We start from the raw sequence: 72,089 nt of genomic DNA on the forward strand, positions 1-72,089 counted from the left end.
AAGAAAACTTTCTTGAATTGGTTATGAATTGGGTTTGTATTGGCTTGGTTATAAATGACTAAGGCCACCCCTATTTATAATTGTGTAGGATGATTCTAGATATGGTCCTAAATAAAAAATATCTAGAAAATGCAATCATCTTCTACAAATAACCAAGTCTTTGGAGTACGTACACATTTCTTGCAACAAATATCTAAACAAGAATCTTGAACTTCTAGACATATTCTTAAGATAATTATTCAAGTACTATATTAAGTTAGGTCATTCTAAAAGTTTTACTAAAAACCTAGGATTTTTGTAGTTCCAAAGAATTAACTTTATTATTTCCCACTCCTCCTTAAAGTGATTCTATGGAAACTACCCCATGCTTGTCGTAGAAGAACTCAATCGAAGCTTTGGAACGTGCCTTGATGAAGATCTCAGCAATGTTTTTCCAACTCTTCTTCCTTCTTCAAACGATGAAGGCTTTCTACCATTAATTGGGCTTACAAAGAAACATGAATACGTATTGACAAAATTTTCATCCCTATAGCGAGATGGCTTGACGACATTTCTTTGCGGCCTTTGCCAACTAAATGAATCATCTCCTTGTTGAGTTTCATGTTGTTGAATTCGGGGCTCCTCCATTCTCTTAATTCCTCGATTGCTGTATTATTTGGAGAGACACATGTAATAGGCAACTGTGAAACTCTAGAGTTCAAGATTTTAGAACATGCTCCTTCCGACAAGGCTCCTTAATACAAGGAGACCTCATCAATTATGACATATCGAGAAAGAACGAAGCGATGAGTTTTCGGGTCCATGCACTTCCAACCCTTTTTCTGTTACACCTCGGAAAATTTTCCGTTGGTACGCAAATGGATGAACTAGTGATGAATGTGAGTGCACGATGTCTATGAGCAAGAAACGACGTTTGATGACCTTAGGCGATATTTTGAAAGTATCAGATGTGAGACGAGGAAGTTGGCTAAGTTAAGATGAGATACAAGGTGAGCAATGCATGTGCATGGACGGGGGTGATTAAAATGAGAAGTCTAAGAAATATGGGAAGTTGCAGAATTGCATCTGCCCAGTGGTCGTAAATCGCAAAATACAGACCGTAAATTGCAATATTGTCCGTAAACTGCCATGCAAGGTTTTAACTTTCTGCCCAGTCAAGAATTGGTAAAACACGACCAGGTGGACGGACCGTAAAGTGATTTACGGCCCGTAAACCATGGTCGTAAACCACCATGAAAGCAGCCCAGCTTCTGGTTCTAGAAATGGTTAAATACGCCCATGGAGGACGAGCCGTATAGTGGAATACGGACCGTAAACCACGATGGACGACCACTGTTCATCTCAGCACAGATTTCACAAGTCATTAAATAAAGGGACCAACACTTGTTTTATTTCATTACAACATTACAACACTTCTCTCTAAAACTTCTCTCTACATTTATTATATGAGTTTTCAAGGATTATAAGCCATCAATAACATTAAGACAAGTGAATCAAGGATAAGGGAATCATCAAGGATCATCCAAGTCAAGAAATCCAAATGGAGAAAAACTAGGGTTTTGCTCAAAGAGGAGTATTATCAACCAAAGCTTGTTCCTACAACTTCTAAGGTAAGATTCATGATTTTTACATGATGTTTAAGGTATTGGAGAATTAAAATACATGGATTGTAGGAAATGTGGTCAACTAGGTCATGAATGATGAATAGTGACATTTTGAGGAATAGTTTGAATTGAATTATGAATGTTGTTGTGTTACGATATGAATGTATTATAAATGGTACTAAGATCATGAACTCGACACTTTAGACGAATGGACGAAGTTGGAGGTCATGACCATAAATACGGGAGAATTAGAAGCAAATTGAGAAATCTAGATAATGTGGATGATGTGAATGACTAATGGCCATTGTTAAGATATTAATGAAGGTATAGACGCTAGCATTGGAAGGAAACGTGCAAGTGTAGAATAGTCCGACGAAAAGGTATGTAAGGCTAACCGTTCTTTCATAAGGCATGATTCTTGGCCAAACTTCTAATTCCTCTATATGAGTATGTTGTATTCAAGTGATTGACACTCCGAGCTCATAAGCTCACGATCCTTAACATGTACTACGATTGTACTACGCCCCTCATATGACGAGTAAGCCTAAGATATGGATGTAGCAATAATGACGAAGATAATGATGACGATAATAATAATAATGATGCCAAAGGTGCCTACGGGATATTATACTTATATGTGCCTATGAAGGGCTATAATGATACCCCGAGCTTATAACGCCGGGTAGGATATATGTATATGATTATGTATAAAGTATGTATACGATTACGTAACACGCGCACACCTCTACAGATGGTACGGATAACCCTGAAGCCTTGGTAGGGCCAGGTAGAAATAACATTGAGCCTTGGTTGGCTAAGTACGTATGAAACACCGAACCTTATGGTCGGGCACTCTATGTATGTATATAAGTGTATGGCTATGTATATAATATGAATATGAATGTGAAAAGACTATGTATACGAATACGAATAAGGACATGTATGCGAATATGAGCCCAAGTTGGGTACGAGCACTATTATGAAATACGCATGAGAAATGAAAAGTTCCTATGAAAGGCAGGTAAGTGCCATAATGATGATATTATTGTCTTCCCTCCTGTGCCACTTCATATATTGTCTATGATGCTTCTATATTGATGTTAATCACGCTTTACATACTCAATACATTCTTCGTACTAACGTCCTTTTGTTTGTGGACGCTGCGTCATGCCCGCAGGTGCACAGGGAGACAGACTTGATCCATAGCTGCCTATTTGGAGATTACATAGAGAGCTCCATTTCCTTCGGAGCCATATCTTTTGGGTACTCATTCTTTTGTGTATATAATTATGGGCATAGCGGGGTCTTGTCCCGCTAATGTGATATGTTATACTCTTAGAGGCTCGTAGATATATGTGTGTGTGTGGGTAGATGTGTTTGGCCTTGTTGGCCTATGTTTTGTATATCATTTTGTCGGCCACGTGGGCCCATGTACATTGATGTGGCATAAATGCCTACGATGATATAAATTTGTTGTTGTCCAGATGGGACTAGTTGACGAATGAATGGAAATGCATGTATAATTATGTGGCTCACCTAGATGTAAGTATAAGAGTAAGCTAAGAGGGTGCTCGGGTGGGTTAACACCGGGTGCTCGTCGCGGCCCCGAGTCGGGTCGTGACAAAAGTGGTATCAGAGCAGTTCAGTCCTAGGATGTGTCTACGAGCCGTGTCTAGTAGAGTCTTGGTTATGGGTGTGTTGCGCCCCACACTTATAAACAAGAAGCTGCGGACATTTTAGGAATATATGACCTTCTTTCTTCATATGAATCGTGCGATAGAGCTATGATGTAAGAAATTCTTGTTCCTAAATCGTGTGTTGTGTATTTCAGAGATGCCTAAAAAGAAAAAGTCTACAGCAGCCCAAAAGGGCAAGACGGTGGCAGAAAAGTGGGCTGAAAGAGCACCGCCACCGGTAGTAGAGGAAGATGAGTCCCAGAGTGCGGCTCAATCTCAGTCCTCCCAGACAGTGCCTATTACCGAGGAGCACGTGGGAGCCTCAGCCCCAGCTCCAGCTCCTCCACCAAATGCTTCGGGCCAAGATGTAAAAGAGGCCATTACTTTATTGACTCAATTGGTTGCGGCCCAGGCTCAGAGGCACAGTTCAGGGTATGGTGATAGGGCTGTTAGTGCAAGAGCCCGTGATTTCATTACTTTGAACCCTCCGGAATTCTTTGGGTCAAAACTGGAGGAGGATCCCCAGGACTTTATTGATGGTATGCTAAGGACGCTCCGGTTGATACATGCTTCAGCCACCGAGTCGGTAGAGCTGGCGTCATATAGATTGAGAGACGTCTCGATCCAGTGGTATACAGTGTGGATGGCTTCACGGGGGGCCAATGCACCTCCCCCGGTATGTCAATAGTTTGTTGATGCTTTTCTCCGTCATTATATGCCCCAGAAGTTCGGCGAGCTAGAGCCGATAAATTCTTAAATTTGAGGCAAGGCAGTATGAGTGCCCTAGAGTATAGCCTCCGTTTTAACTCCTTGGCTAGGTATGCTTCGGCCATGGTAGCAGATATGGGCGACCGGGTACACCGATTTGTAAAGGGCCTAGGGCCCCATCTGATGGACAAATGCTTGACTGCGTCCCTTCAGGACGGTATGGATATTGCACGCATTCAGGCACATGCTCAGAACTTAGAGGAAAGCCTACAGCAGCGGAGAAGTGAACGTGAACAGGATAGGGGACATAGCAAGAGGGCCAGATCTTCGGGCCCAATAAGTGAGTCCAGAGGCGGACACAGGCAACAGTTCCCTAGACATTCGGGCTATTCTATGACCAGTGCTCCTCCACGGTTTCCAGACCAGGGCCTTGATAGATCTGTTCGTTTAGGACCGAGTCAGAGTTATCCGGGGTCCCAGTTTAGAGGTGATTCAGGCCAGTCAAGGCCACCTATACCACGATGTTCCCAGTGTGGGAAGTCGCATTGGGGTCAATGCCGATTGGGTTCAGATGTTTGCTATTCATGTGGTCGACCGGGCCATATTATGCGTGATTGCCCCTCAGTGTATGGTAGAGGTAGGACCCAGCCATCAGGGTCGGTAGCCGGATCTTCGGCATCTGTACGCCCTACGGGGCTAGGTTCACATGCGCCAGTCGGCCATGGTTGAGGTAGAGGCATAGCTCCCAGTACTAGCGGTCCTCAGCACCGTATTTATGCTTTGGCTGGACGCCAAGATCTTGAGTCTTCTCCTGATGTGGTCACAGGTATATTATCGGTATTCTCTCATGATGTATATGCTTTGATTGATCCGGGCTCCACATTATCATATGTTACTCCATATATTGCGGGTCGATTTATAATTGAGCCGGAGTCTATCAAACCTTTTGAGGTGTCTACACCCGTGGGTGACTCGGTAATAGCTAGCCGAGTATATAGGAATTGTGTGATTGTGATTTGTGATCGTCGTACCATGATTGATTTGCATGAGCTAGAAATGGTAGATTTTGACGTTATTATGGGCATGGATTGGTTAGCTTCTTGTTATGCCAATGTTGATTGCCGAATGAAGATGGTTCGTTTCCAATTTCTGGGAGAACCAGTCTTAGAATGGAAAGGGAATGCAACATCACCAAACGGTAGGTTTATTTCCTATCTAAAGGCAAAGAAGATGATCACGAAAGGGTGTATTTATCACCTAGTGCGAGTTTAAGATGTAGAAGCTGAGTCGCCGACTCTTCAGTCAGTTCCGGTAGTGAACGAATTTCCGGATGTGTTCCCGGAAGAGCTTCCAGGCCTTTCTCCCGAGCGAGAGATTGATTTTGCGATTGATATGTTGCCAGACACTAAACCCATATCTATTCCCCCATATAGAATGGCACCCGCGGAATTGAAAGAGTTGAAGTAGCAATTGAGGGACTTGCTTGATAAAGGCTTCATTAGGCCTAGTTCATCCCCGTGGGGAGCACCCATATTGTTCATCCGGAAGAAGGATGGCTCCTTGAGAATGTGCATTGATTATCGGCAATTGAATAAAGTGATGATTAAGAACAAGTATCCCCTCCCGAGGATTGATGATTTATTTGATCAATTGCAAGGTGTCAAATGGTTTTCAAAGATTGATTTGAGGTCCGGGTATCACCAAGTAAGAGTTAGGGAGAAAGATATCCCTAAGACAGCTTTCAGAACAAGATATGTCCATTTCGAGTTCCGAGTAATGTCGTTTGGGTTAACTAATGCCCCGGCAGTGTTTATGGACCTAATGAACAATGTATTCAGACCTTTTCTGGATCTATTTGTAATTGTATTCATCGACGACATCTTAGTGTATTCTAGATCCGAGGACGAGCATGCGGATCATTTGCGAATTGTCCTTGGAGTTCTTCGAGCTCGAGAGTTGTTTGCAAAATTCTCCAAGTGTGAGTTTTGGTTGAACTCGGTATCATTTCTGGGCCATATTGTTGCAGCTGATGGTATTCGAGTGGATAGCCAAAAGATCGAGGCCGTGAAGACTTGGCCAAGGCCCACGACTCCTACGGAGGTTCGTAGCTTTTTGGGCTTAGCAGGCTATTACAGAAGATTTGTTGAGGGTTTTTCTTCTATTTCTGCGCCACTCACCAAGTTGACTCAGAAGTCAGGTAAGTTTCAATGGACAGATGCTTGCGAGCGTAGTTTCCAAGAGTTGAAAGACCGATTGACTTCAGCCCCAGTCTTAACACTTCCAGAGGGATTGGAAGGATATGTTATTTATTGTGATGCTTCAGGCGTCGGGCTAGGTTGTGTATTGATGCAAAATGGTAAGGTGATTGCGTATGCTTCTAGACAATTACGGAAACATGAACAGAACTATCCAACCCACGATTTAGAATTAGCCGCAGTGGTCCATGCATTAAAGATATGGCGACATTATTTATATGGTGTCCATGTGGATGTTTATACAGATCATAAGAGCCTTCAGTATATCTTCAAGCAGAAAGAGTTGAATTTGCGACAACGACGATGGTTGGAGTTGCTAAAGGATTACGATGTTGATATCTTGTATCACCCCGGAAAGGCTAACGTTGTGGCTGATGCTCTTAGCCGCAGATCCATGGGAAGTCTAAGTGATGTACGACCAGAAAAGAAAGAGATGGCCCGTGAGCTTCAACAGTTAGCGAGCCTAGGAGTCCGAGTAGTGGACTCAGGTAGCAGCGGAGCTACTATTCAGAATTCAGCCGTTTCATCGCTAGTAGCGGAAGTAAAAGAGCGACAATATGAGGATCCCATGCTAATGCAGTACAGAGATACACTCCCTCAGAAGGAGGAGTCATCATTTGATATTTCGGAAGACGGAGTTCTCCGATGTCGAGGCAGGTTATGTGTTCCCGATGTGGTAGGTCTACGTCACCAAATATTGAGGGAAGCTCATTGTTCCCGTTACTCCGTTCACCCCGGAGCGACGAAAATGTATCATGATCTTAAGTCTATATATTGGTGGAATGGGATGAAGAAAGACGTAGCGGAATTTGTAGCTCAATGTCATAATTGCCAACAAGTGAAGATCGAGCACCAAAAGCCGGGTGGCTTATTTCAAGCTATAGAAATCCCAACTTGGAAGTGGGAAGTGATTAATATGGATTTCATTACAAGGTTACCCCGTTCTCGACGTAAGTATGATTCTATATGGGTGATCGTGGATAGAGTCACAAAGTCAGCGCATTTCTTACCGGTCAGAACGACCTATATGGCAGAAGATTATGCGATGCATTATCTTAAAGAGATAGTGAAACTCCATGGCGTTCCAGTATCTATTATCTCCGATAGACGGACCCAGTTTACAGCCATGTTTTGGAGTTCGTTCCAAGAGGGTCTAGGGACCCAAGTGCGCCTTAGCACGGCGTTTCACCCACAGACCGATGGGCAGGCCGAACATACCATTCAGACTCTTGAAGATATGTTACGAGCATGTATGATAGATTTTGGAGGAAATTGGGATGATCATTTGCCACTCATTGAATTTGCTTACAATAATAGTTACCATTCCAGCATTCAAATGGCACCAGATGAAGCTCTATATGGGCAAAAGTGTAGATCCCCAATTGGGTGGTTTGAAACCGGAGAAACTAAGTTGATAGGGCCAGAATTGGTCCAGCAAGCAATAGAGAAAGTTAAGCTCATACAAGATCGGTTGCTAGCGGCTCAAAGTCGTCAGAAGTCCTATGCGGATAATCGTCGAAGAGACTTAGAGTTCGAAGTGAAAGATTGGGTATTCTTGAAAGTGTCGCCGATGAAGGGCGTGATGAGATTTGGCAAAAAGGGGAAGATCAGTCCCCGATATATTGGGCCATACGAAATTGTACGCAAGATAGGCAAAGTGGCCTATGAGTTAAATCTACCTCCAGACTTGGAGTCAGTTCATCCAGTATTTCATGTTTCGATGCTTCGGAAATGTGTTGGAGATCCTACTAGGATCGTCCCAGTGAATGATGTGCAAGTAACAGAGAAATTGACTTATGAAGAGATACCCATTGCCATACTAGATAGGCAAGTACGGAGACTTAGAAACAAGGAAGTGGCCTCAATTAAGGTCTTATGGAGGAACAACAATCGAGAGGAAATGACGTGGGAAGCAGAAGAGAGTATGCAATCAAAATACCCACATCTATTTCAGCCCTTGGAAGAAGTACAAAATGAGACGTCGAGATCATAAGGTATGCACGTTTTCCTTTTATGCTTTTGGGTCGTGTGTGGCAAATTTTTTATGTTATTATGTAGTGGCCCTGTGTGGCATCGATATTATGGGCTGTTGTGGCAGGATGGCAGTGCTATAATGTAGGGGAAACTCTGGCGAATTTTTTCTAGAATCCCCGAACACTTTAACATTCGAGGACGAATGTTCTTAAGGGGGGGAGAATGTTACACCTTGGAAAATTTTCCGTTGGTACGCAAGTGGATGAACTAGTGATGAATGTGAGTGCACGATGTCTATGAGCAAGAAACGACGTTTGATGACCTTAGGCAGGATTTTGAAAGTATCCGATGTGAGACGAGGAAGTTGGCTAAGTTAAGATGAGATACAAGGTGAGCAATGCATGTGCATGGACAGGGGTGATTAAAATAAGAAGTCTAAGAAATATGGGAAGTTGCAGAATTGCAACTGCTCAGTGGTCGTAAATCGCAAAATACGGACCGTAAATTGCAATACGGTTCGTAAACTGGCAGTCGTAAACTGCCATGCAAGGTTTCAACTTTCTGCCCAGTCAAGAAATGGTAAAACACGACCAGGTGGACGGACCGTAAAGTGATTTACGGCCCGTAAACCATGGTCGTAAACCACCATGAAGGCAGCCCAGCTTCTGGTTCTTGAAATGGTCAAATACGCCTATGGAGGACGAGCCGTATAGTGGAATATGGGCCGTAAACCACGATGGACGACCACTGTTCATCTCAGCACAGATTTCACAAGTCATTAAATAAAGGGACCAACACTTGTTTTATTTCATTACAACATTACACCACTTCTCTCTACATTTATTATATGAGTTTTCAAGGATTATAAGTCATCAATAACATTAAGACAAGTGAATCAAGGATAAGGGAATCATCAAGGATCATCCAAGTCAAGAAATCCAAATGGAGAAAAACTAGGGTTTTGCTCAAAGAGGAGTATTATCAACCAAAGCTTGTTCCTACAACTTCTAAGGTAAGATTCATGATTTTTACATGATGTTTAAGGTATTGGAGAATTAAAATACATGGATTGTAGGAAATGTGGTCAACTAGGTCATGAATGGTGAATAGTGACATTTTGGGGAATAGTTTGAATTGAATTATGAATGTTGTTGTGTTACGATATGAATGTATTATAAATGGTACTAAGATCATGAACTCGACACTTTAGACGAATGGACGAAGTTGGAGGTCATGACCATAAATACGGGAGAATTAGAAGCAAATTGAGAAATCTAGATAATGTGGATGATGTGAATGACTAATGGCCATTATTATGATATTAATGAAGGTATAGACGCTAGCATTGGAAGGAAACGTGCAAGTGTAGAATAGTCCGACGAAGAGGTATGTAAGGCTAACCCTTCTTTCATAAGGCATGATTCTTGGCCAAACTTCTAATTCCTCTATATGAGTATGTTGTATTCAAGTGATTGACACTCCGAGCTCATAAGCTCACGATCCTTAACATGTACTACGATTGTACTACGCCCCTCATATGACGAGTAAGCCTAAGATATGGATGTAGCAATAATGACGAAGATAGTGATGACGATAATAATAATAATGATGCCAAAGGTGCCTACGTGATATTATACTTATATGTGCCTATGAAGGGCTATAATGATACCCCGAGCTTATAACGCCGGGTAGGATATATGTATATGATTATGTATAAAGTATGTATACGATTACGTAACGCGCGCACACCTCTGCAGATGGTACGGATAACCCTGAAGCCTTAGTAGGGCCAGGTAGAAATAACATTGAGCCTTGGTTGGCTAAGTACGTATGAAACACTGAGCCTTATGGTCGGGCACGCTATGTATGTATATAAGTGTATGGCTATGTATATAATATGAATATGAATGTGAAAAGACTATGTATACGAATACGAATAAGGACATGTATGCGAATATGAGCCCAAGTAGGGTACGAGCACTATTATGAAATACGCATGAGAAATGGAAAGTTCCTATGAAAGGCAGGTAAGTGCCATGATGATGATATTATTGTCTTCCCTCCTGTGCCACTTCATATATTGTCTATGATGCTTCTATATTGATGTTAATCACGCTTTACATACTCAGTACATTCTTCGTACTGACGTCCTTTTGTTTGTGGACGCGGCGTCATGCCCGCAGGTGCACAGGGAGACAGACTTGATCCATAGCTGCCTATTTGGAGATTACATAAAAAACTCCATTTCCTTTGGAGCCATATCTTTTGGGTACTCATTCTTTTGTGTATATAATTATGGGCATAGCGGGGTCCTGTCCCGCTAATGTGATATGTTATACTCTTAGAGGCTCGTAGATATATATATATATATATATATATATATATATATATATATATATATATATATATATATATATATGTGTGTGTGTGTGTGTGTGTGGGTAGATGTGTTTGGCCTTGTTGGCCTATGCTTTGTATATCATTTTGTCGGCCACGTGGGCCCATGTACATTGATGTGGCATAAATGCCTACGATGATATAAATGGGTTGTTGTCCAGATGGGACTAGTTGACGAATGAATGGAAATGCGTGTATAATTATGTGGCTCACCTAGATGTAAGTATAAGAGTAAGCTAAGAGGGTGCTCGGGTGGGTTAACACCGGGTGCTCGTCGCGGCCCCGAGTCGGGTCGTGACATTTTCCTTTCATCATATCCAACAAAGATGCATTTTCTTGCCTTGGCACCCAACTTGCTTCCTTGAGAATTCGGGATATGAACGTAACACATAGAGCCAAAAAGCCTTATACGCTTAACACCTGGGTTTTCTCCAAACATCAATACATAGGGTGACTTCATGTTGTTTGGAGAAAGCGGCATCCTGTTAATCACATATGCTGCATATTTCATACCTTTAGCCCATAGGTCTCTAGGTAAATTTTTGGCATGAAGACAACTCTTACATGTATGTTAAATGTCGAATCTTCCTTTTATACACTCCATTTTGTTATGGCATATCAACACAGGTGAGTTCTCTTTTACTGCCATGTTGACGACAACAAGAGAGAAATTCTTCAGAAGTGAACTCACATCCATTATCTGTCTGCAACTGGCTTATCGTCGAGTCAAGCTTGCCATCTACTGTTTCTTTGAATTACATAAACTCTTTGAAGACTTTTGACTTGTGCTTCACAAAATAAACCCATGTGAAATAGTAAACTCATCCATGAAAATTAGCATATAAGAGTAGCAGGAGAACGAATGAGCTCTTATTGGCCCCATCAAATCATTGTGAACTAGTTCTAGTGGAGCATTGCACCTTGACAAGGATCTGTCAAATGGAAATCTATGTGACGTTCCGTATTGACATCCTTCACAAACCTCTCCTCCACAAAAAATGTTTAAATCAATCAACTCTTTTACATGGTAATTTGTCCAATTCTTGCATGTCATAGATGTGTATTATTAATGCTACTCATCTTCTTAACATATGAATTAGAGCTAATAAACATATAAATCATTATCTTTCTTATCGGCATGAATGATATCTGCCTTGAGTTCCTCATATTTCGAAGGAACTTCACGTCTGCGGGTGGAATAATAGATAACATCAAGAATTTATTTCATTGGCAATTGAAATAAGGTTTTCTTCATAGCTGGAACATGAAAGACACTGTTGAGAGTGATATGATCTTATTGCTTCGCATTAATGACAATAGTGTCTTCCTTCTCCACACCATGGATTTATTATCTGCTGTTACAATGACATCATGGCCATTGTATTTGTGAAAGGCAAAAAATTTGGATTGATCTTAGTGAGATGATGCAAACACTTTAATCAACGATCCAGTCTCTTTGTAAATTGATGGAAGCCATAGCATCAACTCTTCATGTCTCGATGATGAAGAACTTTCTTCAGTATTTTTCTTCTTCTTCAGTAGCTTTCTCTGTTTGAGCCATATTGCTTTTTTTTTTTGTTGGGAAATATGTATTTATATGTCCTATTTTGCCACACCGGTAGTATTTGAGAGGCTTCTTACCATGATTATTAGCAGACTCTTTCTTCTCTCCCGACGATCTTAAATCACCTTGGAATTGAGACTATGGCCTATCTCTTGTTGTTTTTCCTTTAAAGTTCCTCTTGTTGGCTACAAGACCATTTACTTCCCCTTCTTTAATAGATACACTAGCCATCTATTTGCCTAGTAGCTCATGTGATGACCACAAATTCTCAAACTCCTCCAAGGATGGTTGTTGAGTCCATCTTTGAATTGATGTAACAAAAGGAATATACTCTTTCTTTAAACCACGAATGATGATTCTTCTCATTCGTGCTTCTGAGATAGCCTCGTCCAGATTTAATAAAGAGATCTCGGGACATAGGTTCTTAATCTTCAAAAAATAATCATCAATAGAAAGATTATCTTGGGTGGTGTTAGCCAATTCGTTCTCCAAAATATGTATTTGAGCTTCATCCTTCTTGTGGAACAACTGAGCGAGGGTCCTCCATATTTCATGAGCTGATTTGCATTTAAATATGATCAAAAAATTGTGGGAAATGGATTTCATTAGGATGAATTCCGCCTTGGCATTGATTTGCTTCAACTTCTTGTATGCACTGCTATTTTTCGATTCGTCGGCAAGGAAAATTGCGTTACTCCCATTTACAACATCCCACAAATCCTCACATACAAGGTATGACTCCATACATGTCTTCCATACCTTATGATTGGACTAGTTCACCAACTCCATCCAGTCCTATATTGGGCTAACTTCGTAGAATACTGCTGGATGAATCGTGACACGTGTCAATAAATAGGACTTGGATCCGAATCAGCACTCGACACCTCTGGTAAAGGTCTAATGATACTGAAGGAGTTAAAGGGTCCAATTGCACGCTGTAATGAGATGGCACCAGTTGATAGGCAACGGTCAACCGTTACAAGTAGACCTTCCGCCTTCTAAGAGGCATTAATAAGCTTTATTGAACTCTTTATTGTAAGTCATTATTGTGCCATTAATACACATTATGAGCAGGGGCATAATTCGTGGAATATGTACCCCTAGTTCCAAGTATAAATAGGTCTTATCATTTTATTATAAAGTACACGAAATCCAAGAGATATAAACAGAATAAGTTCCACACTTTTATTGTTCTTTAATTTCTTTATTATTCTTTGATCTAACAAGATTTGAACCGGTAGCGTGACTAGAGCAATAAGTTCGGAGCTACACCATGGAGCTGTATCAAGGCTCAGGCTATTCCAATTATTGACTTTACTTATATTTCTTTTACATCGATTTAGTTGTCAATTATATTGTCTTTACTGGTCACTTTGGTGCACGTGTCCTTGACCATGTACACAAATTCAACTGAACCGTTTTTCGGATAAACAGGTTGGCGCCCACCGTGACGCCAGGGCAGTTGTAGTAATCACAGTGACCACTGTTTGTCTTACTAATTGTTCGTAAACTCTATTTTTTGCCTTAGCATCAATTACTGGTATGTCAGGAGTTAACGACAACAAGAACGTTGGGAACAATTCGGGTAATAATCAACTCGGTCCGGACGGCCTGGAACTCTGAGATCCTGCCGCAGGTCTGTTGCCCTAGAACGGAGACGGGGTAACAACAGGAGATAGGCAGGAACATACAACCATCGAGGAGGAGACCCTCACCGACGAAACTCCTGCGGAAGCGATGCAGATCTTAAGGGAGCAAAGCGCGCAGTGAGGGTGGAAATGGAGCAAATGAGGCAGGTCATCACTTCAATTATGTCCAATCCTCAGGCCAGAGTTGTTGCTCCCAGTACGCCTGCGACCCCAACCAATGGGAATGCTGCCACTGCAGCGGACAAACGGTGGGAAGGAATGAAGAGGATTAGCGAGTGAGTTTGCCCCGAAAAATCCTTTGCAAGCACATTCGACAGTTCATGAGAGAAATCACTGACAAAAAGGATCATACCGCCAAGGAAACCGAGAAAAATGCCACGGAGTTTCAAAGGCGCTTGAGTCAAATCCTTGGGGATCCCCTGGTCGTGGTGGGTCCGAACGCCAAGAGATAAATCCAGTTGGCATATAAGCTCGAACCGGCAGCAGAGTTGATCCCAGAGAGGTTCAAGATGCCTGACATCCCCAAGTATAAATAGGTCTTATCATTTCATTGTAAAAGACACGAAATTCAAGAGATATACACAGAATATGTTTCACACTTTTATTGTTCTTTAATTTCTTTATTATTCTTTGATCCAACAAGATCTGACCTGGTAGCGTGATCGGAGCAATAAGTCCGGAGCTACACCATAGAGTAAGGCTCAGGCTATTCTAACTATTGACTTTACTTATATTTCATTTACATTGATTTAGTTGTCAATTATATTATCTTTACTGGTCACTTTGGTCCACATGTTCTTGACCGCGTACACAAATTCAGCTGAACCAATTTTTGGGTAAACAAGTCCATTAGCACGACCGCTTAAATCCATTAAAAAATAGTTGAATCTACCACTAACCAAATCTTGAAATAAAATTCAGAAGTCAGTCTAAGACTATTGCTCTGATACCATGTGGAGAAATAGTACAAGAAAAAAATTAAATTGTGGAGATCTTCTGCTGGCCCAAGATCGTTAACAAAGATTGAAAGATTCAACTAAAGAAGATGAAGCTATGAAAAGAGGAGGATTTTGGATAGGAGAACTTTGTTATGGAAGAAGACTTTCTTGAATTAGCTATGAGTTGGGTTTGTATTGGCTGGGTTACAAATGACTAAGGCCAGCACCCTATTTATAATTGTTTAGGGATGATTCTAGACATGGTCCTAAATAAAAAGATCTAGACAGTTCTATTCTTTACTACAAATATCTAAGACTCTATAGTATCTACACATTTCTTACAACAAATATCCTGCAAGGATCTAGAACTTCAAGACATATCTTCAAGGATTTGATACAAAATGTTACACTCCGTATCTTATAACTAAGGTTAGACTCATATCGTTAGAGTTTTAGTGGAAAAACTGAAGGTTTGGACATTTTCCGAAAATGGTTGACAAGCCTATTTCGGGAAAGCATAACCCCTTGATTAGTTGGGAATTTGGGAAAGTACCTTTAATGAAAATTGTAGCACGTAGAAATACCTTTCCAACCATACAAGGAACAGGCCTATCAGAGATCAGAGCAGGGAGATATGATCATCTCAAGATGGCTAATAGTAAGGCGCTTAAGATTCGATAGAATCGGCTTAATTTTCGATATGCTTGCTTTCCAGCCCAATTTCGTGAAAATCCGTTGAGAATTTGAGAAAACTTAGAACATGAAAGTTGTATCCCTTTGAAATATATTTCCAACAGTATATTGTGGAGCACAAACGAAGCTTTGTGCTAGGAGTTATGCTCATTTTATAGAATGCTGTCAGAAATGGCGGGGCGCTGCGCCAAGCCAAAATCACATAAAAGTGTAATTTTCATTAGGTGCTATAATATAGGCCTAGCACCAGGCCAAATTATGCCTGAAACACTTTTTTTTTTCGAATTTTATATGTACCCAACTCCGAAAAACTTTTCCCACTTCATTTTAAACCGTCTTTTTGGAGAGAAAACACCCTAGGGCTTCCACAAAGCATCCAAGGTGAGTTCCTACTCAAACCCCATTGAACATTAACGCTAGAATCCTTATCTATTTCATAGATTATTGATTGAATCTTCGTCGTGGACAAAAGAACCCTAGAATCCGAATTCAAGAGGATTAAACTTCAAAAAGGTAATATTTCTACTCTCTAATCACTTATAGTTGTGAATTGATGAGTTCTTGGGAGAATCGTAAATGGGTTTGATAGAGAGTATCATATGAACTATGCTAGGGTTTTGAATTATTAACTTAGGATTGTTGTAGTCATATGGGTGATGAAGAATGATATTACTTTCATCAAATTGAGATTGTAGAATCACCTAGAAGTAATAGAATGGGAATTGGGTGAAGAAAACACCATTAATGAAGGTTGTGGAGCTTTATGCCCACTAAGTGTTTGATAAAATGCTTAGGTGACCAAAACATGGATATTATTGCTAATATGGGATCCCTTTGACTTGTGTTGCTATAGATTAAAGTTAAAAGGATTGACAAACGTTGTATTACACTCAAAGGCCGGAATCAAGGTATGTGAGGCTAACTCTCTACGTTAGGGAATGTTAATGATTCTCTCTACGCCACGTTCGTTTACGACGTTACCAATTGCCTCAGAAATATAGTTAAGATTAGTTCCTTGAATAGTTGCAGAACTTGTATTCTCTAGTTTCATAATTCATTCGTGACTTTCATTCCGAATGTTGTGAGCTCAGTACTTAATCAATATAGACTTGTGTTTGATACCCATGAGTCTCAGTCTAGAATACTCAGCATGTTTATAAATAGTTAAAGCTTCAGTTCTCATAATCAGTTCATGAATACATGTATGAGTGAATCATTGCCCAGTATGTCAGTTTTGTATCAACATGATTCTCAGTTCTTTTATGTAAATTGCTTAATGATGAACACCTGCGTTATTGGGCCTAAGGCTGCAGTTATGTATACGTATACTTGGGCTTGAGGCCGCAGCTTGTGCACATATATATTGGGCCTAAGGCTGCAGATTATTTACTTAGATAAATAGGTGGTTCCTAATTCAGAACAGGGAGTATTCATATCTTTACTTCCTTATTTCAGTTATTAGTTCAGTTTCAGTTTCAGTATTTACAGCTCTTTCTTTCAATTGCTTTACATACCAGTGCAATTCACAGATGTGCTGACGTCCCTTTTGCCCGGGGCCTGCATCTCGCGATACGGGTAAGAATTTACAGGTTGACGATTCTTCTTGCTAGGACCTTCTCGTATCAGCTGCTTGGTGAGCCCAGTTCCTTCGGGGCGTTATCATACTTTCAGTCTTTATAGTAGTTTTGTTAGTGAGGTATGCCGGGCGCCTTCTCCCGGTAAACAGTTAGTAGTTCAGTACTCTTTAGAGGCTTCGTAGACTATAGTCCAGTCAGCCAGATGTTTAGCAGCTTTTGTGTTAGCCTTGTCGGCTACTTATTCAGACTTTCAGACTTATTCAATATTTCCGCATTTATGATATTTCAGTCAGACTTTTAGTAGATCAGCATGTGTCAGTGTTATTTCCGCATTTAGTATGCTTGATATCACATGATTCAGCGAGCTAGTTGATTCGCTCGGTCACATGAAGACAGGCACCGAGTATTGTGTTACGCCCAGACCATGGTTCGGGGCGTGACAACTTTCTTGAATTAGCTATGAGTTGGGTTTGTATTGGCTGGGTTACAAATGACTAAGGCCAACACCCTATTTATAATTGTCTAGGGATGATTCTAGACATGACAATAAAAAGATCTAGACAGTTCTATCCTCTACTACAAATATCTAAGACTCTAAAGTATCTACACATTTCTTACAACAAATATCCTGCAAGGATCTAGAACTTCAAGACATATCTTCAAATAAAAGTATCCAAATACTACAATAGGTCATTCTTGAAGCTTTCCTAGAAATTTAGGATTTTTTATTGTTCCAAAAAATCAACTTTACTATTTCACAAACTCTGAACCACTAATAAAAAATTAATCACTCAATAAAAAGTGTATCCAAAATATTCTCAATTTCAAAAGGAAAAAGGGCACGACAAAAGAGTGTAAAAGTTATCAGAGACATATAAGTTACGGTTTCTAACCTTAAATTTATGACTTTTGTTTCTAGAAAAAAAAACATCTGAAAGAAAAATTAGGGTTATGGTTCTGAGTCCGTTTTGATTAGCTGAATTTAAGTGTCCTTAACCATAAGTGTTGAAAAGCATTTTTTGAAGTGCATGAACGGGATTTATGTATAAAGCAGTTACATGTTTTGATAAAAGTACTGAAACTGAAAGTAATCAATTGATGTGTTTGGTAAAAAAGTGCTTATCAGTATTTCTTTTTTGTTAATATGAATGAAATACCCTTAAATCTGTTAACATTATAAATGAGTTGATTATTGAAAGATACAGAGGCGGATCTAGGATTTAAATTTTAGGGGTTCAACATCTTAAATTTTTAGCACTAAACCATTATATTTCTAAAGTTTTGGGTTCATAGCTACTATTTATTGTAATTTTAGTATTTTTTTACACATAAATTTATACCCCGCATAAAAAGTTTGAGGTTCAATTGAACCCCAAGTTATAGTACTCCATCCGCCTCTGGAAAGATATATAATTTTTAATTTATTGACATACAGATTGACCTGAAAATATGATATTTGTAGCTTTTCTTTTCTTTGTTTTTCTTCAGGGGTTTGAAAAAATCCATGGAGATTAATACATCAAAAAGTTGAAATATTACAACTTTACAAGTAAAAGAAAATGAAAGGAAATAAAATAACTAAAATAAACAATAAAATAACAAAAAAGTAGTTAAGTCACCTTGATGGCTTGATGTTCGGCAAAAAATGCATATATCTAACCATTGTTTGCCTCAAATTTTAGTACATTTAATTATCTTTTGAGTATTAATTATAATGATTTGTTTGAATATTGTATTTGTAATGTGTTTGAATAAAATGCGCTGAAGATAAAGAAAACCGGAACAAAAAAATAATTGGAGAAAGAAACGCGAAAGTGGGAAAAGCTAGGAAGGGTTTACTTTAATTTGAAGGTCAATGATGACATACAATAAAGTAAAAGAAGCAAATTGAAAATAAGAAAACAAGAGGCGAAGGGAATTGGAAAAATCACTGCAGTAACGTTGAAGTGAGAATTGAAAGCAAGTGGAGTGATATATTCTCTACGTGGATAAATCTGTGGGCATGAGATCAGACTTTCACCGCAGGGTGGCGCATGAAAGAAGAGTCTCTGAATATATTTTGGATTGACGCACAGGTGGCGCGAGTCCGGTATTTTTCTTGGTCCGAGTTGGAATTGGATTTTAAAAACCCAAGTCCTTGGTACCCTATAATTATATATTTTACACGTTTTTACATAACTTCAGATTCTTTGGAGAGCGAGAAGCCTCCGTGGGGGCCGTAGTTAAAGGGTTTTACATTCTTTTCTCTGTAGTACTTGTTTTTACGCTTTTATTCCGATGATTTGTTTTTTTTTTTGTCCATGTTTATTTGGAGCTAAACTATTTAGTTCTAGGGTTTTGGCACTATCATGAAAGTTGACGTTTGATTATCATTTATAACTATTGGTTTTCCATCTTTGGGTTATTTATTTATTCTTGGTCTTAATTGTTTGATTATTTGACAAAATAGTTGAATACTATTTGTGGCGTGTGAATTGAACTAAGAATAAGAAATTTGCATGCGTAATAAGAATAAGTAGAGTTTGTTCATGATCCTCTGATCGTTTCGCTATTGAGGATATGAATATATCCTTTAGCATCGCTTAGTTGAATAAGGAGATTTAAATGCATTCTTATTATTTTCTAATGACTATAGGAATATAGACATTGGAGTAGCTTGAATAGACTTGTGAGTAACTCGGAAGAGACTCATAAAGTAAATATTAATCCGTCAACTAGTAACTCAGGGAAATCAAAAGGTGTAGTGATTGGAAGACTCAACTGAATTGATAGTGATCATAGCCCTAGATCTTTCTTTTTACCGATAAAAATCCGCCCTTTCTTGGTTGAAATTCATTTTTATTTTTTAATTTTTAGAAAGTTTAATAAATATAACTTTGGATTTATTTCTTGTTTAGATAATTAACATTAGTTTAATTTAGTTGAAGGTTAATCATAATTCCCTGTGGATACGATATATGGATTTCAATCCTGTATTACTTGTACGAGCGTATACTTGTGTGTGCGTTTGGGAGCAACACACCTTCACAGAGAAAAACCCGTAGCCTGTGTTGTTAGAAAAAGGAGACAATTTGAGTGATTTCTTTAATTTAAAATGATTGCAAATGTAAGAAATGGTAAACTCTTCATCTGTTGAGAAGCAACAAGGAGAAGCATTTCATCCGGGAGAGAAAGTATAGAAAGACCAGAAAAAAGGAACTAGTCTGAGGAGGAGGATACATTTAAGGGTTATAAAAGTATTAGGAACAATAATGTAAATACACGGTCAAACTTAAAAAGCTTTTAATCTAAAAAAGCAATAATTACTTTTGGCTTGTTTTAAACACTTTTCATCTTTGACAAACACTTAAAAAAATAAAAAAAGCTTAAAAGCCAATCCAAACACCCTCTAAATTATTCCTTCAAACATACAAATTTATATCTAAAAACTTATAATATTTGGACATTGTCTAATAGTTATAACTTTGAATTCAACTAGAAGTTTGACCCAAAATTTTGAATGGAATCTGATTTAAGGTTCTTATTTTTTATTTTTTTTGTTCTATATGCTGATGATAGAAAACGTCATCCTTCTTATAGTGAAAAAGTCACGACATATATAAAGCAAAATTCATATTGTTCAATCTAGCAAGTCTTCTCTTGTACTCATGTTAGTTTTCCTTATCATAAGCTAGTTTGCCTTTGAACTATTCAACATGAGACAATATTGTTCTCTATTTAAAATTCAGGATAAGCGCTCTTAATTTTAAGGTTGTTGACTTGACATGGAACACTCTTTTCCAATAATTGCATAATGGTTTGGTTCTTATATTTAAAGCAGTTCTTCTCAGCCTGGTGCAGCAACTAACCATGGAAATAAAAAATAAAATATTTCTCCTTCTCTTGCAACTTGTTCTAATCTCGTGCTTTTCTTTGGGAGCTAACACAAACAGTAGTAGGAACCAGAAATTTCCCTTGTAGACACCCTTGATGCAGAGAAATCAATAACAATTGGCCTAACAATGGTCTCTTCTGGTGGAAAATTTGTGATGGGCTTCTTCACACTAGGTAATGTTGGTGTTTATGTGCATTTTAATATTAAAGTTACAGTATTAATTTCCAATTGTCATGTTAGTGGCTATAATTTGACAAGAAAGTGGTCATTGTTCCTTGGTGTAACTCATGCCATGATTTACCACTAATTACCCACCACCGACCCATATGTTCTATAATATTATTATCCCACGACTTTGCTATTTAATCTATGAAAGAATTCTAGACCTATAAATAGTGGTATTTTGTTTCTTGTGTTGGTGTATGAGAAGTGTGAGAAATATTGTAGTGTGCATGCACAAAGTGAGGTTGGTGCAGTGAAATAAGAGACTTGAGAAACAAAAAAAAAAATCTAAGTCTCCAACTTATTCACTACAAAACAGAAAGTTATTTTATTGAAGGAAGGTGTTCTAATTGGTGGAGCTTTGGACTCTTCAACTAGTCCGAAGTTGTTTGAGTCATTAGGCATTGTCGAACAAGTCAAGAGTTATACTGCTGGATCGGTGAAAACTATAACGCAGTAGGCTTGAATCTCTCCTTAAAGAAGTCCGCACCTCATCCTGAATTATTTTTCATTTATTAATTGTTCACTTTATTTTTCAACTATAAATTATTGTAATTTCACCAACAGGTAATCTTTCCAACTATTACATTGGTATATGGTATAAACAAGTAAACCCACAAACCATAACTTGGGTAGGAAATAGGGAGAATCCCCTTTCTTCTTCCGAGATGGAGTCCGCACAGCTCAAAATTATAAACGGCAACTTGGTGCTTCTTAACGGGAGTGGGCTCCCCATTTGGTCGACAAATATAAATTCAAGGACCATGGAGGGAGTAAATAATACGAAAAATATAAGTTCCCGGGGGTTAATAGGACCATGAAACCTGTGGTGGCAATTCTTCGTGATGATGGGAATTTGATTCTGAACCATGGGTCCGAGTCATTGTGGCAAAGTTTTGATCATCCGAGCCAACATTTATGCCTGGTTCTAAACTTGGATACAATAAAAGAACTAAAACAAAACAAGTTCTCACGTCTTGGAAGAACTCTGAAGATCCTACTCCAGGGCTCTTTTCCCTTGAGATGGAACCTAACGGTGAGTTCTTTATTAAGTGGAACAAGACTGGAAAGTACTGGTCAAGTGGACAGTGGAATGGACAGAGCTGGGGCACGGTACCATTAAAATCAAGTCCCGTGTACAACTTCACATTTGTAAATAATGCGGATGAGATATATTGGACATATTTTATTTCTAATCCTTCATTGTTGTCAAGATTCATAGTGGATGTTACCGGGGAAACTAGGACACTAGCATGGTTGAATAGTACCATGCAGTGGAGTATGTTTTTTGCTCAACCACAACAACCATGTGATGTTTACGGTTATTGTGGTGCATATGGTGCCTGCAATAGTACTTCTTGTGTGGATGTTTGCCTGGCTTTATTCCTAGATCAAACAAGGATTGGGATTTGAACAGCTTCGCTAGTGGTTGTGTGAGGAAAACAACCCTCAAGTGTACTGGTAAGGCTACTAATGCTTCTGCTTTGGAGGAGGACAAGTTCTGGATGCACTCTCACATGAAATTACCGGTCAATAATCACATTCGAACTGTTGGTAGTGCAGCAGAATGTGAATCAACTTGTTTGAACAATTGCTCTTGCACTGCTTATGCTCCACATGGCAACAAATGTCTAACTTGGGATGGAGGCCTCTTTAACTTGCAACAACTCTCCCAAGATGATGCTAATGGAACGACGATTTATGTCAAACTAGCTGCTTTTGAATTTAGAGTTGCAACAGGTATTCACAAACAATTCAACCTTTTGGCTATAAGTAATTACTTCGTTGGTTTCATTTTATATAATGGTGCATGTTTGACTCAGTGTGGAGCTTAAGAAAGAAAAAGAGACTTCCGTCACATGCCAAAAGTACTCTTTTGTAATTTATGGTTTTAAACCAGCTATACTATTTTTATGATTGTACGTAAAAGCATCTCATTGGTAATTTAATCCAAAATATAAAAAGATATTATTCTTCTCTGAAGCATACTAAAATGAAAAGAGAGTAGTATAAAATCAAAGAGGAAAAGTTATATAGTGGTACTATAACTATATTATATATTTATTTACAGCGCATGTCTTTTTTCCTGCAGAAGTTGCATACCAAACGCCAAAATCAACAAGGCTAAAGTTGTTCTTGTTATTGTTACTACAATTGCTTCTACTCTTTTCCTATGTAGCGTTATCTACCTTTTATATAGAACAAGAAGACCAGCAAGAACAAAAGGTACTTAAATGAAAATACTCTGTTCTCAATGAATTATTAATTACTTAATGTAGAGCTTTACAGTTATTTATTCATACTCTTTTTTCTTATTGTCAAGGAAATCCATGGCTAAGCTGGTTGAACACTGTAGAAGGAGAAAACGACATAATAAACAATGAGGATGCGAATGGCATCGATGTTCCATTCTTTAGTTTTGACAGCATTTTAGAAGCAACAGATAACTTCTCAGAAGAAAATAAGCTAGGACGCGGTGGTTTTGGTCCTGTTTATATGGTTATTGCAAATCATCACTTGTTTGTTTGTTAAATCCTATGTATTTCTTCTTAAGATAATAATTACGTACTGGAATTAATTTCAGGGGAAGTTCGAGGGAGGACGAGAAAGTGCCATTAAGAGGTTATCAGCCCAGTGGGGTCAAGGCATAAATGAATTCAAGAATGAAGTAGTACTGATTGCACGACTTCAGCACCGAAATCTCGTTAGACTTATGGGCTACAGCGTCCAAGCAAACGAAAAGATTTTACTCTACGAGTATATGCCAAACAAAAGCTTAGACACCTTTATTTTTGGTTAGTGTTTGCATATGATTTCAAGTTGATTTCTCGGATGGTCGCTTAACTAATAGTTATTATTTCAAAAAGTCACTTTCTCTGTTGAAGGAAATTGGAATCAAGAAGAAAGATACTTATCGAGATAATAACAATTAATTGAGTGACCATTTGAGAAATCAACCCTATGATTTCCTTAATTCTTAATGTAAAGTGCTATTTTTTGTTATTGATTATTAGTTATTACCATTTGTTTTCTGTATGATAACTATACAAGACGAAAGATATCATGTGTTATTAGATTGGAAAAGGCGATCTGATATCATGTTGGGGATTGCTCGAGCGCTTCTTTATTTGCACCGTGATTCAAGGTTGAGGATCATTCACAGAGATTTAAAGACAAGTAACATATTACTAGATAAAGAGATGAACCCCAAGATTTCAGATTTTGGCTTAGCAAGGATCGTCCAGGGGAATAGTACGGAAGCCAATACAAAAAAAGTCGTCGGAACATAGTAAGCTCAACTTGTGGCTGCAAATCATACTAATTTTTGTACTTGAATGCATATAGTCTATCACCTTCTACAATTTTGTGTAATATTATTAATCAATTGGCGCTGTTCAGTGGTTACATGTCTCCAGAATATGCATTAGATGGAGTATTCTCAATCAAGTCCGATGTTTTTAGCTTTGGAGTAGTTATGCTTGAGATAATCTATGGCAAAAGAAATACGGGATTTATCAGCGGGAAGAAGCCTTAAACCTCCTAGGTCATGTGAGTGAAAGTTTCTGAACTCTAGGCCCTCTTTGGGGGTTGATTTCTCCTATCGTCACTCAACTAATAGTTATTATCTCAGAAAGTTACATTTCTTCTTGATTTCAATTTTCTTTAACAAAGAAAGTGATTTTCTGAGATGATAACTATTACTATTGAATGACCATATGAGAAATCAACTCCCCTCATTACTAATCTTCAGTTTGGTAATAACTTACCCTTATTAACTCTAAAATTATATCTCAGGCATGGAGATTATGGAACAAAGGAAATGCAATGTGTTTACTTGATGAATCACTAATTGAATCATGTAATGAAGAAGACGCATTGAAATGCATTCATATTGAGCTCTTGTGCGTACAAGAAGATGCTGGTGTTCGTCCAAACATGCCGAATGTAATTATAATGCTTGGCAGTGAGATCACATCTCTACCGAAACCTAATAAACCTGCTTTTACAGCTAGAACAACTTCGTCCTCTAGTAACTCATACATCAACTCCAACAATGAGTTGGCAATTACACTGGAAGATGGGAGATAGCTTGGCTTTCTAAATTGATTGTGTTTGTCCTATTTTACTGTCTAGAAATTGGAAATACACTCCTACCTCCACGCAAAGAAGCAGATAAAATTTCTTTGTAACTTCTTTAAAATGATCAAACTATTTCTTTTCTGTATTTCGTTCTTCCTTTTTTTTCTTGTTTTTTTTTTCTGAACATTCATTTTGTTTACTTGAGTAATTTTCTGAAAAGATGATTTTAGTTGTTTTTCAATCCAGTTATGTCTCTGTCCATGTGCTTTCGGTTCTACCCCGATGTAAAGAGACATAAGACACTACTTTATTTTTTAATTTCTCCGGGATAAGTGTCTTGAGGAGAAATTTTATTTTGTGAGTCACATAACCAATCTTACTTATGTGAGTCTAATTTATTATTTGATAAGTGGATTAATGGGTTCCACAAGCTTGTTTTTAAGCATAAAATAAAAAAAGACAATATTAAAGTCTACATTTTTCCTTATTAGGATGCTTAGTTAAAAGGAAATTAAAAAGTAAAAAGATCCCCTAATCGGCTTTGATGACATCATAACAAAAACGTTGTTCTTGGAATATTTAGTTGCTGCAAGGTCTTTGCTTTTATTATAATTCTTAATTGAAAGTTTTTACATTTTAGGATCCAATCTAACTTAAAAGCATGAGCAATTTCTACACTTGTAAAAGAATTAACTTCTTTCCTGCAATCAATTAAAATAAGAAGAGAAACTTTGAGCCAGTACTGATTCATGATCATGTAAATATCCTATAAATTTACTCAATTAAGATCATATTTAATTTAAAATTCATGAAAAATAAAATCTAAAGTAATTGATAATCCAGTTTACTTCCGTAAAGACCAAACGACCATATATGTATGTATTTGGGAATTGAGAATTTGAGATTGATCTTTTAGAAAAGTCTAGGATGCCGTTAGAAGATCTTTACTTTTAATTTCCTTTAGCTAAGCACCCTTTTAAAAAAAAAAAGCCAAGCATCCTAATAAGGCAAAATGTAGATTTTAGTATTGTCTTTGTTATTTTATGCTTAGAAACAAATTTGTGGGGCCATGCGTTCACGTGTTAAATAATAAACTAGACTCACATAAGTGATGTTGCTTATGTGACCGACAATATAAAATTTCTCAAATTAGTTAGACCTTAAATATTAATCTAAGCGCGAGAAAATCTATAAATTCTATTGGACACTCATGCCGCCCGCTAATTAAATAAGCAAGAGGTCAATTGTCCCAAGATTCATGAATTAATGTAGAAACCTACTATTACCACCACAAATACAAGACCAACAAATCTAGAAAAATAAGTCAAGCGTTTGAAGTGAAAATGGGATTTCAAAGTAGTAGATAACAAAAATGATTGAAATATAACTATTATTCTTATTAATGCCATAAGCTGCATCTTTCACTTGAAAACAAAATTAAAATGCTACAAATTAAATTCCATTTAAGTACAAGGCATAAAACTTGAACTTTTAACATGAAACGTGAACTTTTATTGATGTTTGACTTGGCAGACTAAGTGCTAATAACTCCAAGCTGAATGGATAAAAACATGACCGAAGGAGTTTTGATTTTTAAATATATTCAAGTACTGAAACTTATCCTTGACATTTGATAGCTTGAAATTCACCATTTAAGAATGTTTACCCCTTAAAAAGGTAACAATTGAATTTGTACGTGGTTTAAAGGATATGTCGCTTGATTCGTTTGTAGAGCAAAAGAATAACAATAACGAAATAAAGATTGTGAATAGGAAGATAAGAAAAAGCTTAAGTGTCGATTGCAACAAATGGCCCGGACTGAGGCCTAAATTCCTCGAACCAAATCTGTGGGAATTTTATCCTTTGATGTTTTCAGAACTTTGACAATTAGGGTTTCAATATGATAATGTAGAAGATAGTAAAATCAGATGCCCCTATTGAGGATTTACCCCCCTATAAATAGTACAAGTATTTGTGTTCAAAAAGCTAACTAAATCAATTGCGATAATGATCCCCGAAATCTCGGGCTTGACAGTTGTACGACGCGCCGTGTGGAGTGAAATCCGCAACGGACCGGATTTCTCGCCAGATTATCAACTGGAAACGTACTCTTCGGGAGTTACTGGGTTCGGGTGTCTGAGTCCGAAACGTCCCTATCCGATTAGACGATAGTCCCTCCATTTTCCGGAGGAAAGTATTAACTCCGGGAAATGGATCCGAATAAAGCCGAGCAGTCTGTACCTAGCCGCCTTTGAAAAGACATTCCATCAGCCTTGCACTCTGTCCGATGCCGATTCTTCACTGTTACCGTAGCCTAATCAATATCGAGAATCCACCCCTTATCAGAACTTTAAACCTTTCAACTTCTCACCTTTTACTATATAAATCCTATGCTACCTATCTTGCCCTGCACTTGGCAATAAACCCTAAATTCTAAACCCTTTTAAAATCCTTATTTGCAACTGTTTGATTCTAAACCTCTTTTTCAACAATGGATTCCATACCGCTGCTAACATCCTCCCTGCCGGCTTCAAAATATGCGAATGACTGCAAAGTTTCTTCCCACTTTGAATCTGTGGAAAAATTCGAGTCCTATATTGGTGCCGCCACTATTCCCGCAGTTCGGAATGATTCTAACTTGGGCGTGGATGTTGACATCCGCCCTGTTGAACGAGGGGTAAGAATCAACCACCATATTACTGGTTATTCGTTTGCATATACTTACCCTTTTGCTATTGGATTTTCTCTTCCTATCCCCCAAGTGACAGAGGACTTTTGCCGCCGATTCCGGGTCTGTATCGGCCAAATTACTCTGCAGATTTGGAGGCTCGTATACTGCCTTGATATTTTGGCCAACATAGCTGGGGTTTCTTTTACCCTTGACCACCTAATCCATATTTACGTTCCCCGATTGATCCGAGGTGGCATAATCCATTTGTATCCTCGTGGGGCTCGAGGCCTTATAGACCCTGAGGATGATTTTGATAGGGGATAGTTGCACCGGTTTGTTATGATTCGCACGGACCAGCTCCATCATTCTCTGTTCGTAGGTTTCCCTAAAGTGTGGAATCCTACCTCGGATCCAATCGAACCCGAACTCGTGATCACTATCTTTAAGTGGGTAGTTGCTCTGTTAGGCGCCTCTCGTGACGTGGGCCGCTCTTGGAGGAACATGGCACCCGAAGGGTAGAGAGGCAAAAACCACGGTGAGTTTCGACATGCTTGTGAAATTTCTAAGGTAAGTTTCATGATCATTCCATGTTGTTTAAGGTATTGAGAGGTTGAAAGACTTAGATTATGAAAGGAAATAGAAAATGGGTTACAAAGATGAAAATAATGAGATTTTGAGTAGTAGCTTGAGATGAGTCATGATCTTTGATATGTTGTGCTTATAAAAATGTTATGAATGATGTTGAGAACCTGGGATGAGCATTATATGTGAGGAAACGTATTAGTGTACTATGACTATGATTATGGATGAATTGAAGTGAAAATTGTGAAATGTGGATAATGTAGATGAATGAAGATTTTTGGTTATAATGTTGCGAATGTTACTATAGATGTTTGGGAGTTGATAGATGATATGGGGAAAGTTGTATAAACAAAGGAAATGCTGCCCAATTTTCTCTAGCTTTAGTGACAATGTTCATGTAACCGAGTAGCTAACGTTAATACGAACTCTCTTGAAGGTAGAAACGTGAGCGTTGAAGGAGAACGATCAAGCGATAGAATAGCTAAACAGAAAGGTATGTAAGGCTAGTCCTCTCTTTCTAAGGCATGAATCTTATGGCATGATTTTCCCTCCTTCTCCATGACTTTCCACATTCCGGAAATTATGAGCCTATGTTTATGAATGGCCCATATGAGATACATAAACGAGATATGTCATGAGTATGATAGTGATAATGACGAGTTAAGTCTAAAGATCCTAAAGTTAATGATTCTAACTATGATCCATCGATGTTGTTCATTGTATACACTCACCTTATATGCTAATTCCTTCAAGGTGAGGCAGAATGCTTATGAAACTCCATAATGGAATTGGGGGTTCATGACCTTATGTCACCCCGATAAAGTATAGTTATTTATGAGTTCTTATGCATGCATTATGATGAGTACATGATGATGATATTACACCGCGCCTATATGGCCGGGCAGACACCGCTAAGGCGGGAAGCGTATACACCATGTCCAGATGGCATGGGCAGACACCACTAGTGGGCGGCATGAGATGATTACCCCGGACGCGGAAGGCCTGGACGCAGGCTAATGATGATCACACCGTACCTAGATGGTCGGGCAGCTTATATAGATATGCATACATGATATGATGATGTTTATGAAGTGAGTTAACATGCTTTATTTCTATTAAAGCTAACAGGCCGTTACAGATTGTTCTCCATTTGATATTCCCCTGTCTCATTGATGTATTGTTATTGTTTATGCCTTACATACTCAGTACAATATTCGTACTGACGTCCTTTCCTTTGGACTGCGTTCATGCCCACAGGTAGACAGGGAGGTGATCCAGATTCATTGGAGCTATCAGCAGACTTTGAGAGCATTCCATTGTTCCGGAGGTGCCATTGCTTATTATTTTGTGTATATATTTTTGGGCAAGACGGGGTCCTGTCCCGTCCACATATCTAGTACTCTAGTAGAGGCTCGTAGATACGTATGTGTGGGTAGTATGGTCTCACGATTTCCCATTTGTATATATGTATGTATTATTTTGATAGCCAAAGGGCTTATGTATATAAAGGTAAGCATGTTTCAAATGAAAATGGTTTCTCCTATGATTATAAGTATGAGATTAATGAATGAAAGCAGGATGAGTAAGATGAACAATAGAATGAGTGGTGCTCGGTGGTTAGCTCCGGGTACCCGTCATGGCCCTAGTCGGGTCGTGACAAAAATGGTATCAGAGCAGTTCAGTCCTAGGGAGTGTCTACGAGCCGTGTCTAGTAGAGTCTTATTTATGGTGTGTTGCGCGCCACACTTATAAACAGGAGGCTACGAGGCGTCTAGGAAAAATGACCATTCTTTTCTTATGAGATCGTGCGATAGAGCCCTGTTATAAGATATACTCCTCCCTAATGGTGTGTTGTGATTTCAGCTATGCCAGTAAAGAGAAAAGCTACAGCTGCCCAGAAGGGCAAGATTACGATAGAAAGACGAGTAGAAAGGGAGCCGCCAACGAATATAGAAGAGGGTGAATCACTTAATAAGGCTCCATTTAATACCTCTCCTACTCCGCCTATTATAGAAGGACAAGAGGGAGCTTCAACTCCAGCTCCTATGCCTCCAGTTCCTTCCCCAGTTACCTCGGGCCATGAAATGATCGAGGCTATTCATTTATTGACATAGTTAGTTGCCGCCCAGGCACAGCGGCAGAGTTCGGGTTCAAGTGACAAGGCAATTAGTAATAGAGCCCGTGATTTCATGAGTTTGAATCCTCCGGAGTTTTTTGGGTCAAAGCCGGATGAAGACCCACAAGGTTTTATTGATGAAATGTTGAGAACATTGAAGATTATTCATGCTTCCGAAACTGAATCTGTGGAGTTAGCATCTTATAGACTCCGAGATGTGGTGGTCTTATGGTGTAATAACTGGATATCCTCAAGGAAAGAGAATGCGCCTCCTCCAATTTAGCAAGAATTTGTAGATGCCTTCATTCGCCACTATTTACCACCCGAGGTCCGTCAAGCTAGAGCGGATAGATTCTTGAATTTGAAGCAAGGAAATATGAGTGCCCGGGAGTATAGCCTTCAGTTTAATTCATTGGCTAGATATGCTTGGGCTATGGTGGCCGACATGGGAGACAGAGTGCACAGATTTATGAGGGGCCTAGGGCCACATTTATTTAAAGATTGCTTAACGGCTTCATTGTAAGATGGGATGGATATTTTTCGCATTCAGGCCCATGCCCAGAACTTAAAAGAGCAACAACATCCACAAAGGGGTGAACGTGATATTGATAGGGGCAGAATAAGATGGCCAGATCTATGGGTGCCGGTAGCGACTATAGAGGGGGATCAAGACAGTCATATCCTAGACACTCAGGTCAGTCGGCAACTAGTGTACCTCCACGATTTGCAGGTAGGAGGTTTGACCGCTCCATTCATACAGGAAAGGGTCAGAGCTCGAGAGCTTCAGGATCCCAGTTTAGGGGTGATTATAGCTAGAGGAGACCACCAGTCCCACGATGTAGCCAGTGTGGTAGATTATATTCTGGACAGTGTCATCGAGGTTCAGATGCTTGCTATGCCTATGGTCAGGTTGGGCACATGATGCGAGATTTCCCGTCGATGAGTGGTAGAGCTAGGGTTCAGCCCACAGAATCAGCGACTGGTTCTTCTTCTGTGCGCCTGACAGGGCAGACTCCCCAGATTCCACCAGGCCGAGGTAGAGTAGAGGGGGAGCGTCTAGTTCAGGTGGTATGCAGCCCCGTATTTATGCTTTAGCCGGACGACAGGATCTTGAGTCCTCCCCGGATGTGGTCACAGGTATATTGTCAGTATTTTCTCATGACGTGTATGCATTGATAGATCCGAGTTCTACCTTATCTTATATTACTCCATATGTTGCTGGTCGTATTGGGGTGAAACCCGCGCTAATTAGACCTTTCGAGGTATCTACTCCGGTTGGTGATCCCGTGATAGCTAGACAAGTATACAAAGATTGTGTATTTGTGATATGTTACCGCCAGACTAAAGTTGATTTAGTTGAGCTGGAAATGTTAGATTTTGATGTGATTATGGGTATGGATTGGTTAGCCTCATGTTATGCTAATGTTGATTTCCGAATGAAAGTGGTTCGATTTCAATTTTCGTGAGAGCCTGTGCTTGAATGGAAAGATAATACAACATCTCCAAGGGGTAGGTTTATTTCCTACCTTAAGGAAAGAAAGATGATAGCTAAAGGTTGCATTTATCACCTAGTCCGAGTTCATGACACCGAAGCGAAGTCGCCAACTTTCCAATCCGTTCCGGTAGTGAATGAGTTTCCGAATGTATTTCCAGATGAACTCCCAGGCCTTCCTCCGGAAAGGGAGATTGATTTTTCTATTGATGTATTACCAGACAACAAACCTATCTCTATTCCTCCTTACCGAATGACTTCTGCAGAATTGAAAGAGCTAAAGGCGCAATTGAAAGATTTGCTTGACAAAGGATTCATTAGACCTAGTTCATCACCTTGGGGAGCACCTGTCCTATTTGTAAGAAAGAAAGATGGTTCCCTACGGATGTGCATTGATTATAGACAGTTGAATAAGGTGACGATAAAGAATAAATATCCTTTCCTGAGGATCGATGACTTGTTTGATCAATTACAAGGTGCCAAGTGGTTTTCCAAAATAGACCTAAGGTCAGGTTATCGTCAAGTAAGAGTTAAAGAAGAAGATATTCCCAAAACAACTTTCAGAATGAGATATGGCCATTATGAATTCCGTGTGATGTCATTTGGGTTAACTAATGCCCCAGCAGTGTTTATGAATTTGATAAATAATATATTTAGGCCTCTTTTGGACCTGTTCGTGATAGTGTTTATCGATGATATTCTGGTATATTCTCGGACAGAATCAGAACATGCAGACCATTTACGTATTGTTCTTGGAATCCTTTGAACTCGAGAATTGTATGCAAAATTTTCAAAGTGCGAGTTTTGGATAAATTCCGTAACATTTTGGGCCATGTTATTTCAGATGATAACATTCGAGTGGATACTCAGAAAATTGAGGCTGTGAAGACTTGGCCAAGGCCTACATCGCCCACCGAAGTTCGTAGTTTTCTGGGGTTGGCAGGTTGTTATAGAAGATTCGTGGAAGGGTTTTCATCTATTTCAGCCCCATTGACGAAGCTGATCCAGAAGTCAACTAAATTTCAGTGGAATGATGGTTGCGAACGCAGTTTTCAGGAATTGAAAGATAGGCTAACTTCATCCCCAGTCTTGACACTTCCAGAATGACCGGATGGTTATGTTGTATATTGTGATGCTTCTGGCGTTGGGTTAGGATGTGTATTAATGCAACACGGTAAAGTCATTGCTTATGCTTCAAGGCAGATGCAGAAACATGAAACGAACTACCCAACTCATGATCTCGAATTGGCTGCGGTTATTCATGCACTAAAGATGTGGAGACATTACTTGTATGGTGTTCATGTTGATATCTATACAAATCACAAGAGTCTTCAATATATTTTCAAGCAGAAGGAGTTAAATCTGCGGCAGAGGCAATGGTTAGAATTATTGAAGGATTATGATGTAAGTATTTTATACCACCCCAGAAAGGCAAATGTAGTAGCTGATGTGCTTAGTCGCAGATCAATGGGAAACCTATGTGAAGTTCCTCCGGAGAAGAAAGAATTAATTCATGAGCTCCACCAACTAGCTAATCTTGGAGTTCGTTTAATTGATCCAGGCAGTGCAGGAATTGGTATTAATAATCCAACAGTTTTGTCCTTGAACATGGAAGTGAAAGACCGTCAATATGAAGATCCTCAATTGAGCCACTATAGAGACACATTTCATGAAAAAGAGAAGTTTCCATTTGAAACTCCTATAGATGGAGTTCTTAGATACCGAGGCAGGCTATGTGTTCCGAATGTTGCAGAATTACGCCGTCGAATTCTAGAAGAAGCTCATTATTCTCGGTATTCTATTCACCGGGTGCAACAAAGATGTATCATGACCTCAAGTTTATGTATTGGTGGGATGGAATGAAGAAAGACATAGCACAATTTGTAGCTCAATGTCCAAACTGTCAGCAAGTGAAAATCGAGCATCAAAAGTCAGGAGGACTATTGCAAGCAATGGAAATCCCTACTTGGAAATGGGAAGTGATCAAAATGGATTTTATTGTGGGGCTACCTCGTTCCCAAAGCAAATGTGATTCCATATGGGTGATCGTGGACAGACTCACGAAAGCAGCTCATTTTCTTCCAATCCGAACTACATACTCAGTAGAAGATTATGCAAGGTTGTACTTTAAGGATATTGTGAGACTTCATGGTGTTCCAATATCTATTATCACCGACAGAGGGGCACAATTTACAACCAAGTTCTGGAAATGCTTCCAAAAAGGTTTGGGTACTCAAGTAAAGCTTAGTACGACATTTCACCCGCAAACAGATGGGCAAGCCGAACGTACCATCCAGACCCTGGAGGATATGCTAAGAGCATGTGTTCTGGATTTCGGTGGTAGTTGGGATGACCACTTACCCCTTATTGAGTTTGCATACAACAACAGCTACCATTCCAGCATTCAAATGGCTCCGTATGAAGCTTTATATGGAAGGAAGTGTAGATCCCCAATTGGGTGGTTTGAAGTAGGAGAAGTACATGTAATAGGTCTTGAGTTAATTCAACACGCAGTGGAAAAGGTTAAGGTGATCCGAGACCGACTATTGACAGCCCAAAGTCGCCAGAAATCTTATGCGGACAACTGGCGGCGAGACTTAGAATTTCAGGTCGATGATTGGGTATTCTTAAAGGTGTCGCTAATGAAGGGAGTGATGAGATTTGGTAAGAAGGGAAAGTTGAGTCCTCGATATATAGGACCTTATAAGATTATCCGCAAGGTGGGTCAAGTATCCTATGAATTTGACTTACCCTCGGAACTTGAATCAGTCCATTCGGTTTTCCACGTCTCAATGCTCCGTAAGTGTGCTGGAGATCCTACGAGGATTTTTTCCAGTAGAGGATGTTTAAGTGACAGAGAGGTTGGCTTATGAAGAAGTACCCATTGCTATACTAGATAGGCAAGTGCGGAGACTCAGAAGTAAAGAAGTAGCCTCAGTTAAGGATTTATGGAGAAATAATAAACGAGAAGAAATGACTTGGGAGGCGGAAGAGAATATGAAGTCCAAGTACCCGCACTTATTTCAACCCCCGGAAGAGATCCGCGATGAAGCATCAAGATTATGAGGTATGTGTATTTCCTTTTTATGCATATGGGTCATGTGTGACCAAACTATATTGCTATTATATTGTGGCCCTATGAGGCATTGTTATTATGGGCTGTTGTGATAGGATGGTAGTTCCATATTACAGGGGAAACTCTGGCGAAATTTTCGTAGAATTCCCGAGTGCTTAACATTTGGGGACGAATGTTTCAAAAGGGGGGAAGAATGTTACACCTAGATTTTTTTTTCCGTTTATGAACAGTGAATAGACTAACCAAGGGCACGAAGTATACGATGTTTCAATAAGTAATAAATAGCATTTGAGGAACCTATTTGAGATTTCAAAGGCATTCGAGGCAAGAGAAAAAAAGTTCGCCAAGAAAGGCAAGGTATACGTTATGTATCAGAAGAGATTTAAGAGTAACAAGTTAATGATGACTTAATAATGTCTTGAGGAAGAGTTATGACGTCCCTTAGATTGGTAGTGAAGTGTTAAACAAGTGTCAAGAAGGTTCCATAAGGATTGGAGATTGAATGAATGATGAAAATCATTTCAGGGAAATGGGGTTATACAACCGACTTATACGGTCCGTATAACATTATACGGTCCGTATAACATTATACAGTTCGTATAAGGGTCCGTATAACACCCAACAGAAGTGGTATTTTGCCTGATGGTGGACCACGACCACTTATACGGACCGTACAATCTTATACGGACCGTATAAATGTCCGTGGAAGTCCCGACGGGCTGAGTTAAGTTCAATTATATTTATGTATTTCCACTTCTTTAATTTCATTTCCACACTTCTTGATATCTTTCTCAAGGCTTCTAGAGGGTTCCACACACTTCATATACAAGAATACAAAGGAAAGCAAAGATCAATATCAAGAATTCAAGTGAATCAAGTGCAAGAAGCTCACTAAGGTTCATCCAAGTCAAGAGTTCTCTTGGGAGTGAAGCTAGGGTTTGGGCTCAAGTGAAGTATTTCCCCTCAAGGCTCATTACCACACTATCTAAGGTAAGTTTCATGATCATTCCATGTTGTCTAAGGTATTGAGAGGTTGAAAGACTTAGATTATGAAAGGAAATAGAAAATGGGTTACAAAGATGAAAATAATGAGATTTTGAGTAGTAGCTTGAGATGAGTCATGATCTTTGATATGTTGTGCTTATAAAAATGTTATGAATGATGTTGAGAACCTGGGATGAGCATTATATGTGAGGAAACGTATTAGTGTACTATGACTATGATTATGGATGAATTGAAGTGAAAATTGTGAAATGTCGATAATGTAGATGAATGAAGATTTTTGGTTATAATGTTGCGAATGTTACTATAGATGTTTGGGAGTTGATAGATGATATGGGGAAAGTTGTATAAACAAAGGAAATGCTGCCCAATTTTCTCTAGCTTTAGTGACAATGTTCATGTAACCGAGTAGCTAACGTTAATACGAACTCTCTTGAAGGTAGAAACGTGAGCGTTGAAGGAGAACGATCAAGCGATAGAATAGCTAAACAGAAAGGTATGTAAGGCTAGTCCTCTCTTTCTAAGGCATGAATCTTATGGCATGATTTTCCCTCCTTCTCCATGACTTTCCACATTCCGGAAATTATGAGCCTATGTTTATGAATGGCCCATATGAGATACATAAACGAGATATGTCATGAGTATGATAGTGATGATGACGAGTTAAGTCTAAAGATCCTAAAGTTAATGATTCTAACTATGATCCATCGATGTTGTTCATTGTATACACTCACCTTATATGCTAATTCCTTCAAGGTGAGGCAGAATGCTTATGAAACTCCATAATGGAATTGGGGGTTCATGACCTTATGTCACCCCGATAAAGTATAGTTATTTATGAGTTCTTATGCATGCATTATGATGAGTACATGATGATGATATTACACCGCGCCTATATGGCCGGGCAGACACCGCTAAGGCGGGAAGCGTATACACCATGTCCAGATGGCATGGGCAGACACCACTAGTGGGCGGCATGAGATGATTACCCCGGACGCGGAAGGCCTGGACGCAGGCTAATGATGATCACACCGTACCTAGACGGTCGGGCAGCTTATATAGATATGCATACATGATATGATGATGTTTATGAAGTGAGTTAACATGCTTTATTTCTATTAAAGCTAACAGGCCGTTACAGATTGTTCTCCATTTGATATTCCCCTGTCTCATTGATGTATTGTTATTGTTTATGCCTTACATACTCAGTACAATATTCGTACTGACGTCCTTTCCTTTGGACTGCGTTCATGCCCACAGGTAGACAGGGAGGTGATCCAGATTCATTGGAGCTATCAGCAGACTTTGAGAGCATTCCATTGTTCCGGAGGTGCCATTGCTTATTATTTTGTGTATATATTTTTGGGCAAGACCGGGTCCCGTCCCGTCCATATATCTAGTACTTTAGTAGAGGCTCGTAGATACGTATGTGTGGGTAGTATGGTCTCACAATTTCCCATTTGTATATATGTATGTATTATTTTGATAGCCAAAGGGCTTATGTATATAAAGGTAATCATGTTTCAAATGAAAATGGTTTCTCCTATGATTATAAGTATGAGATTAATGAATGAAACCAGGATTAGTAAGATGAACAATAGAATGTGTGATGCTCGGTGGTTAGCTCTGGGTACCCGTCATGGCCCTAGTCGGGTCGTGACAAGGATGTAGCATCTGCTTCGGCGAAGATAACAAGGCGAAGAGTCCCTGTGAGCTCTTTGGCCACTCTTTCAGGTATCGGCTCTCGGGTCAGATCAAGCCGTATCCTGCAGACTCAGGGAGAAGTCTCCCGTAGTGGACCAACCCCGGTGATCATTCAAGACGAAGATGATCCGTTGGAGCAAAACACCCCTGGTGATGGTTTGGCTATGCCGGAGGACGGCTCAGAAGCTTCTTAGTTGATGTATGAATATACCAAAGAATCCAAGGACAAGAAACAAAGTTCTCAACCTTCGGGTCATTATACCGGACTATTTTTGTCATTTCTAGTTTCGGACCGTATGCTAGGCCATTTTGCTTTATATGATTATTGTAACATAGATTAGTTAGGTATTCGTCACAGAATGTAGTAGGAACTTGCTTGAATTAAATCAAACTCTCTTGGATTGTGAATGTTGCCATTTCGTTTTTAATTTCCCCCGAACCGACCTGGTTTTCTCTTTTTCTTCCAATCGTCATTATGTCGGGCTTGTCGATAGCTTCTCCTATAAGTTTTTGAAAACTGGCAGTAATCCCAAACGTCTTGTCAACCGTCACGTCCGTCTGACTTCAGACATGTGTGTCTTTCCTATTGGATATCCTTTCGGTTACCTAATCAATGCGTTTCAGTCATAATTACCCTTCGCCTATAAATAGTTCGTTCCTTCTCATTTTTACTAAACCATTATCAAAAAATTACTCCTCGATATTCAACTCTTGCTTTCCTTATCTGAGAAACCAATCCTTTCTCAGAATCTTCAAATTTCTCGTCAGAATCTTCAAATATTCATCGGAATCTTCAAATACTCATCAGAATCTTCATCCAGTTCTTCATATTTCCCAAGATCTTCAAGTCTTTATAAATTTTTCTTTCATCTTCCTTTCTCCACCAAATCTTTATCTCAAATGGTTCTGAGTCCAAGGTCTTCCTTCCATGAGGCCTCTCTGGTGGGGTCCCCCCGGTCGCCTGAGGCCAAAGTGAAAGCCCCATACGAACCATGGGGTAAAGATTTTATCCCCTCGGTATACCATTTTGACTCTGAATTTACAGTTGAAAAGCCCCCGAGGGGTGGCAAGGTCGACCGGGGTTATGACATACGGCGTTACCTCTCTGTGATTGATGCGACTATTATCCCCAAGGTCTGTTTGGATTGTGGTTGGAGGGACCGCCCTTCTGAGATCATAATCCCGAGCCCCGATGACGACATTACTACCCACGTGGAAGGGTACTCGTCTGTTTACACTTACCTTTTTTCCTTCAACCTAGAGCCTCCGATCGACGAGGTGATTTTAGCCATGTGCAAGACATATAAACTGTGTCTAGCACAAATTGGGCCGAACGTTTGGCGGATCGTCACATGCATTCACTTCTTGGCAAACAACGTCAGGGCCCCGTTTACTCTCCACCATCTGATCTGCCTTTACTCTCCTCGTATCTTCCGTGGTGGAATAGTGAAACTTGCAAAACGCAGAAAGTATCCGATCCTTTCCAGCATGGATGAAAACAAAGATCGAGGTTGCTTAAACGCATTGTTCGAGTCAAGACTAAGGAGATCATTCCTCGAAACCATCTCCCCTTCCTCGAGCAGTGGAATAATAGCTGTAAGTACCCTTGGCTTCTCTTACTTTCTCCGTTTCTTGTAAACTCTTTATTTTATCTGACTCTTTAACCTTTTTCCTGTTCCAGCCAAAGAGTGGCTACTGGATACCATGTCTGATTTTGAGAGATAGGTGGATGCCATAATGGCACAGCACCCCCATGAACTCCGTATTTGGAAAGCCCTCTCTGCAGGCAAATGGGTGGCAAAAAACCATGGTAAGCTTCTTGTTTTTTTTCCATTTCTTGTATTACTTCGTAATCTTTAGTTATGAGTAATGATGTGTTATGCAGGTTTGAAGAGGGGCAAGGCTAATTTGAGGCCTGAGCCTTCAGATGCTCCCCCAGCGACAGAGGAAATGTTTGATCCGGTAAGTCTGGATTAGGTCGTTGTCGAGGCCTCAAAGAGAAAGAAACGGAGTAGACCCTCCAAGTCCTCATCTTCGACGGGTCAGAAAAGGAGGAGAACTACTCAGACTCGGACATTGAAAGACATTCCTGAGGATGACCTTCTTATGAGGCCGGTCCGTACTGAAGCGGCCGTCACCCCCGATGCTGAAACAAGTGACATTCCGATCGACGTGATGGAGGGGAACGTGGACGAGGTGGTGGGTCTGGCCGCCGAGGGCGAAGATGTGCAGGCTTCTGACTTGCCAGATCTTGACCCATTGAGAACCACATTCCCTGAGGGTTCCATCTTGGTAGAAGACGACCCGTCCTCGGCCGAAGCGGCTGGTACGACTTACTCCTCTCCCCTCAAGCAGGAGGAATTTGATGATATGTTCGAAGCTTCTGCCCTAGCTCCTACTACCATTGCAGACCCTATGGGATTTAATCTGCCTATTCCTCAAGGGCAAAGAAGACATTTGAGGGCTACCGAATGGGGTTCCCGACCTAATCTTGTGGACACTTTCCTGGCTCCAAGCGCTAAACTGATTGAGACCAGGTCCATTGTTGTCATTATCCCTACGGACACACATTTTATATCTCGACCAGTTGTAATAGCCGAACTATCTTCGGCCTTTTGTGTCTGACGAGGATCGAGAAAAAATGAATCGCGTTTCGTGGCAATGTCTCTTCAACGAGAGCATGCATTCTGCCAATTGGGTACGTTGAACACCTTTGATTTTAATTACGTTAGATAACTCACACTTATGCCTAATTTGAGTCTTTCCTCTTTTTTGCAGTCCATCGTTTTACAGTACGAGGGCTTTCTATGATGTATGAAGGAAAACACTGAGCTGCGTAGCCAGCTCGAAGACTTTTGGGGCCAGCTAGACGCTCAAGGTCGAGAGACTAAAAAATTTAAGATCCTTTTATAGCAAAAAAACGATCAACTACTATCAGTGGGTGACCCCTCGGTACTCAAGGCCGAGCTTATGGCTTCCAAGGAGGGCAAACTCTGTATTGAGAATGACCTGGGGAATTTACTTGAGAAGTATACCGTTCTTACGGTGGATAAACGGAGGCTCGAATAGGAGAGCGAGGCTGTTGTTGAGGAGGAGGCGACCGCTAATGTCCGTCTGAGACAAGAGCTTGATACTGCCAAGGTCGATATTTCCCACCTCGTTGCCGAGCGTGATTCTGAAAAACAACGTTCGAGGGTGGTCCAAGAGAAGGCCGATACCCGGGCCAAGTCTGTCGAAGGTTTCAACGAACAGATCGAACCGGCTGATGAACCAGATACAGCAGGCCTTGTCTGAGCGGGACCGAATCTGGGCCCAGGCTGATGCTGACGTCAAAGCTGCCAGTGACCGTTCTACTTAACGAGCTGAGCATATAAAATGGAAAACCCGTTTGCTTATCCTTCAAGAAGTCCAGCGCGACATTGAGGACATAGGTGTAAAGATTGTTCAGGCCGAAGAAGCAGAGACTTAGACCCAGAAAGCTCTCTTAGGCGATAGTTCGAAAGAAGAGCCCGCTGCTTCTGAGGAGTTAGATTCCTCCGAGGAGGAGTAGATAGGCCCCTAGGGAAAAATGTATATTTCTTTTTGTGCTTGTAAATTTTTGTCAAGGTCGGTATCTGGCCTTATGTATATATTATGGAAGTGTTTGTTTTACCGATGTCTTTTAAGGCCGATCTTCTCATTTTTTGACATTTTTAAACATTATTTACTTAAAGTCTGTTTGGATGAAATATATTCGTACTAATAACTTATTCAAATATAAGTTGTAGGCTTGACCTTCGCTGGTCTTTATATGAATTCATTTTTTAAAGTTGAGTCACCTTTGAAAACATTGCACTAAGGGTTGGCGACGATTCATATTTTATGCTCGTGAATTCGGACGTCTTAGAGTTACTTCGGGCATTTGGGTTGATATTTCCAACCTTTCAGACTGAAGCATTTTTGAGTCTTTTTTCTTATGCTAAGTCTACTCTGAGACTTTCAAAGCCTTCACATACTAGTCGGGCATGATTTGCATAGGACTTGCCTGAAATCAAACCCTTATTTTGTTCATTGATCATTGGCGATGGTCCATTGTTCATAGTCCCTGGTTCAGGGTTGTTAATGAACTTAGAAGTAAAACGGACTTACGAATGCGAAGTGGATATTCGCAAGATAGTTTATGTCAATACATGCAAAGCTTTATCTGAAGTGTTCTTCTGATTACACAAACTTGTACGGTACAACTGCCGAGGGGCATCAAATTTTTGCCGTATCAAAATAGACTAATCAGGCACGACTCATTCAGTCGTTTGGCCCTTACAGGAAATGCTAATGCGGGAATTTTCAAAGAAATAATTCACACTTGATTTGGCCTCGTTGGGCTTATATGATAGTTCCCAAGTGTTTGTGTTTGAAGCATGAGAAGAGAAAAACTATCGTTGATACCGAGCAGTCCCCGGTCTCAACACTTAGTTAGTCTTCTCCATTAAAGTAACACGATTTACATTGTTGCCTCATTAAAACCTTGCCAGAAAACCCATTTCGGGACAAAATTGAGCTAAGGGAAAAAGAGTACAACACATGTTTTCAGGCCTACTCTAATTTTCTTCAACTTCATTCGGGCTCGCTCCTGTAGGGATCGAAACAGGTAAATTAAAAAATTCATGAAGAGGGTACGGGTTATACCTTAACAATAATATCTCTTCAAGTGTGCTATATTCCAGTTGCTTGACAGCCGTTGGCCATCCTCCAACTCGAGTTAGTACGAACCTTTGCCGGTTATACTGATTACTTTGTACGGCCCTTCCCAGTTCGGTCCAAGCTTCCCTTCATTAGGGTTCTTTGTGTGCAGTGTGACTTTTCGAAGGACCAAGTCCCCGACTTGGAAGTGCCGAAGGTTGGTTCTTTGGTTGTAATACCTGCCCATTTATTATTTTTGAGCTGCCAGACGGACTAGCACGGTGTCACTTAGTTCCTCCATTAAGTCAAGTTTTACTACCATAGCCTCGTCATTTGGCTCCTCAGTGGCGTATTGGAACCTCAGGCTCGGCTCCCGAACTTCAATTGGCATCAGCGCCTCTGCTTCATATACCAAGAAGAACGGTGTCTCACTGGTGCTCGACTTCGAGGTCGTCCTGTAAGCCCAGAGTACTTCCGGTAAGATTTCTTTCCACCTGCCGTTGGATTCATCCAACCGTTTCCTTAAGTTTTGAATAATAGTCTTGTTCGTTGATTCGGCGTGTCCGTTCGCACTCAGATGATACGGAGTGGACATTATTTTCTTGATCTTCAGGCCCTCAAGGAAATTATTGACTTTGTTGCCTATGAATTGTCGGCCATTGTCACATGTGATCTCAGTCGGGATGCCGAACTGGCATATGATGTGATCCCATATGAAGTTGATAATCTCCTTTTCCCGTATCTTTTCAAAAGCCTGTGCTTCAACCTATGTAGAAAAATAGGCAGTCATAAACAAAATAAAACGAGCCTTACCTGGTGCCCAAGGCCAAGGGCCGACAATGTCCATTCCCTATTTCATGAATGGCCATGGGGACAATACCGGATGAAGCAATTCCCCCGGTTAATGGATCATTGGGGCGTGCCTTTGACATCGGTCACATTTTCGAACAAAATTCTTTATGTCTTCTTCCATATGATCCCATTAGTATCCGACTCGAATCAGCTTCCGAACTAATAACTCAGCTCTGGAGTGATTACCATAGGTTCCTTCGTGGACCTCGCATATTTCGTAGTCCGTCTCTCCAGGTCCTAGACACCTGGCTAAAGGACCGTAGATCGAATGTCGATATAATTTTCCTTCGATTAAGCTATATCTTTCCGCTTTGGACCTAAGAGCTCATGACTCCTTAAGATCCGCTGGTAATTTTCCCTCCGCCAGGTAGTCTATGTATTTATTCTGCCCGTCCCAAGTTAAACTTGCCATGTTGACTTCGGTGTGGCTGCTTTCAATGGAAGAGTTCGTCAATTGGACCACTGTACCCGAGTTGAATTCTTCCGTTCCTACCGAAGAGCCCAAGTTAGCCAATGCATCTGCCTCGGTGTTTTGTTCCCTCTGCACATGCTGCATACTCCATTCTCTGAACCGGTGCAAAACCACCTGTATCTTCTCCAAGTATTTTTGCATCCTATCATCCTTTACATCGAACAACCCATTTACTTGATTCACGACCAAGAGTGAGTCATATTTCGCTTCAATGATCTCTGCTCCCAAGCTTCTGGCCAGTTCCAAACCTGCAATCATAGCCTCATACTTAGCTTCATTGTTAGTCAATTTCAAAGTTCTTATGGACTGCCGGATGATATCCCCCGCAGGGGCTTTAAGTACAATCCCAAGCCCGGTCCCTTTCATGTTGGAAACTACGTATGTGTAAAGGGTCCAGATCCCCGAGGTTTTACCCGAGGTTAAAATAAGTTCTTTCTCTAACTCGGCCACCTTTGCGAGGGTAAAATCTGCTACGAAGTCTGCCAAAATCTGAGATTTTATAGCCATGCGGGGTTTGTATTCGATGTCATACTTGCTGATTTTGACTGCCCATTTTTCCAAACTACCTGATAACTCCGGTTTGTGCTAAACATTTTTTAACAGATATGTTGTTACTACGGATAGAGGTTGACATTGAAAATAGGGCTTTAACTTTCTAGATGCACTCAATAATGCTAGGGCCAATTTCTCTAAGTGGGGGTAACATTTCTGCACATCCCCTAAAGTTCTACTAGCATAATAAATTGAAAATTGCGTACCTTCTTCCTCTCGGACTAGCAGTCCGCTTACCGCAATTTCGGACACTGCTAAGTACAAATATAGTTGCTCGTTTGCCTTCGAGGTGTGCAGCAGATGTGGGCTTGATAAATACCTTTTCAACTCTTCTAGGGCCAGCTGACACTCTAGTGTCCATACGAAGTCATTTTTCTTTTTAAGCAACGAGAAAAAACAGTGGCTTTTATTCGAAGACCGAGAGATGATTCTACTCAGGGCCACAATTCTTCCGGTCAACCTCTGCACGCCTTTTATATTCTCGACTACCCGTGTACCATCGATGGCCTTGATCTTATCCGAGTTAATTTTGATCCCTCGATTCGACACCATGAAACCCAGGACCTTACCCAAACCTACTCCAAAGGCGCATTTCTTCGGGTTCAACTTCATGTTGTACTTGCACAGTCTATCGAAGGTTTTCTGTAAATGCTTCAAATGGTTCTCTATTTCCAGGGACTTAACTAGCATATCATCAATATAAAGTTCCATCGTTTTACCTACTTATTTTTTGAACATCTTGTTAACTAGGCGTTGATAGGGAGCATCGACATTTTTTAATCTGAACGGCATTACTTTATAACAGTAAGTTCCGTACTTGGTTATGAAAGAAGTCTTTTCCTGATCTTCTGGGTTTATCCGGATTTGGTTATACCTGGAATATGCATCAAGAAAGCTTAATATCATATGGCCAGCTGTCGTATCAATCATGCCATCGATATTAGGCAAAGGAAAGGAATCCTTCGGGCATGCTTTGTTCAAGTCTTTTTAGTCTATACACATTCAAAAGTTGTGCCTTTTTTGGGTACGACTACTGCGTTAGCTAACCAATCCGGGTATTTAACCTCCCAGATGGATCCTATTTTTAATAACTTTATTACCTCTTCCTTGACGAATTTATATTTGACCTCGGCCAATGGTCTCTGCTTTTGCTCTACCGGGGTGAAATTTCGATCAAGGCTTAGCCAATGAGTGGTGACTTCGGGCGGAATACCTGTCATATCTAAGTGGGACCATGCAAAACAATCGGCATTAGCTTGAAGAAATTTGATTAATTTACTCCTGAGCTCCGAGGTTAACCCCGTGCCCAGGTATACCTTTTTGTCCGGTAGATGGATGAATATAATGACTTGTTCAAGCTCTTCCATTGTTGTTTTTGTTGACTCCGAGTCATCAGGTAGTACGAACGACCTGGGAACACTGAAGTCATCATCTTCCATATCTACCTTTCCTTTTCCTTCGAATCGGGCTGTATCCACTTCCTATAATTGCTATTTGGTGTCTTTTACTTCATTCGTGTCCTCCGCACCCTTGTGCACGACGTTCTTTGGTGTTTGAGCAGCTTCTTTAACTGCGAACATTTATTTTGCCGCAGGTTTCTCTCCATGAATGATTTTTACTCCCTCCAAGGTTGGGAATTTCAGCATTTGGTGCAAGGTTGAAAGTACTGCCCTCATGATGTGCAACCACGGTCTTCCGAGCAAGGCGTTGTATCTCATCTCTTCGTCAATGACATAGAACTTCGTGTGTTGAAATACACCGGCTGCATTTACCGGTAGTGTGATCTCTCCCTTTGTAGTTTCACAAGCCATATTAAACCCGTTTAAGACCCGGGCTGCTGGTACAATCTGATCCAACAGTCCCAGCTGCTCCACTACCTTCCATTGGATAATATTGACCGAGCTACATGGATCAATCAAAATACATTTCACATGAGTTTTGTTTATAAGGACAGAAATTACCAAAGCATCGTTTTGTGGTTGAATGATGCCCTCTACGTCTTCATCACTGCAGGAGATAAATTCATCCGGTACGTAGTCCCTGGTCCTCTTTTCCTGGGTGATTGAGAACTTTGTTTTCTTCATTGTCGGGCCTCGGGGTATTTCTACCCCACCAATGATCATGTTGATCACATGTTGGGGCTCCTCTGGTTCGGTCTTCTTGCTTTTTTCCGTGTTCTTGAAATGACTATTTGTTCGTTCACTTAGAAACTCCCGGAGATGACCGTTTTTCAATAGCCGTGCAACTTCATCTCTTAACCCTTTACAGCCGTCAGTCTGATGTCCATGAGTACCATGATACTCGCATATCAGATTTGGATCTTATTGCGAAGGGTCGGTTCGCAGCAGCCTTGGCTATCTCGCGACTTTGATGTGACCGATTGCCACTATAATGGCTCCCCAGTCAACGTTTAAGTTGTATTCAGACAACCTCGAGCTTTCGCCAGTGTCGGACATCCTTCCGGTGTTGTTTATGAACTGTAGACCCCTTTTCCCCGAGCCGCGATCGCTTCACCTGTCGCTTCTTGCTGAATTAAGGCTAGGACCACTTCTGCCCTTATCCAACCTGAAAGTGGACCTCTCGGGTTTATGGTATGGATGATACCTATCTCTTGGCGGTTGAAATTTTGCTTCTATGACCCTCTTCGGTCTGTCTGAATGTTTAATCAGATTAGTAAGACCAGGTGGGAGCTCGAACTGATTGTCCTCCACTTGTATCTTGGACTCATACCTGTTATGGACATCCGCCCAAGTAATAGCTCCGAACACCGATTGATTTTCTTTCAGCTTGAGGGAAGCGTTGGAACTTCAGGGGTTAAGTTCCTTCATGAAAGCCTGAGCTGCCCACTCATCGGGAACCAGGGGCAGTAACATCCTTTCCTTCTGGAATCCTGTCATGAACTCTCTGAGCCGTTCGTCGTCCTTTTGCAAGATCTTTAATATGTCAGCCTTTCTCGCCTGCACCTTCTAGGCCCCGGCGTGAGCCTTTACGAAGGCATCTGTGAACAGCTCGAAGGATGGAATAGAGTGCTGGGGAAACGTGCAATACCATTGCATGGCTCCCTTAGTCAATGTCTCACCGAAGTTTTTTAACATTACCAACTTAATTTCATCATCCTCCAGATCATTACCTGTTATGGCAGAGGTGTAGGCAGTTATATATTCTTGCGGGTTTGTCGTCCCGTCATTTTTCGGGATATCTGGCATCTTAAACCTTTTTGGGATCAATTTCGGAGCCTCACTCGGTGGGAAAGGCCTTAGAACTATATATTTGGTTTCCGATCCAGTCAGAATCGGTGGTGCCCTCGGAATCTGATCCACTCGGGAATTATAGTCTTCCACCTTTTTTTCATTGGAGTCGATCCGTTTGGACAGCCCCTCCAACATCTTTTTCACCTAGGATGATTCATTGGGCACCAACCGTTCTCGATCACTGCTTACCTCGATTTCCTTACGGTTGGTACGTGTACTTGATTCGGTTCCGCTACCCTGACCTCGCTGTTATTCCTTTGGAATTGGGATACAGCCACCTGGTGTTGCATCATGGTTACCTGCTTTTCCTGCAATAAATCATAAATCACGTGTAAGTTAATCTCCTCTCCTGCCTCTGCGCTTTCCCTACAAGCAGTTCCCCTATCGACGAGTGTATCTCCGCTGTCATTAACAGCTACATTTGAGTTGGCAACACTAGCATCAGGGGGAGGGTCGTCAACCGGATCACCTGGTGGCATGATGTTCAATGGTATCCTATTGTTAGGGTTCTCATCGTGGTTGTTGTTACTCACATTGTTTGGGTTTGACATGTTAAAGTTAACCTAAAATCAAGAAAAAAAGGCAAAAGGGTAAGTGAAAGCCGATTTGCATACAAATCACCGCTATTATCCTTAGCCCCACGGTGGGCGCCAAGCTGTTTACCCCTTAAAAACATAACAATTGAATTTTATTTGGATTAAAGGATATGCGACTTGATTCGTTTGTAGAGCAAAAGAATAACGATAACGAAATAACGATTGCAATAGGAAGATAAGAAATATCCTAAGTGTCGATTGCAACAAATGGCCCAGACTGAGGCCTAAACTCGAACCAAATCTGTAGGAATTTTATCGTTTGATGTTTTCAGAACTTTGACAATTAGTGTTTCAACCTGATAATGTAGAGAATAGTAAAATCAGATGCCCCTATTGAGGATTTACGCCCCTATTAATAGTACAAGTATTTGTGTTAAAAAAGGTAACTAAATCAAGCGCGATAATGATCCCCGAAATCTCAGGCTTGACAGCTGCACGACGCGCCGTGGGGAGTGAAATTCGCAACAGACCGAATTTTTCGCCATATATCAACTGGAAACGTACTCTTCGGGAGTTACTGGGTCCAGGTGTCTATGTCCGAAATGTCCCTATCCGATTAGACGAGATCAATTATCCACTTTCCCTTATTCTTAGTTCAGGCCATTGGTCGTTGGGTCAGGATCGCAGACCTCGATTTTCATCATATACAAAGAAAGTGATAAAACAAGTTATTAAGTCAATTCTCTGCTAAAACACTACCCGTTTATGCACTAATATGTATAAAATAATTACTCTTAACATTATATGTTATAGAAGTAGCTAATTAGACCTACTGAAACATTGCAACAAGGAGTTGAATAAATCCATTGATACACAAATACATCCAAACATTATACTAACAGTAGTAGAAAGAACCAAATCTCAAACGCTAACGAACGAATATACTACTTGAACAATAAATGAAAAGTTTGAATATAAACTAAGCATACCAGTAAAGGAAACAAATACAGACAATCACAGGCTACATTGTTATATTCGACTAATGGTCAAGAATAGCATCTTTCAGAAGAAGAAATTGCATAAATGCATGAGAAGAAAGGGACCTCAAACTAGTACATGGTTTCTCTTTTTACATCAGCGGTTTTGAATTTGAATCGGAGCCACTACTATAGGAAAGCTTCGACGGCAACCTCGAATCCTCGACCCAAGAAAACCTTGTTGTGTTTATGGTGTTCTCATGGCCAAGTGAATGTGTAGGTGTAAGAGTGATATTCAGATATTGAGGATCGTGCTTTTGTGAGGAAGAGGATCTGAGCTCTATGAATTTCTATTTTTTTACCTCTATGTGTGTTTTCTTTTTGTGATGTGCATGTGTGTGTTTATACAATGAATGTGTTAGAATATGTCCCAAAAGGGTTTATCGAAATTGTCCCATTCCAATTGGGATTCGACTGGCTTGTCCCATTCCAACTGGGATTTTGAACGTCTTTAACCCCTATTTAAAGGAGATTTTTGACCAGAACATCAAGAAACATAGAACAACTATCAAGACTACAAACAAGAATATATTCCACACTTAGGTTAGAGAGAGTTTCCATTGAGAGATTATAATCTTTCGTTTCCTTTGATCTCGTTGTTCTTCGACACCCTGTTGAGATTGTTTTTGTTACACCCCAGAAAATTTCGCGTTACCAAGATTGCAGACGACTTAGTATGGGCTCAGGGGAGAGTAAAGATATACAAGGATTAGGGATGAAGATTCTGTTATATATGTATAGAATAACACATAGATGACATTGGAGGCCATATGGTGTAAGTTGGTTAATGCATTACTTGATAAATAGCCCTCGTAACCGTAAGCTAAGGTGGGGCCCACATGTCGGGATTTCATAAAGGACATATGACAAGATATATGGACAATATATGTGAAGTTAAACACAAATCAAGAAGGACCCTTGAGCCAAATCCAAGTGTAAGCCCTCCAAAAAGATGTTTTTAAGTTATGTTTTCGGGTGGTCTGACTTCGGAAGGCCATAACCCCATAATTATTTGGGAATTTGGGAAAACTCCAAATATGAAAGTTGTATATAATTGAAATAACTTTCCAACCATATGTTGTGGGCCTTCACACGACATAGGGATAAAACGTTATAGACATCTTAAGGCAGAAAGGTCAAATTGGGCAGTAGGCTCGGCCCTACCCGACTCCAAGTCGGGTCAGGCCCACTTCCCTTGCTATTTAAGGGAGGTTTTCACCATTATCTTCCTCATTTCATACCAAAAGTTCCAGAACATTTTATAGAGAGAGTGAGGGGAGTTTAGAGAGATAAAGAAAGGGTTCGATCAAGTTCGCGACCCGGAATCCCGAGGCTCGTGAAGGATAACGTGTAGTACAAGTTGTTGCCGTTGTTTTAAGCTAAAAGTTGAACTTGGGGGCTGTTTGTTTCTTGGTGGCTGATCATATAAGGTATTTGTAATATGTTAATGATGTTCGTACCATGACCATTGATAGATTTGACGGGTTAGAATAGAGAAAATGACGTTGAAAGTTCGGTTATCATTTTTGGATCTCAAATGACTTGGGGCTGTTTTAGTATGATTAAATGGATAGAATTAGTTGGATATTGATATAAAATGATTTTTGATATTGTTGTTGATGTTGTTGATAAGTTTCTTTTCTTGAATTTGGGAGAATAAAGTGTATGAAGATATCGTATACAAAGCGTATACTGGGCTGTTTTGGTGTATATCTTTGGGAGTTGATGCTTTGAGTTTAAAGAGGATTATATGAGATGGTTGTTGTTGTTGTTGGTTGCTGATTGTGTTGTTAAATTGAACTGGAATTAGAGAGAAGCGAAGATTACAGGGAAAATGCTGCCCGAATTTACGGAAGTTAATTACGAGCTTAGAGAAGTATATGAACCTTTTTCAAGTTGTCTATGGTTTTATTTACCTTGATTGTGGATTGGCCAGTGTTTGGAAGCATAAGTTAAGCTAATAACGTAAGCGACAAGGTATGTAAGGCAAACCTTTCTTCTTTTGTCATGATTCTCGTTGTTATTCATTCTATATGTACTCCATATGATTCCATTCTTAGGCGAGTAAGGTCTATATGTTTCTCGTGATGGTTTATTGATATTGTACTCCTATTCTGTTCCGAAGGGAACACCCATAAGGTGCCAAGTTGAGTTGTGTATATGGTTTTACTAATGATTTCGAGGAAATGTACTAAAGGAAACATAAAGTTTGATTTTCAAAACCACTTCGAAGGGGTGCGAGATTTTACTACTTCATTTCATTTACGATTTATGTTTACATTCCATAGTATCATACCTTTGTATTGATATGATCATTTATTCTTTGGGTAGGGTAATAAGATGAAATTGAGTAGAATATAAGTAGTGAGAATTTCATAACAATTCTACCCTCAAACCTGGAAGTATGTCCTCCTGAGTCTAGTGAGATACAAATTTGATAACTTCTTATGAAAGACTAAGGCTAATAACTGGATTGTGCTGAATTGATTAGTGACTTATGATATGAATTGAAATTGACATTTGTTGATCGAGTTTGTGTTGACATGATTGTGATATTAAGCCGGAAGCGGCTGCCCGAAGGGGCCATCATTATTATGCCGGAAGCGGCCGTCCGAAGGGACTATTGTGATACTAGCCAGAAGATGCTGTCCGAAGGGACCATTCTGTTAACATGTCGGAAGCGGCATGTGTGTTGGATTGCATTATTTACTTAAAGATTGTTTTGAGACTCCGTGTGCACATTTATGTTTCTTCCAGCGAAGGCTGCAGGTATTGAGTTAGATTGTGATTTCTTCTCTCCTAAGTCAAATTACGATTATGATTTGTTACCACCTTACATACTCAGTACATTGTCCGTACTGACGTCCTTTTGCCTGGGGACGCTGCGTTCATGCCCGCAGCCCCAGATTGTTTGGCAGGTTAAGTGTATAGCTAGGATGCTTGGACGTCAGTTGGGATTGGAAAGTTCCACCTCATTCTGGAGTTGTACTGAGTCATGTATAGATATGTATGATTATGGGTATATCAGGGCTCTGTCCTGACTCATAATGTTCAGTTTACTTCTTAGAGACTTCTGCAGATAGTGTCCTGTGGTATGTTTGTCGAGATGTCGACAAAGTGATGTCAGTTGAGTCATTTGTGGATTTTAAAAGAGTACGTATTTTAGATGATTTCAATTGGTTTAAATTATTTATTTGATTGAAAGTTTTCATAATCGTTATAAAGATAATGATTTCTATTTGGAAAAGTTTTATGTTCTTAAAAGTTTTTGAAATGACAGGTTTTGATAGAGCGAATGTCTGAGGGTTCGCTCGACTCTGATGAGAGTCGGGTGCCCGTCATGCCCTACCATTGTTAGGGTGTGACATTTTTGTACTCCTCACCTTATAGTTGATTTCTCTGCGCTTCGCACCCCGTGGTTTTTCTCGTCTTTGGTTTCCACATAAATCTTGTGTTCATTACGTTTATTGCTTTCTTGCATTATTGTCATTGTGTTGGTGCATCCTAATCGGTTCCGTTGCATCGCTCGTTTAATTCTTAACAGAATGTGTGAGTGTGCTGTGTCGTGTGTGTGTGTTTGTAACTAAGTGCAAGTGTGCACTTGTGACGCCCCAGCTTAGGAGGAAAGTCCTATATCGGCAAAACACAAGAGAGATTTTGGGTATATAAGTAACCAGGCCTTATACCCTAGTGACACATTTTAAAGTCGTGCAGGCCTAGGCCCAAAGCGGATAATATCAGTAGTGGGCTGGGCTGTTACAGCTGGTATCAGAGCCACTCTTATGTCAGCCTTATCGATGGTGGGTCACAGTTCAACTGAGTTTAGGCAAATCTCGGGTAGGCGAGGCAAACCTCGGGTAGGCGAGGCAAACCTCGGGTAGGCGAGGCAAACCTCAGTGCTGAGTCTAGGCAATTACCATACGGTGTCGCAAACCTCAGAGAGGACGATGTGCCCATAAGAGCGGGTGTATGTGATGCCCCAGCTTAGGAGGAAAGTCCCACATCGGCAAAACACAGGAGAGATGTTAGGAACCTTAAAAAATAGGACGTGAAGGAGTAAAACGGGGAACAGAAGTGTTGAGTGAAATTAGGGGTAGTAGATGTGAGGGGGGAAGGGAAGTGGTTGGTGACGGTTTAGAGCTATTTTAGGAAAATCTGTTTTTTTTTGTCCTTTTTTTCGTTTTTGACTTTTTCTCCTATTGTTGATTTCTTTTAATTAAAAAGATAACAAAACTAGAAAGATAAAAATATTATTTAACTATTTTTAAACTAACAAAACATAAGAAAAGTTAATTAGCTATACTAAAATAAAAATGTAACTAAGAATATACTAAAGTCATTAGCTTATTTATTAAAAACTAAATTAAAAGAAAACATATTTTTGTAAATTTTCTTTTCTTTTGAAAAAGATAAAAGAAATAAAAACCCAACTTATCCTAAATGTGGCTCTATTTTTATAGTTTTCAATTTTAAAAGTAAGATTTACTAGAAATAAAATTAAACTAAAAATATTTAACTAAACCTAAAAGAAATACTTAAACGCTAAAAATGCTGTAAAAACTTAAGTTCGGTAAAAAATTAGGTGTTCACAAATGAAATCAAGTTTCGAGTGCATGATGAAGACGAAACTTTCCAAGGTAGCAAAGGGATGAAATTACCAAGTAAAAGCATTTTGATGATTGACACAATAGATGTGGTTGATGAGGCCGTTGACTTCAAAATGGAGGAAGGTGCCTTGGGGACGCCCTAGCAGCTATCTTGGTTAATTTTAATGGTGATGACATGGAGGGATATGTGGAGACGGTGAATTCAGTTAAAGGGTTGGGGTATTATTCTTACCAACCGAATACTTTGTTTCTTGATCTAGAGAATCGGGATACTCCTCCAACCAAGCCATCTATTATTGAGCCACTGAAGCTTGAGGTCAAGCAGCTCCTAGCAAATGAGAGATATGAGTTCCTCGGTCCAGATAATACATTGCATGTTATTGTGTCTGCCTTGTTGAATGGTGAGCAGGTGAAGAGGATACTTGAAGTCTTGAAGGAACATATGCGAGCTATCGTGTGGATTATTACAGATATTCGGGGGATTGCCTCCGGAATTTGTGCACATAAAATTCAACTTGAATAAGATAGTTTGCCAAGTGTAGAGCATCAAAGAAGATTGAAACCACCTATTCAAAAGGTGGTCAAAAAGGAAATTATCAAGTGGTTGGATGCCTGAGTTATTTACCCCATTGCGGATAGCCGATGGGTTAGCCCAATACAATGTGATCTGGAAATGAGTGGCATAACAGTTGCGCCAAATGCAAAGAATTGTTACAGGGTCGAGAGTATGCATGGACTACCAAACACTTAACACCGCGACGTGCAAAGAACATTTCTCTATGCCTTTTATTGATCAAATGCTTGATTGGCTAGCGGGAAGGTCATATTATTGTTTCTTGGATGGATATTCCGGCTACAACTAGATCAATATTTCCTTAGAGGATAAAGAGAAGACAACATTCACTTTTCCTTATGGGACTATTGCATTTAGATTAATTTCGAATTATGCAATGCTCCGACTACCTTTCAACGGTGTATGATGTTCATTTTTTCTAGTATGGTTGAGTATTTCTTGGAGGTCTTCATGGATGATTTTTCTGTGGTTGGTGACTCATTTGAAGATAGTCTTGACCATCTTGGTTGGGTGCAAAAGTGGTGTGATTACACCAACCTTTTTCTTAATTGGGAAAATGCCACTTCATGGTGAATGAAGGGATTGTCCTTGGTCACAAAATTTTCGAAAAAGGAATTGAGGTCGATCAAATCAATATTGATGTTATTGTCAAGATTCCTTCACCTATCTCTGTCAAGGGAGGTCATAGCTTTTTGGGACATGCCGGATTCTATCGGCGTTTCATTAAGGATTTCTCGAAGATCGCCAATCCTATGTGAAAGATTCTTGAAGAAGAGGCTAAGTTAGAATATGATGAGACGTGCCTCAAGGCATTTAAAGAATTGAAGAAGCGGCTCACTTCGCCTCCCGTCATTGTATCTCCTGAATTGTCACTTCCCTATGAACTCATGTGTGATGCTAGTGGGTTTTCTATTGGAGCGGTGCTTGGTCAAAGGCATAACAAGATCATGCATCCAATCCATTACACTAGGAAAACACTTAATGGTGCTCAAATAAATAATGGTGTTCAGATGAACTACACAGTGACTAAGCAAGAATTGCTTGCTATTATTTATGCTTTTGAGAAGTTTCGGGCCTATTTGTTGGGGTCCAAAGTGGTGGTGTAGACCGACCATGCTGCATTGCTGTATTTGATGGCTAAGAAAGATGCCAAGCCAAGATTGATTCGATGAGTGCTCTTGTTGCAGGAATTAGATCTCGAAGTCAGAGATCAGAAAGGTTCAGAGAATCAAGTTGTGGATCATCTATCTATGCTTGAGGAAGCCAAAAGACCAATGGGAGATCTTGAAATTGATGATGCTTTTTCGGATGAGAGGCTCTTTGCCGTGTCTTGTGATGTAGCACCGTGGTATGCCGATATCACAAATTTCTTGGTCACTGATCTCATTCCCGTGGAGTTCAAAAGCGTACAAAAGAAGAAGTTTTTGCATAAGTGTCGAAATTACTATTGGGATGAGCCTTATTTGTTCCAAACATGTGCCGACAATATTATTCAGCATTGTGTTCCCGAAACTGAAGTTATGGCCATCTTGAAGGTGTGTCACGACCCTCCGGTTGAGGATAATTATGGAAGAAATTGAACAGCGGCTAATGTGCTTGAGAAAGGTACTATTGGCCAGCCATTTATCATGATACAAACATGATGGCCAGATCTTGTGACCAATGCGAACGAAGGGACATTTGCAAAATGGCATGAGATGCCTCTGAAATTTATGCTAGAGGTGGAACTGTTTAATGTATGGGGGATTGACTTCATGGGTCCCTGTGTGAGCTCGTGTGGAATGAGGTATATATTAGTAGCCGTTGATTATGTCTCCCAATGGGTAGAAGCAGTGGCTTTACCCAACAATGAGGTGAAGAGTGTCACTACTTTTCTAAAGAAGAACATTTTCACTTGCTTTGGCACCCCGAGGGAAATTATCAGTGAAGGTGGTTCTCATTTTTGCAACAAGGCCTTCACGTGACTTCTAGAGAAATATGGTGTCAAGTATAGAGTGACTACCCCATATCACCCTCAAACAAGTGGCCAAGTGGAAGTCTCTAACTTGGAGATAAGGAGTATTTTAGCCAAAATGGTTAATGCAAATTGGACCGATTGGTCTCGGAAGATAGAAGATGCTCTTTAGGCTTATAAAACGACAATCAAAACTCCCATTGGAACTTCACCTAACTGGTTTTTTTTGGGTAAGGCGTGCCATTTTTCAGTTGAGCTCAAACACAAGGCCGTGTGGGCATTGAAGATGTTACATCCGACGTTTTTGCTTATTCGAAAATTCAAGATAAATTGACTTGTAATGAATAAGGCCACAATTGGACATTTCTTGGTGTGAATGTGTCGGTTATAAATACGTTGGAGTGGAATTACGGAAGGAGGCCAAGGGCAAAATTGGAATTTTGGAAACTTGCTTCATGAATTACAAAATAAAGCCAATTGGACTAAAAAAAATAAGAAAGTGAGGCCCAAATTTAAGGGCCCAACCGGCCACACCATTGATCCAAGCCCATGGACTAATTAAATTCCATGTGACATTATATAATCATCTTAATCTATAGAACATTCAAGAATAAACAAGAAAAACCAAGAACAAGAAAAGAAAGAAGCCAATTCGGCTAGAGAGAAAAAGAAAGAAAGAAAAAAGAAAAAAATCCTTGGAGCTTCAATCTTGATTCAAGAATTCTAATTTTGTTGCAATCTTGCCAAGTGCAAGATTCTCTACAACTTGGTATAATTATCTTGCCAAGAGGACAACTTTAGTGGCAAGTGAAGAACTTGAAGGAAAGGTAAGAATTTTGTGCTTTTGTTATGTTGTGAGAGGTGTATGTATGATGTAGTGAGTGGACATGAATGAAAAGCATGAAAATTTTGTGTGTTGGAATTGGGTGTGTGTTGGCCGAATATATGCATATTTATTGCATAATTATGGTGACTTGAATTCATGTTGAAATCTAGTTGTGATTATGGTAGGACTTGTATTAGAAATGAAAGTTGAATGAATTAGGGAAAGTTGGAAAAAAATAGTATGTGGCCGTGAGATGCAAGGAGTGAAATGGAAGTGAATTAAATTTTGTTAGTATGTTAATTGTGTTAATTGAGAAATGAATGAAGGAGTAATGGTTTTTGTTGTTATGGAAGAATGGTTATTAAGTTGTTGAAGGAAATTATTTAACTTTGTTATGGTTTATGTAAAAATGGAAATGAAAGTATCAAGAGGTAAATTATGATTATTGTTGATGAATTTGGAAGATGGAAATGTATAATTAACTTGTATGTTGAAAGTTAGGAAAAATTGGACAAGTAGTGGCTTAATGGAAAGTTGGTATGTTTTGCATATCTTGTGTATATTGTGTGGAAATGGTATGATATGCCTCCGACGTATATTGTAATGACTTTGATGGACGATGAATATGAGAATAATAAGTTTGGGTTGGAAATGTAAGGTTGAAACGCAAAAATTTTCGTTATGTCGAAAGGATGGCTAGTGATGCCATATCGTATGTTTAATGCATATTGTTGTTATTGATGCTATTTCTGGGTTGTTGTGATGATGAATTGAGCCAAGCTAAGTCTCGGGGATGTCTTATATACAGAGGAAATGCTGCCGAAATTTCGGTAGGCAAGTCTGTGTTAAGTTGAATTATTGAAAAGTTTGAAACTAACAAATGGTAAACTTGATCATTTCTAGATTGTGGACGAAATTGAAGTCGACGCCAAGCGAGCGTAAGGCGCTATCGAGGTATGTGAAGCATTTCCCTTTGTTCCTAGGCATGTTCTGGATGTGATAGGCTCGGCCACGAGCCTTAAGTACGACTCCGTTCCCCGGAATTCGAGACGGAAAACCGCTCCAATTCCTTCAATTCAATTGAAGCTATTTTCTTACAAATTGCCTTTAAAGTGAGTTTTTGTACAAAACTTCCCTAAACGGAGTCGGAACACTTCCAAACGATTATGGATGACCTCATAAGGTCTATTAGCAATAATTCACCTATGTTGCCTCGAGTTGGTCCGAGACGGGCCCGCAAGGCCCGATATCTTCTGTAATACTTTAAATACTTCCGTTTTGTCCGATATTCTCAGAAACCATCTGAACTATTATTTTGATTATGATGCAACTATTTTTATGAAATTCTTACAAAATGATTTCTGAACATCTGAGAATCCGATTCTGATAATAATCTGTCGTGCCTTCCCAAGTAGGATATAGGCGCGTACTATGCATACTATCCGTATACTCTGATTTTGACTCGCCGTTTGGCACCCTTCAGTTTGATTAAGTCTGTATGTTGAGTCTGTATGTAAGTAGTTTCTCATTTATCGGTTCGTGTCTGTCTCAATGCATTCCTTCACTGCGTCCCGGGCCAGGTTCTGTTATCGTGCATATTTCTCTGCATTGTTCACCGCGTCCCTCGGCGTGCGGGCCGGGATCTGTATGTCTGTATGATATTATGATCTGTGTATGGGGATGGCGGCCAGGATGGCATATGATCTGATCTGATTCTGTCTGTCCACCGCGTCCCGTACTAAGAGGGTCGGGTTCTGTTACCGCGCCCCCAGACAGGGCCGGGATCTGTATGAATGTATGCGTGTGCCATCTGTATTTATTGAAGCACATGCCTCTGTATGATTCTGTATGACTCTGTACTACTCTGCATGCATAATTCTGTCTGACATACTTCTGTATGTCCGTCTGAATTACGATTATGTCTGTATGTCCGTATGGATTTTGATTCTGTATGTCCGTATAGATTCTGATTCTGTATGTCCGTATGGATTTTTATTCGGTACGCCCGTATGGACTCCGATTCTGTACGTCTGTATGGATACTGATTCTGCTCGTCTGTCCATATTATGATTCCGTCTGTCTGTCCGAACCATGATTCTGTTTATCTGTATGAACCACGACTCTGTATGTCTGTCTGGATCATGACTCTGTTCGTCCGTCTGATTTATGGGTCTGTCCGTTATATGTCTGTGACTCCGGTTCAGACTATGTTTATATTTGCTATGTTTCTGCTTTACATACTCGGTACATTTTTCGTACTGACCCCCACTCTTCGGGGGCTGCGCTACATGCCCGCAGGTACAGACGCACCAGGTGATACGCCGCCAGCGTAGGTTTCAGAGCATATACTTTTGGTATATATCTTCTGTTCTTCCGTATGTTCTGTATGTATGGAAATTCTGGGTACAGCGGGGCCCTGTCCCGTCATATGATTCTGTATGTCTGTAGAGGCCTGTAGATAGATGTGTGGGTTACGGGTTTCGTCGGTATGTTAGCCTTATCGGCTTATATGTAAATGTCTGTATGTTCAGGTATGTATGTATATATATGTATGTTTGCGCGCGTGCCGTATCTGTATCGGCTTACTTCTGTAACTTCTGTTAAAAACAAAAAAAAAAAAATCCGTATGATTCGAAAATCGGTCGGGTAGGTATGTACGGGTACCCAGTTAGGGTACCAGTTGCGGCCCACGGGGTTGGGTCATGACAAAAGTGGTATCAGAGCGGTTAGTCCTCAGTATGTCTACAGGCCGTGTCTAGTAGAGTCTTGTTTATCGATGTGTTGTGCACCACATCTATAACAGGAAGCTACAGGGCATTTAGGATGTTACCCTTCTTTGGATTCTTAGATCGTGCGATAGAACTGTATTAGTAGGATGATCCTCTCCTAACGATCTGCTATGTTTCAGTGATGCCTCCGAAGAAGGCAACAGCTGCCCAGAAGGGCAAGGCGAGGATAGAGGCACGAGAGACCAGCCGGGCCCCGAGGGTTACCAGGGCCAGTGTGCAGCCTGTACTTGAGGATGTGTCCCCGTCGTCTGGATCTGTTACACCCCCCTTGCCGGAGGATATCAGAGCAGCAGAAGCTGCTAATCGGGAGACGGCTCCACCGCAAGCTCCTGAGGTTCCAGTGCCCGAGCCTCCAGCTCCACAGGCAGGGGCGGAGGGTAGGGCCATGCGAGATGCGGTTCAGTTATTGACCACATTGATGGCGGAGCAGGTTCGCAGGCATGGATTTGGGGGTGGTCGTGTGGACAGGTATGAGAGCTCCAGGGCTCGTGAGTTTTTGACATGTAATCCTCCAGAATTCTCCGGGACAAAACCTGAGGAGGACCCCCAGGAGTTCATTAGAAAGATGGAGAGTACGATACAATTGATTAAGGCTTCGCTGATTGAGTCTGTGGAGTTGGCTTCGTATCAATTATATGAGGTGGCGGCAAATTGGTATGAATCTTGGCAGCTCTCCAGGGGTGACGATGCTCCCCCAGCGGTATGGGCCGAGTTTACTAAGGCCTTTCTTGATCATTTTCTACCACCAGAGCTACGGAGAGCTAGGGTTGATCGGTTCTTGAACCTGAGACAGAATGGTAGAAGTGTTCGCGAGTACAGCCTAGAGTTCGACTCACTGGCTATGTATGTGCCCGCCATAGTAGCCGAGATGGCCAATAGGGTGCACAGGTATGTGATGGGACTAGACCCTTATCTGATTGACGGTTGCTTGGCCATGGCTTCTCAGCCAGGGATACATGTAGCCCGGGTACAGGCATACGCCCAGGGCATGGAGGACCGACGTAGGGAGCGTCGTGTCACGACCCAACCCCGTAGGCCGTGACTAGTGTCCGTGCTGGACACCCAAACGTACCCAATAATCCAAACCAGCAGACTAGCAGATTATATAAATATAAAAGTCAGTCGACATTACTAGTGTCATAGAGGAACATATATAACACATGGAAGCCGATAAGGCTATCACAAATCATAGCAACCCAAAACATATACAGAACCCACATGTATGTCTACAGACCTCTACAGAACATAACAGAAACATAAGACAGGACAGGGCCCCGTCGTACCCATGAATAGCGTACATATATCCAACAGCAGCAGACTGTACCAGAGTATAGGCTCTGGACAAAAGAGCGCTCCAGAATAGCAGAATAGGTGTCCTAGGCAGGTGGGTCAGCAAATCTATAGTCTGTACCTGCGCGGCATGAAAACGCAGCCCCCGAAGAAAGGGGGTCAGTACGAAATATGTACTGAGTATGTAAAGCATGGAACGTAGTAAACAAAGTCATAATCGGAACAGGAGGTACAGAAAAATGAACGGAATATCCAGATTAGCAAAATGCTGATCATAAAGCATAAATAGTACTTACAGGAAACGTATGTCATACCTGGTCCCATTACGGAACAAAATCATAACCGGAACAGAACGTACAGAAATGTGAGTGAGATGTCCAGAGTATCAAATGCATATTTTCAAAACATGAAAAGTATGTACAAAAACATATGCCATATCATATCCGGCCCCTGCCAAGGGACTCGACAGACAGAACATGGTCACCCCCCGACACTGGTGCCACAACACATAAGGATCAGAAAAGGGGAATAACCCCGTAACATAGCATATCATATCAGATGGCCATATCAGATCATATCAGAACAAGCGTACATTGCACAGCATACTCCACAAACCCATGTACGCGTATACCTGCCCCCTCACATCGAGGCACGGCGAACAATGCAAAGGATCACGCTTGACAACATATCCTGGCCCGGGCTCAGTGGGGGAAACATTGAGGCATCCACGAACGGAGTAGTGAGAAACTAAATGCACTAAAAATACCATAAATATATTTCCAGAGACTCAATGAGGCATATCGAATGTCAAATCAAATCAATGAAATCGGACGGAAACATAGTAAGTAAATTTAGATGTCATAACGGGTTACGGAGGCATAATCTATCCGAGATCGTTTTCAAGATTCAAAACAATTTATAAGACTTAATGAAATATTTAAAATAGTTTTTATTTAGTAGATAAAGGAGTAGTTAGAGTATCTCTAACGAAAACGCTCGAAGACAAGTCATAGACACATAAAGGGTAAAATTGGAAATAGTGGGCCCACCTCGGAACCAATGAAGCGGTGGGCTCAAATTACGTATTTTTAAGCTTATGGGGTCACCTACAAAGGTTCTAGGACATTCCATAACTTCCTAAGCAATTTGGGAAAAATTTTCATAATTTTTCATCAAAGCATACTTAAGGAATTCAATTCTATTGAATGAAAAAGAGACGATTTCAAACGCGGATTCCGATGGACAGAATATTCCCCGAGGCGTAAATCCAAGCCTAGTACATCTAGGACATGCCAAGAGAAGAATCGGGATAGCTTTACATACCTTTCTTGCCCTTTACGCTTGCCAAAACTCAAATCCCGTTTCGTCCAAAACCTACAAATGGTCACATTTACCAATTTACTATTCATAAGACTTAAAATTTCAACCTTAACCAATTCTTGTCTATAAAAATTTGAGCAGCATCTCCCCTATATATATATCATCCCCGAGGTTAAAACTCGGCTAAAACAACAACAACCATACCAACAACAATATATACAACATCAATAATCGACTAGGAACGCATTCTAGCGTAAATAGTCTTATTTTCCAAATAATGCGACAATTCCAAATCCAACTTTGCACTTACAACCCGATATCAATATTTTCATATTCACATACTAATATAAGACCATTCAAACATAAACCAAAAGTATTCCAAGCTATATATTCAATATTCAACAATTCCATCAACTTCCATATTCAATCCAAAATTCTTATATATGCAACAAAACCATTCCAACACATTTTCTACTTACTAATTCATCTCCAACAACAATCTACCACACGGCCAACATGGCTTCTTTCCAATTTCATCCAATTTTCATTCAACTTCCATTTCCAATACAAATTCCACAATAACCACAACTAGTATACAACTTAAAATTCAACTCATATATGTATACAACATATATACACCCATGGCTACATATATAATATATATACATACCCACTTTGCAAACTTTCATATTTCCATAAATTCTACTCATTTCTACATACTACAACACAAACAAACCTTCATAACATAAGAAAAAAGAATTGATTCTTACCTTGTTTTTATGAAAGTAGCAAATCCTTCAACATCTTATTGTTCCCATGCTCCTCTAACTCCAAACAAAATTATATTCGTGATTATGCGTTGCCCGGACTTCGATTAGTACTTCGTAGCTTGAAATTTCACTCACAATCCTCACTTTTATGTGAGATTTAGGCCCCTTTTTGTTGCTGAATTTTCTGGAAAATTTGAGAAGTTTTTAGATGATAAAAATGGGGTTTTGCCCCTTTTTATAAGGGCTGAAACGGCGTCACTGTAGCTACAGTACTGTAGCAGTGCTGTAGCGTACTGTAGCAGTGCTGTTTCTGCGCGACAGTTCAGTTTGTAGCGTCTATAATTCTCTACTCCGACGTCCTATCGATGAGTGGTTTGTTGAATCATAAACTAGACTTGACGAACTTCATTTTAGGCTTTTGAAACGCCTTAAAACTCCAAATATGCATAGAGATATACCCCTCCAAAGTTGACTAAAAATTTGTCCGGCATTTCTCAAATTTTCGTCGAACTTATTTTCTTCAACTTGCTCGATCTCAAAATATTCCGAAACCCTCCATACATGATATTTATCACTTATTATACATGATAATGACCATATTCTTGTGTTTTAAAATACTCTTTCCCGATGACGACTTACAAGATCATAATCATCCATTATTTAAACAATATACTTAATAATGCCTCATTCCTCATACTCCAAAGTTGTTTTAACTAGTCGTAACTCGACATTCTTACATTCAAATTTAACAGTGTTTCTTCGAAGTACGGGGTGTAACACGTCGGCCTGATAAGGGTTACGACAGGGGCCGGCCTAAGCGAGCCAGATCGGCTGGATATTCAGGGGGATTTCAGGGTGAGCCTTCCCAGCGGCAGGGTAACAGGTATTCGTCCCAGCCAGCCTACTGTACACCCCCACAGTTCACGGGATAGAGCTCCAGAGTCCCAGGCCCACAGGTGAGCAGAGGTCCCGGTCAGTCGAGGCCACCCATACCCCCATGTTCTTACTGTGGGAGACCCCACCCGGGGGAGTGTTATCGCGCTACGGGCGCTTGTTATTTTTGTGGGAGCCCAGACCATCGAGTCAGAGAGTGCCCGCTTAAGGGCAGTTCAGGTTCAGCCCGGCCTGCTGGGTCCGTTGCAGGCTCATCTTCTCCTTCGGCGGCCATGCGCCCCACGGGGCGAGGAGCACCGACACCAGCGCTAGCGGGTCGTGGCAGAGGACGTGGTGCAGCTTCTGGTTACAGCGGTCCTTCGAACCGCGTGTTTGCTTTAACCGACCGGCAGGACCCAGGAGCGTCTGCGAGCGCACGCCCAGGTATGCCAACGATTCTTTTTGAGAGATGTATGTATGGATAAGTCTGTATTTTGTTGCATTACGTGATCTTATACTTCTGGGTATTAGAAATAGTAAGGTAAATGTTAACTTGGTAGGTACCAAGATTCAGAAAGGCAATATGGTAATTGTATGACTTAGCCGGGGGTGGGACCCGCTACAAAAATTTTCCGAAAATTTGCTAAGACCCCGATTTGCTCTAAAATTAGGCGACAAAGGTCGTGCGGGGCGATCGACGAAATTATATCAGCCCTAACGCGTCGAAATGCATGAAAGTTTTGGAGTTAAGCGTGCTCAAGCCAGAGCAATTCTGGGATGGGTGACCCCCTGGGAAGTAATGCAAAGTTTTGCACAAGTGTAGGTATGATGGATATAAATGAAAAGTTTGGGGTAATCTAAAGGAAAAGAGAATGTGTGGAGTAATTAGTGCCTTTACAAAAGCCACACAGACCGACGCGGAATTAAATGGGCAAAAAACAAAAAGGGTACAACCCCGCTCGGGAAATTGAGCGAATTCGAATAACAGTCAGAGACGTTCGCCAGTAAGATAGTAGTAAATATATGTGTATGTGTGTATGTGTATGTGTATGTGCGTATGTATGATTTTCGTCTGGTACCCATATGGATTGAAAGCCGAGTCCCGGCAACTAATATCGTGATCGGCGAAAGGTTTTACTAAACCGAATACATGAAACGAAGCGGGGGTGAGGGCACAGATGCTGTCAAGGACTAGAAAAAACCCCTATCCCATTATAACTCAGTCTGATATGACGATGTCTGAAAAGGAAAATGAGTATGGATGGTAGGAAAGACGAAAGATAAGAAATGCGAATAAGCGGAATCTTTGAAAGAGTCGATAAACGACACGCGAGACGATTTGTATGACAACTTGGCTAGCCAGGTCACCAATAAGGGAATTTTTCATAAATCACTGGAGCCTTACTAAGAGTGATCTGATTCGGCTTCAGATTCTATCTGTTATACTTCTGCACTTCCGATTCTGCTAAGGCTCTGTCTATTACGCCTCTATGCTTCTGAACTCAATTATGTTCCCACCTGATAAATCTTTGTACATCCGATTCTGAATATGTTTCTGGTCGACATACTTCTGTATGATTGATTCTGAATGCGTTTCTGTCTGACATATCTCTGTACGATTAACTCTGATTACGAATCTGTCTGACACACCTCTGTATGTCTGACTCCGGATATGAATCCGTCTGATATGCTTCTGTGCGTCTGATTTCGATCGCACGCCTGCCTGATACATCTCCGTATGTCTGATCTTGATCACGACTCTATCTGATACATTTCTGTCCGTCTGACTTTGATCATGATTCTGTATGATACATTTCTGTACGCCTGACTCCGATCTCAGATCTGTCTGACATACTTCCGTGCCCCTGACTTTGACTACGAATCCGTCCACCATGGTTGAGTACGTCTACCTCCGATTACGAATCCGTCCGATATGCTTCTACGCGATCGGTTCTAGTTCTGAATCTGTTGGTATGAAGTGCCTCGTATGAAGTGGGATTACGAAAACGTGGTAGGGATCTCAGGAGTGTAACAAGAAATAATATGGACTATAATGTCTGGAAAGCGTTTGTCTGTTACAAGAATATAGCTTATGGTTTGATGATTATTTGGGGTATGAGAAAATATATTATGAAGGCATTTGAATCAGTAATGTGAAAAATTACCCCATAATGTTGGTAAAGAAGCCAGGCCGGAAAGTCAGTAAAGGACGACTATAAAGAGAACCCTCCCGAAATAGTATGACGCCCTATAAGGTCAATTTAACATTCGAGGACGAATGTTTTTAAAGGGGGGGAGGATGTTACATCCGACGTTTTTGCTTATTCGAAAATTCAAGATAAATTGACTTGTAATGAATAAGGCCACAATTGGACATTTCTTGGTGTGAATGTGTCGGTTATAAATACGTTGGAGTGCAATTACGGAAGGAGGCCAAGGGCAAAATTGGAATTTTGGAAACTTGCTTCATGAGTTACAAAATAAAGCCTATTGGACTAAAAAAAATAAGAAAGTGAGGCCCAAATTTAAGGGCCCAACCGGCCACACCATTGATCCAAGCCCATGGATTAATTAAATTCCATGTGACATTATATAATCATCCTAATCTATAGAACATTCAAGAATAAACAAGAAAAACGAAGAACAAGAAAAGAAAGAAGCCAATTCGGCTAGAGAGAAAAAGAAAGAAAGAAAAAAGAAAAAAATCCTTGGAGCTTCAATCTTGATTCAAGAATTCTAATTTTGTTGCAATCTTGCCAAGTGCAAGATTCTCTACAACTTGGTATAATTATCTTGCCAAGAGGACAACTTTAGTGGCAAGTGAAGAACTTGAAGGAAAGGTAAGAATTTTGTGCTTTTGTTATGTTGTGAGAGGTGTATGTATGATGTAGTGAGTGGACATGAATGAAAAGCATGAAAATTTTGTGTGTTGGAATTGGGTGTGTGTTGGCCGAATATATGCATATTTATTGCATAATTATGGTGACTTGAATTCATGTTGAAATCTAGTTGTGATTATGGTAGGACTTGTATTAGAAATGAAAGTTGAATGAATTAGGGAAAGTTGGAAAAAAATAGTATGTGGCCGTGAGATGCAAGGAGTGAAATGGAAGTGAATTAAATTTTGTTAGTATGTTAATTGTGTTAATTGAGAAATGAATGAAGGAGTAATGGTTTTTGTTGTTATGGAAGAATGGTTATTAAGTTGTTGAAGGAAATTATTTAACTTTGTTATGGTTTATGTAAAAATGGAAATGAAAGTATCAAGAGGTAAATTATGATTATTGTTGATGAATTTGGAAGATGGAAATGTATAATTAACTTGTATGTTGAAAGTTAGGAAAAATTGGACAAGTAGTGGCTTAATGGAAAGTTGGTATGTTTTGCATATCTTGTGTATATTGTGTGGAAATGGTATGATATGCCTCCGACGTATGTTGTAATGACTTTGATGGACGATGAATATGAGAATAATAAGTTTGGGTTGGAAATGTAAGGTTGAAACGCAAAATGTTTCGTTATGTCGAAAGGATGGCTAGTGATGCCATATCGTATGTTTAATGCATATTGTTGTTATTGATGCTATTTCTGGGTTGTTGTGATGATGAATTGAGCCAAGCTAAGTCTCGGGGATGTCTTATATACAGAGGAAATGCTGCCGAAATTTCGGTAGGCAAGTCTGTGTTAAGTTGAATTATTGAAAAGTTTGAAACTAACAAATGGTAAACTTGATCATTTCTAGATTGTGGACGAAATTGAAGTCGACGCCAAGCGAGCGTAAGGCGCTATCGAGGTATGTGAAGCATTTCCCTTTGTTCCTAGGCATGTTCTGGATGTGATAGGCTCGGCCACGAGCCTTAAGTACGACTCCGTTCCCTGGAATTCGAGACGGAAAACCGCTCCAATTCTTTCAATTCAATTGAAGCTATTTTCTTACAAATTGCCTTTAAAGTGAGTTTTTGTACAAAACTTCCCTAAACGGAGTCGGAACACTTCCAAACGATTATGGATGACCTCATAAGGTCTATTAGCAATAATTCACCTATGTTGCCTCGAGTTTGTCCGAGGCGGGCCCGCAAGGCCCGATATCTTCTGTAATACTTTAAATACTTCCGTTTTGTCCGATATTCTCAGAAACCATCTGAACTATTATTTTGATTATGATGCAACTATTTTTATGAAATTCTTACAAAATGATTTCTGAACATCTGAGAATCCGATTCTGATAATAATCTGTCGTGCCTTCCCAAGTAGGATATAGGCGCGTACTATGCATACTATCCGTATACTCTGATTTTGACTCGCCGTTTGGCACCCTTCAGTTTGATTAAGTCTGTATGTTGAGTCTGTATGTAAGTAGTTTCTCATTTATCGGTTCGTGTCTGGCTCAATGCATTCCTTCACTGCGTCCCGGGCCAGGTTCTGTTATCGTGCATATTTCTCTGCATTGTTCACCGCGTCCCTCGGCGTGCGGGCCGGGATCTGTATGTCTGTATGATATTATGATCTGTGTATGGGGATGGCGGCCAGGATGGCATATGATCTGATCTGATTCTGTCTGTCCACCGCGTCCCGTACTAAGAGGGCCGGGTTCTGTTACCGCGCCCCTAGACAGGGCCGGGATCTGTATGAATGTATGCGTGTGCCATCTGTATTTACTGAAGCACATGCCTCTGTATGATTCTGTATGACTCTGTACTACTCTGCATGCATAATTTTGTCTGACATACTTCTGTATGTCCGTCTGAATTACGATTATGTCTGTATGTCCGTATGGATTCTGATTCTGTATGTCCGTATAGATTCTGATTCTGTATGTCCGTATGGATTTTTATTCGGTACGCCCGTATGGACTCCGATTCTGTATGTCTGTATGGATACTGATTCTGCTCGTCTGTCCGTATTATGATTCCGTCTGTCTGTCCGAACCATGATTCTGTTTATCTGTATGAACCACGACTCTGTATGTCAGTCTGGATCATGACTCTGTCCGTCCATCTGATTTATGGGTCTGTCCGTTATATTTCTGTGACTCCGGTTCTGACTATGTTTATATTTGCTATGTTTCTGCTTTACATACTCGGTATATTTTTCGTACTGACCCCCGCTCTTCGGGGGCTGCGCTACATGCCCGCAGGTACAGACGCACCAGGTGATACGCCGCCAGCGTAGGTTTCTGACTCTGCTGTTTGAAGAGCTCCTTCGATCCGGAGCATATACTTTTGGTATATATCTTCTGTTCTTTCGTATGTTCTGTATGTATGGAAATTCTAGGTACGGCGGGGCCCTGTCCCGTCATATGATTCTGTATGTCTGTAGAGGCCTGTAGATAGATGTGTGGGTTACGGGTTTCGTCGGTATGTTAGCCTTATCGGCTTATATGTAAATGTCTGTATGTTCAGGTATGTATGTATATATATGTATGTTTGCGCGCGTGCCGTATCTGTATCGGCTTACTTCTGTAACTTCTGTTAAAAACAAAAAAAAAATCCGTATGATTCAAAAATCGGTCGGGTAGGTATGTACGGGTACCCAGTTAGGGTACCAGTCGCGGCCCACGGGGTTGGGTCGTGACAGAAGAAGCTGAATATGGATTGGAATGAGGCAACCAAGCTTCGGTTGTTTCAACTTAACGAGATGTATGAATTTTGATACCAAGCATATGCGAGAAAATCCTTGTACAAGGAGAGGATAAAGCATTATCATGATAAAAAGATCCTAAAGAGGGATTTCAAACCAAATGATGAGGTCTTGCTGTTCAATTCAAGGTTAAAGATTTTTGTAACACCTCGTACTTTCAAACTAAACTATATTCGTGATTCAGAGACCTAGAAAACCAAGACGGGGAGTGTTAGGATTAAAATTCATTTTAGAATTAGCGAATTAACTCACTAAATCAATTATATGGACCGTACAATTTTGTACGGGCAGTACTTTGTACCGTACGTCACCCTAGAAAAATGAAGTGTCTGCTTACAAGGTATGACCAAGTTATACGGACCATACATAATTGTACGGGCCGTACATGCTAGACCGTACCTGGCAGGATAAAAATCTCCAGTTTCTGGAAATTGCCATCAAGGTACGGGCTCATTGTACGTGTCACACCCTAATCTCGATAGGGCATGATGGGCACCCGACCATTATTTAGGGCCGAGCGAACCCGCTGACTCTTACTACACACATAATCTCTTCGGACTCTTAAATCAAATAAAATGAAATACATAGTAAAGGCTTTCAGAAACATTATTTTCGTCGTTCTCAAGTCAAGTAAAATCTATAATCATATGGAATTTGTAACATAACGCAAAATGGTACATCGGCTTGCAGAGCCGCTTACAAGACTGACGACCCACATACATGACTCTGTCTGCAAAGTCTCTAACATCAATCAGGAATCATAACATATATACTCTGACTCGGCAACACTCCGGAAGGAAATGGAGCTCGCCAATCCCGCTGGAACATCTTCTAGCTATGTCTTCTACTCATCTATGTGTACCTGCGTGGCATGAAATGCAGCCCCCGAAGGAAGGGGGTCAGTACGAAATATGTACTGAGTATATAAAACATGGAGTACAGCAAACAGAACCATAATCGGAACAAGAAGTACAAGAAGTAAGTACATTATCAAAAATATCAAAATGCTTACTTTTAAAACACAAATCATGCATGTCGAGGGGATATGTCACATCCGGCCCATTATGGGACTCGGTGGACAAAACATGGTCGCCACCCCGTCACTGGCGCCATAACACATCATACTCCAGAATAGGGAATAACTCCAGAACACATCATACTCCAGAATATATACACATGTACCGTACCCGGCCCTCTAATGAGGGACTCGGTGAACAACGCAGTGGAGTGCGCACGATAACATATCCTGGCTCGGGCTCAGTGAAGGACATATTGAGGCATCCACGAGCAGAGCAGTGAGAAACTATATGCACACAAATCAATTTTTAAGACTCGATAGATAAGTATACAAAACGACACTTGAAGGATCGTAAACACGTTTCGGGTCAATCTGAGTTTGCATAAGAAAGTTATGACCATCATTTACTACAGAACCCTCTACGAACGTTTTAAAGCAATCCGAGACCGTCTACGAAAGTTAGGGACATTAATACTTATAGAACTCTTTTAAAAACAAAAACTCTTTATGCTTTACTCGTTATGCAATCATACAATAAGCTCGATTATACTAAGTATACTCATATCATGAAGTGAATAAGAATCGTAAACAAGCTCGGAATTAAAGAGTAGAGTTACCCCAAGGTGCGTGTCATACCTTACTTAGCTCTAGGACATGCCAAAAGAATGAAAGGGTAAGCCTTACATACCTGGAAGATGATTCTCGACTTTCAAATTACTTCCCGTCTTGCAACTCGCTTAAGAATTATTCGTAGCCTCATAATCTATATATGGAATTATTCATAATATCATTAGGATCATCGTCGTACGTTCGTCTCGAAACTTTAATTAAAACCCTTTTAAATTATGCCGAAATTCGAGCAGCATTTCCCCTGTTTATATGCCTAGCCCGAGATTCCAATTCAATAGCCAACAACATCAACAACAATTCCAATAGTAGTAATACCATTTCCAACACCAACGTATGCCATAAAATAGCCCACACACTGCTTTCTAGATTTCTCAACCCACCAAATTTGCGATATAGCTGTTTAATAATTTTATTTCCGTAAAGAAGCCAGAATTAACACTAACAACATCAATAACAACATCCTCCACATTTTACAAGTTAAATACATTTATTTTCATCCAAAATTCCCTTCAGATCTCGTTCCATGATTCACAACGCCAACAAACGAATTTATCGGGCTATTCTCTCCGTGCTAATCCGTTAAAA

The 72,089-nt window shown here is 40.3% G+C and overlaps 1 protein-coding gene and 1 pseudogene across 1 annotated transcript; one reads left to right on the forward strand and one right to left on the reverse strand.

The window, feature by feature from the left end:
* The first annotated feature begins 21,948 nt into the window (after window positions 1–21,948).
* Window positions 21,949–25,585, forward strand: LOC132613128 (G-type lectin S-receptor-like serine/threonine-protein kinase At4g03230; annotated as a pseudogene).
* Window positions 25,586–45,969: 20,384 nt separating this feature from the next.
* On the reverse strand, window positions 45,970–48,191 carry LOC132613135 (uncharacterized). The gene is made up of 2 exons (XM_060327186.1): window positions 47,940–48,191; window positions 45,970–46,665 (listed from the first exon to the last, which is right to left on the reverse strand). The coding sequence occupies exons 1-2, from the start codon at window positions 48,189–48,191 to the stop codon at window positions 45,970–45,972; spliced, it is 948 nt and encodes a 315-aa protein (XP_060183169.1).
* Window positions 48,192–72,089: the final 23,898 nt, after the last annotated feature.

This window comes from Lycium barbarum, chromosome 1 (genome assembly GCF_019175385.1).
Source record: "Lycium barbarum isolate Lr01 chromosome 1, ASM1917538v2, whole genome shotgun sequence".
In the NCBI taxonomy this organism is placed as follows: domain Eukaryota; kingdom Viridiplantae; phylum Streptophyta; class Magnoliopsida; order Solanales; family Solanaceae; genus Lycium; species Lycium barbarum.

Bases quoted from the DNA above. Each gene is read 5' to 3' on its own strand.
- LOC132613135 (XM_060327186.1), bottom strand. From the start codon at position 48,191: ATGTCAAACCCAAACAATGTGAGTAACAACAACCACGATGAGAACCCT. The intron at 46,666-47,939 runs GTAACCATGATG...CATGGACATCAG, and splicing joins ATTTATTGCAGGAAAAGCAG to ACTGACGGCTGTAAAGGGTT.